We start from the raw sequence: 72,089 nt of genomic DNA, 5'->3' as shown, positions 1-72,089 counted from the left end.
AACTTATCTAGTTAAAAGGTGCAACTTTCAAGCCAATAAACCCACCATTACAACCACCGTCCCCTTCAGCTCCAAAAAATAGTAAGGTATCGCCATAATAGGGTGTGAAATATAGAGAGAAAACAACATTCCATTCCTAACAATAACTTTCCAACTCCCTCAACAAAATATTCATCTCACAATAACAGACTTCCATAATCTCGGGCTTGCATGAGTTCCTATTAATCTCAGTTGATTCTAGTGGGTGTGGTTCGCATGGTACAATACTCGGTTATGCATTGAAGGCATTGAGAAAGAAGGTGTTAGAACCCAAGGAACCATATGTACAAGTAATAGCCCATCACAAATATCATGCAGGGGGGCAGGTCATGCCACCCCCTATTTAATGATCTTGAGAGTCAATGAGGTGGTAGGCACCCCACCCCCTCCCCCATTACCACTTGTTCTTCTACTGCATCAAGACTTTATTTAAATTCATTTTGATCTAATAAGTAAATTATAATTTTTTATTTAAAAAAAATTATTAATAAAAAATTACAATATGAGAAAATAAATTGAATTGATTTTTTTTTACTTTATTATTATTATTATTATTTTATTTAACACATATATAACATCTTCATACTCAATATAATTATTAAACACAAATATTAGATGCATATATTATGATGTTTATCTATTTTTGGTTGAGTGATACTGAGTTGGAATTAAATAAACATTTTGGTGGTTAATATGAGTTCTTAGCAATGTAGATATATTTTTGCTTCATCTACACTAATATAGGGTAACTATAATGATTGTTTTCTTTGCAGGCTATGCAATTTTCTCTTCCTGGCGCCTTTGTGGCCCTGAGCGCCCTGGCTACCATTTCTACTGTGATTCAAAAATTTTCTTTGCTTGCTCATAACTATTGACACATTTGTTATTCTTAGGCCCATCTCCCGTCTCTCTCGCTTATTTTTTCCTCTTATTCCCCTTCCCTCTGTCCTTGATCACATATGCTCTCCCTCATTGTTCCTTGCCTACTTCCATGCCTCTCCTTGGCTGAATGGCCAGTCATGACCAGTCTAGCTTGTGACTCCCCTTTGGTCCGGGAGATCGTTGCCTTTAGCACCTTGGTGTCTAATGGGCTGAAGTTTTAGAAATCCCCTCCCTCTCAATTTTTTAAGAAGATCGATGATATTTAAAATATCGAAATCTCTACCCACAGGCTAGATCGCGTGGCCTTCAGCTTTTTGAGCGAGGTCTAGTGGGTCAATTTATGGGTCTATGGCCCTCCCCTTGGACTATCCAAAACTGGATCAAAATCAAATGGAAGCCCCTCATCACTGGGTCAGTATCATCTTCCTTTTGTGGAAAAGGGTTCTACACATTCTTCTTCAAAAACAAGTTAGGCAAAGATCTAATATTCAAAAGTGGACCATACTTCATGGGTCCCAGGGCCTTTACCTTGATCAATAAAGCCCTAAATTTAATCCCAATTGTGATGTTCATACCTTTTTTCCCATTTGGTTCAAGCTCTCCTTCCTCCCCCTTCATTGTTGGAACAATTCCGCCTTCATACAAATCGACAATGCCCTTGGAAAATATATTAACTATGATGAACCCTAGGAAGGTCTATTCTCCTCTGCCCACATATGTGTTGAGGTTGATCTTAACAAAGGACTTCTAGCTACAACCAATCTCTACCTCAATAACTTGTCTCACATCTAAGAAGTTGACTATGATCAACTCCCCTTCAAATGTAAACTATTTCATGAGTACAAAAACTTCACCAGAAACTACCCCAAAAAGAAAGAAGATATAGACAATCAAGGAGACTTGGCAGAGAAATGGAAAAAATCCAAGAAGAAGCGGAGTCTTGCTAATCAACAGCCACCCCCCCAAGCCTCAAAAAGCTAAAGAAATCCACAAGGGTAAAGGATCCACTTCCCCAAAGAATATCTCTTAAAAGAATGGTGAAAGATCGAGTATATCAACAATCCCAAAAGGAATGGGAATTGGTTAGAGGTCCTAACCACCATTTTGGAAGAAGGTGAATTCCTTAAGGCACCCCGAGTCCAGCAAGGAAAATTGATCAAACACCTCTTCTGGTGCCAGAAGTGGAACCCATAATCGAACCAGAAAAAAATGTAGATCTAGACAACAATTTAGAGGAACATTAAGAAGAAGAAGCCTTCTTATCTCCAAAAGAAGTTGCAGTTGCCTCTGTCTTTTCTAGCTCAACAGATGAAAAATTAGAAGCAGAGAAATCCAAAAAGACCGAATGTTTCTCATCTAGATCGGGGAGAAAGACTAATAGGGAAGTCCGTATTGAAAAAACTGAAAAAGAGAAGGATCTTGGCCATCAACATACCATCCCTCATCAACTGGCAGAACATGGAAATAAAGGTGGTAAGAAAGGAGTTGGAGTAGGCCCTGAAAAAGGGGCATCTCAATCTAAAAGTAAACGATGATCGTCATCTCATGAAATTGTATAGGCCTCATCTCAAGAAAATAATATATGAAGTAAAATCTCTAATAAAAAATGAAAAACTCGCAGTGGCCCTTCTCCGGGAGACGAAATTGGAAGAGCGAGAACTTATTTCAAGACATGTTAGACTTTGTCAGATCTTAGTAAGATCTAGCTTCTCAACTCCCACAAGACAATGCATTGGATAGCAAACTCCTTTTAGATCCTTGCAACTAACTAGGCGTGTGCCATTATTAATGTATATATGCTTATTCATTTAAAAAAAACAAGAGTGTTGGAACTCTCTCATGGGCCTTAAGGATTCTAAGAATGGCACCAATTGAATTTTTGGAGGGGACTTCAACACCACCCTTAACCATAGGGAAAGAAAAGGAGGCTCCATTATCCAGGATCCATTTCAAGAATACATGGAACAACTTATAAACCACCTTCATTTTCGTGATACCAAACCTCCTAGATTTCATTTCACTTGGAACAATAAAATGCTTAGGCCTAGTAACATAACTGCTAGACTATACCGATTCCTTTCCTCTGAAGATTTTATGACCATAGATCTCACCCTTCATTCCTCCATCCTCCCTTGGAAGCTTGGACCACCACCCAATGCTAATCACCCTATCCCCCATCATTAATTATGGGCCCATCCCCTTCCGTTATTGCCTGCTCTGGTCCTCATCCCCAACCTTTCACAATTTGGTTTCTTCTTCTTATTCTTCTTGGCTCGATGGTATCCCAATCTATATATGGGAGTCCAAAATAAAAAAAGACTCAAGAACAACTGAAGTAAAATCTCTAATAAAAAATGAAAAACTTGCATTGGCCCTTCTCCAAGATACAAAATTGGAAGAGCGAGAGCTTATCTCAAGACATGCTAGACTTTGTGGGATCCTATAGCTCTAGCTTCTCAAGTCCCATAAGATAATGCACTAGCATGCAACCTCCTTTCAGATCCTCGCAACTAAACAAGTATGTGCCATTATTAATTTTTATATGCTTGGTCATTTCAAAGAAAATCAAGAGTGTTGTAACTCTCTCATGGGCCTTAAGGAGTCTAAGTATGGAATCAATTTCATTTTGGAGGGGACTTCAACCCCACCCTTAACCATAGGGAGAAAAAAGGAGGCTCCATTATCCATGATCCCTTTCAAGAATACATGGAAGATCTTATAAGCCAACTTCATTTTCTTGATATCAAATCTCCTAGATTTCGTTTCACTTGGAACAATAAAAGGCCTAGGCCAGGTCACATAGCAGCTAGACTGGACTAATTCCTTGCCTCTGAAGATTTCTTGACCCTCAACCTCACCCTCCATTCCTCCATCCTCCCTTAGAATGGCTCGTATCACCTCGCAATTATGCTTTCCCTATCCCCCATCACTAATTATGGCCCCCTCCCCTTCCTCTATTCCCTGCTCTAGCCCTCATCCCCAACCTTTCATGATCTAGTTTCTTCTTCTTGGTTTTCTTTGATCGATGGTGGCTCGATCGGTATATAGGAGTCCAAAAGAAAAAATAATTAAGAACAACATCAAACTCTAACTTGCGAATTCTAATATTGACAAACAAACATCCATTCTGGAGATGGAACGAGAAATCACGCAAATTCAATGTACTATAAAAAATGAGCTAGTCACTGAGGCACTTCTCTCATAGGAAAATGCCACTTTTTCCAAGTACCATTCTCTCCTCAAAGAAGAGGAATAATATTCTATGCTTAAATCTTGCAGCTTATGGCTACAAGCAAGAGATAGAAACACCAAATTCTTTCTTAAGAAAGCCAAAAACAAGGAACATAAGAATAACATCAAAGGATTCCAGGTTCATGGTACCAAATTTGATAATTTTCAGTCTATCAAAGAAGAGGCTATGCTTCATTTCAATAATTTGTATAGTTAAAATGATCCACCCTTAGTAGATGATGAGATTTATATGCTTGAACATGTCCCAACATTAGTCACTGAGGACATGAACCTTCAATCAATTGCCCACCCCATTGAGGAAGAAATAAGCAAAGTGGTCTTCTTCTTCCATCCTAATAAAGCCCCTCGTTTAGGTGGGTTCCCAACCCACTTCTATGAGTTCTTTTGGAATGTCATTAAAATATATTTGTGTCGAATGATAAGATATTCCCTAAAGCACATTTGTATAGGAGGAGGCATACATTCTTCTTTCTTGGCCTTCATCCCAAAAGAATCCAATCCTTCTTCTTTCAACCATTTTTTCCTTATCTCCCTTTGAAACGTCTCTTACAAGATCCTTTCTAAGCTTCTAGAAAATTGCTTGAAAATAATCCTTCCCCACATTATCTCTAAAAGTTAGGGTGGATTTTTCCTTGTAAGGAAGATTACAGACAACATTATCCTAGTTCAAGAATTCGTTGACTTTAGTTGGACTACAGAATATCAAGGAATGCTCATTAAACTAGACTTAACCAATGCTTTTGATAGAGCCAGGCACAACTTTCTCCTGAATGTCATGAAGAATATTGGTTTCCTAGATAAATTCATACAATGGATGGCTCTATGCATTAGCTCTCCTTGGATCACCACCTTGGTGAATGGTAGAGTAGAATTTTTTTTCAAATCTTCACAAGGTTTGCGCCAAGGATGCCCTCTCGCCCCCTTTATATACATCCTCACATTAGTAGATTCCTTAAGTTAATTCCTAGATTATGAGCAAAGTAATGGTTGTTTCACTGGAATTAGATTTGCTCCAAAAAAAGGTATCAATCACTCCCAATTTGTTGATGACGCCATCCTCTTGGGAGGAGCTTCTTTAACCATATCCAAGAGATTCAAGCTTATTATAGACATATTTCTCTTAGTTTTTGGAGGACTAGCCAATGTGACTAAATCACAAATATTCTCTTGGAACATAAATGGGGTCAAACAAAAGCATATTGGAGTTAGTCTCATTTTCGGGCCTCTAAAAAGCTAGAATGAATTTAAGTATCTAGGGATTCCCATCTGTCTCAAATGCCACTCCCCTCAAGCATGGAAAAGAACCATAGGGAAAATTAAAAACAAGCTAGATTCTTGGGGTTCTATATGGTTAAAATTAGTTTGGTACATCATTTTCATAAAGGAAATATTATCAACTATTCCCCTATACCATTTCTCGGCTCCCCTTGCTCCGTAATATGTTCTTCACCACCTTGGATTTTATATTAGGAAATTCATATGGGAAGGAGGTCAATCATCTATAAAGAAGCTTCATCTAGTTAAGTGGACCAATGTGCGTGCTCCAAAACCTCATGAAGGACTTAGCATCATGGATCCCATTCTAATGGATTAATCCATCGGAGCCAAATTGACCTAGAAAATAAAATATCAACCTGAGACATGGTGGGTAAAATTTACCAAATATGGATATATGCACCAAGGCAATCAAAGTGATATTGAGCCTATCCAGCCCTCTCAGCAAGGATCCTTGATCTGCAAGTGCATTATTTCCACTGCACCTCTCATAATGATCACCTTTGTTGGGTCTCAGGAAATGGTATGACAATCCACTTGTGGATGGACCCAATAGTGAACCATTCACCCCTCCATAATTTTGAAGCCCTTCGACCTTTGAATTAGTTCATGTGCAATGCAGGAAAGTCAATTTTGGCTCATATTTCCACATGGGATGACTCAGGCAGCTGGCTAGGTTGGAATATGGAGGATATCCCCACTAATATACAGCCTTTGGCAGAAACTTTGAAAAACAAACTTCTATAATGTTCTCCTTGGAGCCAACATGTTCTAAATAATCTTAGATGGAAATCCTCTTACTACACTATTAATGAAGGATATAGGGAGCTCCTCTTTTCTTCGTGAATCCCTCCCAAGTACTCTCTCTAAAGGAAACTTTGGAAGACAAATGTTATTCCTAAAATTAATACTTTATGTTGTGTCCTCTCTCACAAAAATATTTTGACCTCTGAAAATCTAAGGAAAAGAGGTATCCGATGATCCTCTCATTTCCCTTTATGCATGCAACATGAAGGGTCCATTTTCTGTATCTTTCTCTCATGCCCTTATACCAAATATGTTTGGACCATTGCCTTAAATGCCTTGCATCCTCGGTTACGATGGAAGGTAAAGCATTGTTTTATTCTTGGTAAAAGCACCACTCAAGGTCATTCTTGGGCAGACTCAACTTAAAGAAGCTCTATATCTCCCTTCCCAAATACCTCTATTGGAAAATTTGATTGTCTAGTAATAGCATTATTTTCAATAATGCCCCTATCCTTCCTAGGACCTCTGCCTTGAAATAACTTTCCTTCTGGTTAGAGCATATATATTATTCTCTCTCTACCTCTTGCACTACCTTAGATTAACTTGAACAAGATTGGATGAATTCTCTCCTCATCCCCTCTGATCTCATCTCCTCGTCATCTCTCGGCCCTCGCCCACCCGAGAAGGCTTGGAAACTTTAAAAATCTAATGAAGCCTTCAAAGATTGGAAAAGAAGAAAAAAAATATTGGATCCTTAGCTTTTATGGTGCCTCCAAGGGCCACCCTTGAGAAATTCTCACTAATGCCGATGGAAAAATTGTAGCCAAATACTCTTGGGGCTTAGGGAAGAAAAAAATAATCATGTCAAGCTATATGGTTTTCTTCTAGGATTAATCATAGCTCATAATTATGGTGCTTTGGACCTTATAAAATTGGGAGATTTGATGCTCATTATCCATCATTTAATCAGAGACTCTAACCCTCAAGAAAACATCCTTATTCTTCTATTCAAAAAAATCAATTGTGTTATCTGTCCCTTTTCCTCATTCTCTCCCTTTCATATCCTTTGGAATCAAAACTTTGAAATTAATTATCAAGCAATATTTCCTTAAGTTAAAGGGAAAAGAGAGATTAATAACATCAAGGATTTATTTCCTATCCCCTAGTTTCCAATGCATATCCCTTCCCTAAATTTATCCCCCTCATCCCACTGCAACTTGAATCTTCCTCGGATCCATACAACCTATAACCAAAATTCCCTTCCCCAAAGTTATACCCCTCATCCCACCGCAACTTGAATCTTCCTTGGATCCATACAGTAATACCAAAATTCCTTTATTACTGATGTCGTGGCATCAACAATAGGTGGATCCCATGCATGAGAACACATTATATCTCTTCATCTCTTGTGTTGTGATGTACTCTACATGGCTCCTCCACTCAACGGATTGATAGCTCAAATGCGAATTTCTCCCTAGAGTCTTAATTGTGATCAAATTGGTCTCGCATGGGAAGGATGTATTCTTGGTGATAAAGTTACTACAGGGCTTGGGTCCTCTCATCGCTCTGCCTCCCTACTTCTGTCAAGAAGACCCTCTTCTCCATATCCTCCTGGTTCTGCTACGATTTCTCCCTTCTCAAAAGTCGTGGAGTTAGCACGCTCACATCTCAAGTGGATCTTCTACGAGATTAGGGGCATTGACTTAATAATTCGTCTTCATACACCACCATACTACCTTTTCTCCTGCAGGTTATACAATTCCTCAACATCAAACAGATTTGTGCACATTAGTGATTGTGTTTTATTCAAGAGAATTTGTGCGTGGGTCTGTTCCAACTTGTAGTGATCTGTAGAAATTGGGTTTGACGTTAGTTATAGTTGTCTCAATAATATTCTTCTTAGTTTTGCTTATCATTAGGTGGTGAATTGTGCTCCTAAGCATTGCCTGTGCCCCTCCTGCTCTCTCTCGGAATTTTAGTTGGGGCTATCTCTGACTTTGTTCCCCCCTTGCTCCCTGCATCTTTAGCGTAGCCCTTTGAGCCCTCCATCTTCCCGAGAGTAATCATCAACGTCTTTTCCCTGCCCTCCCCTGCACTCATCACAACTGCCCTCCCATCCTCCTTTTAGATATGTTTTCCAACCAAAACTCCTCGGAATCCTCTGCAAATCCTAGTATCATTAGCAACAACCCTAGAGAGTCTCTCGAAGAGGAAATTATGGATCTTGGTGAATCCTTCAGTAGGATATTTTTTTAGTCTTTGTATCTAATGAAATTCAATCCCTCAAGTATAAGTCTTATCGTGAGGAGGACAAAATTGATGCTCTCCTAAGACAACTTGAAGATCTTCTCATAAAAGACAACAATGCAAAGAATGAAAACCCAATCAGTGAAGTTTCTAGCCCATCTCATGACTCTCAGAACTTTGACTTGAACCAACCATAGATGAACACAGCCCTTTTCTCTGTGATGGGAGCCCACTATAATTTTTTTTGCTATCTTAATTTTGTAAAATCACTATAATTTTTTTTTTCTATCTCAATTTTGTAAAATCTATGTATGTCAAAGTTATATTGTAGTCCTTTTGGTTATTAGCTTCCCAATACTAATAGACAGATCATTCGACCCTCTGAAAATGCTAAAGTGTAATGATTTCCCGTGTATTTGTTGCATTTGGGTGTAAATTTAATGCAAATATATACTCATTACTCTTTTAAAAAAAAACTTGTTTTAAAAAATGGAAAGCTATGATGATGGAAAAATAGATCTATAGAAAAGGAGCATAGAATTAAGTGTTTATCAAGGAAAAATAAATATATATATATATATATATATATATAATTTGATTTAAAAGTATTTTTAATTAAAAAATATATATGTAAGCATAAATATAAATGTTTTGCTCAAAGATGCATATTAATCATAGAAATAGAAATTTTAATTTTTTTTGATCATATCAAATTTTGGTTTATTTGTAAAGTTAAGTTTCCATTGATAAATCATATAAGTACATAATTAAATATACATGGCATGCCTCGGTCTGCCTCTAAGGAAATTGACTAGTGGTAGTGAATCAAGTTCTTAGTTTTCAGAATTTGAGATCTAAAATTAAAGGCAAAGAATTCGTAAGACCTTGTCCAAAGATAAATGACATCTATCTAGCTTAATCAGATTGACATGCTAAAGATGAAAGAAAAAATTGTTAGAAATAGAAAGAAGTCATGAAGGTTAAGTGGAGTTTGAGGATTCCATCTCAACCAGCTCCATATTTTACTATCCAGAGCTCCCTAAATCAGGTGACAGGCGCAAATGGGCATCAATCCTGTCCATTTAGATCATAACTAAATTAGTTGTTCTGTTGGTCCTTAACTTAACTGGTTCTGCCGCTCTGGATGCCTATCCTGCTTTTTTAACACCTCTCCTGGCCGCTTCACCAAGCCTCTCCTAATGTTTACGTCGTCTCTCCCTGGACGCAGTTGCCCTTTAGGCCCTTGGTAACAGAACATTGCACCCACACCGGAATTAGCACCAGCAGGGTGAAGCACTTGTGTCCCGCCAGATTGCATTACTCTGGTTTCCTATGAGGCCACCTTCACTCCGTTTTCTTCATTTTAGGCGGGTTCCAACTTGCAACCTGCGTGCATCTTATTGCCATGTATGTTGCTTGTGCGCTTACAGCGGGAACTGCGGGATCTTGATCTTGATCTGTGGGAGAAGAAAATAATGGTGAGCGCCTGAAAACAAGAAATTACTATCTGTTACTGCCCAAGAACGAGAGACGAGTAAATGTCTGTAAAATTCTTAGTTTATTGTGTTTTATGGAGTTGCAGTTTCCAAATCTCATACTCATCATTCTCTTGTATTTTGCCTATAAAGATCGAATTAAACTTTATATTTCGCTTGGCGTTTAAAAATCTTCATTATTATTTTTACTGAGCATGCGGCCTGTTTTAACTCTATTTCACACTGTACATAAATTTCTGAGTTTTTAACTCTCCTCTTTACTCTCAAGGTAAACTGTTTGTAACTTGTTTAATCCTGTGTGGTGGTCTCAAAAATTATCTCTTGTGCCTACTCTTCAGAGAAGACACTGAAAGGCATCACCTGTTGCAAAGCATAAAAAATGATCTCCTGTGCCTACTCTTCGGAGAAGACACTGAAAGGAAAGGCACCTCTTGTGCCTACTCTTCAGAGAAGACACTGAAAGGCACCACCTGTTGCAAAGCATCAAAAATTATCTCTTGTGCCTACTCTTCAGAGAAGACACTGAAAGCCACACCCTGTTGCAAAGCATCTCAACGGTTCAGTTCATGATGGAGTTTGATTGAAAGTTTTCAGCCAAATTGCGTGCATGGCAATAAAATTCCAACTGTGAGGCAGTTTTGTAGGTTAAAAAACATATTCAAAGCCGAGTATGTATCTTTTTCTCCAACCCTATTTCCTCCCAACTCTCATTCTACGATGCCATCTGCAAATGGGAAGTTTATATGACCAAGGTCAAGGAGGAACCTTCAACTGAAGTTTTAAACATTTCTATGTTTTCAACCAGCCATTTTGTCAAAATGTCGTCGATGAAATGTTTAACCGCGTGCTAGAAGAATTTTAGTCCAACCATAGTTATTTATTAGTACTAAGGTTGATTATTAACCGTCAGTCTGATGAACTTTCAAAGAAAAGACTTGAGATATGCACATTGGCATAATTTTGGATGGCAATGTGTCATGAACTTTCAAAGAAATCTGGGAGATATGCACATTGATGTAATTTTGGATGGCAATGTTCTAAATGTTGAGGAATTTCCATTCCCTTAGTAAATTATAGGTTTATTTTTTTGTTTTATTTTTTTGTAAAATTTTGTATATTTTGTACATTTTTAATTTTTTTTTCTGTTTCTGTTGTTGGCCACACAATCAACTTGCTGGCTATTGGATTTTAAAGATATAGATGGTAATGGGGAATACCTTGTCTTTCTTCATTGACTATAATGCTAGATGTTTTACTTCTCTCAATCCCCTTCTAATTCTGATCCATGTTGTTCACTAGACATATATGTTCATAAACATTCATAAAATGTTTATGGTATATCTTGGTTATTTTGATGAGAATGCACAGACTGCCCTGGTACTATGATGATAAACATAAATGATGTATATATATATATTAAATGTTTATTATATATCTTTGTTTGTTTTCTTCTAAAACACTCATAGAACTTGCAATTTTTCTCTATTTTTCACTATCATGAATGCGGAAAATGGAGGAGCACCATATACAAATTGAGACAGAATTCACGGTAAATTAACATATACATAACTATATTTTAGTGTTAGTTTATCAAAATTATATAAAATGATTTTTATATATATATATATATATATTGTATTTAATAATTATTTAAATTTGAAATTTTAGTAAATTTGTTAATAAATAATTTTAAAATAATTTTTTTCCATTTTCTTTAAAAAACTACTTATTCTTATAGTTTATATCATTATATTAAATCATATGGGTTCTTTCAAAGTTGATTTTGATAATATATTTTTTGTTTTGAGACCTATTTTTTATCACAAAATTCACCTAATGGTCCACCATTTGAACAATGGATCTCAAACTCGTGTTATGGATTTAATATGAAAACTAATTAACTATCACAATCTATCCCTAAAGAGATACTCAAATAATTTACAAAACCAAAGATGCTACGACTATCATTGCATCCATCTAACTATATTCTAATAAGAGATTATAATTTAATGAAGCATCAATGACTTTCACCTTGATTGAGATGATTTTACTCAACTTAATTGAGAATGAAAGAATCATCCCATGTGATTAAAAGAATGGCCATTGAATGCTCTCAACATTGTTCTAGGGAACTTAGGGCTCTCTAACATGAACATGACAAGGGCATAACACAAGTGGAAGCCCCTTTATCCACCATAATCTTACAAATGCATCTTCCTGAGAAGATACCTAGATGCAGAGAAGTCTATACTTGTATTGATCCAATTCAAATGTTATGGAAGTATTCCCCAATATTTTCCACCCCCAATAGAGCCTACGAACTAGAATGGAAAATGTAATCAACAAAATTGTGTGCAAAGGGGCCAACTAGCTTAGTAGTGGAAGAGGATGACTCCGGACCTCCTAGATGATGTGGATCTTGATGATCCACCCTTGTTGATTTTTCTAGAAGAGGTTTGTAATGATAAAGTTTGCAATCCATGTCATACCATCATATCAAGACTCTTTGTAGGGAATATCTCAAATCCAAGAGTCAAACGGATAACTCTCGATCTCGTTCAAGTTCTTCGAACCCCATTTAGGAGTGCATACAAAATATTTCAAACATGACCCCAAGATGGTCAAGGAAGATATAAAAAAGGGTTACAATAGATTTAAGACCTTATCCAATAAGATTGAGAAAAGTTAGTAACTCATGGAAATTCATGCCAATGTCGAAGACATTCCTGCTCAACCCAAAAAACCCTAAAGTTTTCATCTTGAATATTTAGAGAATAAGTATGTTCATGTTGTAATTACTATCATTATTATTCTTTGAATGTTTTTTATTGTTTAGTAAATTTACTAGTATTTCCCTAAAAATGTGCAAGAGAGACCCTTCGGAAAGTGGACAATAAAGACCCTATTTCTACCAGTGAGATAGATCACAAATATTTAGAGTCACTCGCTGATTTTCCTAGTGAATCATGACCTTGGAATCCCCAAAAATATTGATCTCTTCAATCCCCATCCATGTAGCACAATATAGGATTCCCCATAGAGCCAACAACTGACCACTACACCATTTGAAGAAATAGTATTCATGAGGGCTCATATAGATCACCATCCCACTTCCATAGGTCTTTGCTTGCATCAAATTTATACTATGTAATTACCCCAAAATAGTAGATTTATGTCAAGTGAAATAAGTAATTAAGCAAATGCGCACCTTGAATGAAGGAAACCTAAAAGACACACAAACATACACAGGTCAACATATGTAACAAAGGTGTTTAATATGTTGCATATGATATATTGCTTTTCAAAAAAGAACATTTTGATATAAAATTGCAAATATAAATATATAAGTATCAAAATATTTTTATGCTGCTTCTCATAGACCATTATTATGTCTACTGCAGATTGCTTAATGTTTAACTTTTCTTTGTAAATGCCAGAATTTGCAATGCATAAGCTAAGTTCGGGCTTCACTAATTTTACAAACTAAATTATAGAAGTAAAATGTCCCACCAACATAGCTTTTATCTTCCATCGATGATTTAGTCATCGTATGCGGATATTTTAAACAATTTTTGGCGATCTGTGGGAATCAAACCCTCTATAGACTTCATTTCAGCATCATCATCGTCCTAACTAAGCATCAGTCTTTGTTCTGGTCCACAAATCATATATTCATCTCGGTTATAGGTAGTTTTTTCGCTTCCCTTAACAAAACTTTCAACTTGTGTTTTTGTCTTCTTGCAATCAACTATTTGATTGGCCATCTAATTGTCTTTTTCATTATCCATCCATGTTTTTGACTTTGTAACATCTCTATAAACACGTCAAGTCGTTCCTTTAACTCAACGATCTCTTTTTCGAACTCTTTATCACTTATGCCAACTGCTATTGCATCACTGTGGATTTTTCTTGGATTTTGCAAATGACTATCCATAGTAATTTTCATCTCCTTTTTCATTTGCATAAGCTTTTATGTACTCTACTTTCTTTGCTGCAAACAACTGCAATATCCCTTGTCTTTACAATACATTGACCAGACTTTGTGTGTTGGACTCTATCAATCATGCACCTATGGACTTTTGACTTGACTTATGACTCTAATTTTTCTTTTGATTCAAGACTTCTAATTTGACGTCAACTCTTTACATCAATGAACCTTGGGTGTCGGGTACAACCGAAGATGCACCCTTTTATACAATATATAAATATATCTTTCATGAATCAACTATACATGACTCTCAAGTATTCATACATGTTTTTCCTTGTTATATTTAGAAATTAATTCTTTAATTTCTAGTCAATGCATATTATGCCATGCATAGTGAACATTACCTTTTACAAGAAACACCATACTACTCCCTCCTTTGGTTTGAATGGCATTTTGGATTTCATTACTCATTGCTACACAATTTCTACATGTCAAATTATTCTTCCATCCATAAGCTAAGATTATAATTTTACTTTAATGATTTTAATTCACTTCTATATAAACCCTTGTGACCATGATTTTATTATGACCCAAACAAACTTCAAAAACCATGAATTTGGCGTTAAAATCTCACCACCATTAAGTCTCTCTCATCCAATATTAATTACCTCTCAAATTAAACACACCTTATCACTCCATACAAAACTTTCACATGCTTTATATTAAAATAATTTAATGTTTTATAAACTCTGATTTACACGTTTCTCTTTTTTTAAAGCTATGTAAAAGCATTATGTAACTTCTTTAATCATAAATTCTTGTCTTTGGCTTGGATGTACGCAAACCATGCAGGTCACGATTTCACATAGACCTCAAATAACGCTTTTAACAAAAATGATAATAACCTTTTCAATGTAAGTCTTCACAAGTTATCACACAATAGGCCTGTCTCTTTCATCCCATTAAAATTGGACCTAACACGATAATGCTCCTAGTTGTTCCCTTATCTGACCCAGCTGAATCTATCAATTAAATCCTCTGCCGAACTTCAGTTAATATTCACAACTATGCCAAACACAATCTACATAAGTCTCTACACATGTTTGATAATTTTACGAAGGCTTCTATTATATGGAGCATGCCTATATCGAATGCGATTAAACTTGAGATCTTGCATGTGCATTGTGTAGAGATTGTCGTTTTCTTCGCTTCATTAGTTACTTTCTTTGGCCATGATAGTTTCCTCTTACATTGCGAGATTTCATGCCTGTAAAATAGTCGTCACCACATGAGTGTTAGTAAATAAATGTTGAATAGTTGGTAACAATTTTGCAAGCACTTTTGTTATTTATTTATTTTTACATTATTATTTTTAGTATAAATATTTTGTGTTATGTTTACCATAGATATTATATATAACGAATAAATAATTATCATTTTTTTCCCTTTATTAGTTAGTTTCTTTGGCCATTATAGTTTCCTCTTACATTGTCAGATTTCATGCTTGTAAAATAGTCACCACATGAGTGTTAGTAAATAAATGTTTAATAGTTGGTAACATTTTTTGCAAGCACTTTTGTTATCTATTTATTTTTAGTATAAATATTTTGTGTTATGTTTACAATAGATATTATATATAATGAATAAATAATTAATTACGGACGGAGAAAGTAGTTAATTCTTTGAGAGACTTTTTGAATTTTCAAAAAATACCTAGCCAAAGATTCATCATATGAAGCAATAAGATTAAAGAACAACACTAATGAATTTACATATCAATTGTCTATTAGTGATACTATTTCAATCATTAACATTCACCACCATAATGCAAAAATAAACATTCACCACCATAATGCAAAAATGATTATTTATATATCAATTGTCTATTTAGTGATACAGTTTCAATCATTAACATTGTAACACCCCAAAAATTGCATTCAAATTACTAAGAACTATTAAGTAAATCTTCACTAGATGTTTAATTTAAGTTTTAATTCATTTTGATGTTTAACATTAAATCACTCAGGTTGAAAGGCCAAGAAACATGTATGATGGTTATCTTGTGATCACCTAAATTATTGGTAACATTATTTTAACAGAATAAAACTATTTTGTTTAGTTAAAAGAAATGGTTATCAAGAAACAGTTAACCCTCTACCTAAAAAGGGAAATATAGAGAGGGGAAAAGGGGCAAGAAAATCCATCCTAGAGCTGGGTGGAACAAACCAGTGGGAAGGTTGCTAAATACAGTCAAACAGAGAGTACTGAGATGGAGGCTGGACAGTAGTCCCGAGGCCCTTGGTATTGACTGTAACTGGAAATAATCTAGTGTGGAAGGTATAAAGTGCTCGAGGGGAGTCTGGACGTGATTGCCAGACTCGTGGCTGGGAGGAGAGACTTTTTGAAAAGTATTATTATTGTTATTAATGTTCGCAGGATAACAGGTAAGTAAGACAAGAAACCTCCAATTTTGCTCTAAATTTACAAAACTATAAATGTGTAATATGGAATGTGGTTAAAAATTGTAGATTGCAAATGAACAAAATAGAGGGCTGATTTCTGTATAAAAACCCTAAAATACGTAACTTACATGGTAGACAAAAGAACAAAACAGAGGGTTCACTAATGTGTAAAACCCTAAATTATATAATGGACAATGGATTTAACATAGTGGAGTTACTTGTTTTGCAAATCTGAAATAGGAGACAATACCTAAATCGTATTACTAAATGACCTAACAGTAAAATAAAGAAATTTCCAATATGTCGGAAATGTAAATATCTTTCTAACAAATTTTGGATTAAATATAAATGCTATAGAGCAGTAGTTGAAAAGGTCGAATACATGATAAACAAATCTACTACCCTGAGTTAAGTAAAGAACCATTCAATATAAATGCTATGACAGTCAAAACCCTCGGCATAATCTTTTCACACAAGAACCTACATAATGATTAAACGCAGATACACATAGTGGATAGTGACAAATCATCTGGCCGAAACCTCATATTTGAATATTAATAGATATATACAGTGTAAACATGGATAAGGTCGCAAGATCCTAATTTCAATAGTATGAAGACAAAATAGTTTACATTGTAATAACCATTGTATCAATAATAAAGATACATAACTTAACAATTCAAAGAAAGTTAAGAAATGTATCAAACGCTATCCGAGAGGCCTCAGAGAGGCATAGCTGACTCTTGTGAGCATTAAGAAGGAGTTCATTCAAATTTTCTTAAAACCAAACACAGATCTCAGAACCAGTCACCATATTAATGCATTTAAAATTACAACAAAAAATAAGTCTTCGACAGCCAGAGCTCGTCATTGGAATAACTTAAAAACATAAAATGAGCAGTTTATGCGTGCATAACTTAATCTAAATCATTAAGAGAAGAACCCTCCATGAAACCCTGTAACAACGGGTCAGAATGACTATCAAAGGTCTCATTTCCAACCTGTAAAACGATCGGGAGGCTGTAAGCCTTTACGAAATTAATGGTCGCAGACCCAAACTCTAGTTCTTCCATAAGACTGCTTACCTACCATGACACATTATAGATTAGTGATTTTAGTATAGACGACAACCCTTCCATTATAGTAATGTTCTGCTACTGAAATATAGGGTTTCTTACCTGGAGTTGAAGCATACTTGTGCTGAGGCAATAACCTGCAAAATCGATGAAGGGTTTTAGTGCCAAATTCCAAAGTCGAGGAAAGAATAAAGAAATCAGCAGTAAGACTTTAATGGACAAAATTTGCTAAAGGCACTGTGGTCGTGACAAGAAGTTACCTTCATCTGACGTATCAGAGCGGTGATTGCCTTCCGCCATCTCTGCAACTTCTGAAACCATACCTAGAAACGATGTCGGACCATAGGACAAGTATGAAGTTAAAACCCCGTATCGATGGTAAGCCCTCAAGGCCGAATGAATAAAACCTCTGAGCATTAGATTAATGGTATACCTGCTTCAGAAGGTTCCACCTTCTTCTCCATTTTCAAACCAGAACCCTCCATGCGTAGCAATGAACTTTGGAAGAAACCCCGACGGCAGAAGAGCAGCGTGGAAGACTCAACAACAGTAACAATGAACCACCAGAGGAGTGGAGGCGGGAGGTTCGTTAGGGAAACAAGCACTAACCCTTTCCCACCGTCAAATCGACAACAAAGGATCAACAACGCCAAGATAAGGCATGTGGCGGGATAGGACAACAGTACCACATCTCGGATAGGTTGCTCGCTGCATGCTATCACATGCGAATGCCAACCAAGCGAGCCGTGCCTTGGGGAGCTACGTTCATTAATGTCAATGTATCCCCGTTCAAATCCTTTCACCTGAATATTAAAGTATGATTTGAAATCATATATGAACAATTTATTACCCTCATAACTCTCATTAAGTACATTATGTATGCATGTTCCAAGGTCACTATGGATTGATAATCATGATCTTTGAGATTGTAAGGGTATCATATAATTTTTTTTTGTATATACTTTAATTCGATATAATTTATAAGTTTTACATGAAATTGTTGTTTAGTTGTTACAGATGGTATCAGAGCTTAGGTTCATACACTGAGACTCTTTGGGAACAGACACAGGAAATAATTTTGCTTTATTCCTTTTTTTTATTTACTAAATAAACTTATGTGTGAAATAATTAATAAATAAAGATCACACCAACAAAAGAGACAGGGCAAAATGCAAGGGAGCCCTCAGCCAACCGGTTCACCCAGAACTACATACGTAAATGCTAATCCTGACATATGGATACAGCTGGGCGAAGAATCACGACAGGCTAATGCAACATTATTAGAAACTGTTCAGCAGTTGCATGCTGAAATGATGAATTTAAGATCAGATAATGAAAGACTTCGCGAAGAACAAGAAAAGATACTATGAAGTCTGTCCAATAGACAGAATCAACGACATCCAGATCCCAGTGTTGAGGACCAGGAGAAGACCCCAACAGTGCAACATGGAGAGGAAAATGTTGAATCTGCTGAGAAACATGGGGAAGATGAAGAAGGGTGCTCAGACAATGTATCTGACCAGCAAAAAACCAAAAGATAGAAAAATGAATTGCAAGGTGAATTTAAAAATATTAAGCCATCACTTTTTGAAGGGGAATCGGAAGATGTAGCAGAAGCTTGGCTCATTGACATGGGCAAGTATTCCATATTTATGAGTACACAGATAAACTGAAGGCAAGATTAGCAGTTTATCAATTAAGAGGAAAGGCCACATTGTGGTGGGAAGAAATCAAAACAGTAAGGAAAATAAATGAAGAAGAAGTTACCTGGCATGAATTCCAAAAGCATTTCAAAGATAAGTATTTAACGGAGCGTTATTACGATGAGAAGGCAAAGGAATTTCATGAGTTAAGGTTGGGAACCTTAACCATGGATGAGTACATGACATGCTTTACCTCCCTGCTACGTTATGTGCCTTACATGCAAGAAGAAAAGGCCAAAATTCAGCGCTTCATCAACAGTTTGCCCAATTTTATGAAGGAGAAATTAGAGTTTGACTACCCCAAGACAATGGATGATGTTGTGCAGAAAGCCCGCATCTGCTATCAACAAATGAAACAAAAGAATGAAGGATCCAAGGGGAATTTAAACAAGAAAGGCAGAAGTCTAATTCCAAGCAAACATTCAAGATTTGTAGGTAGCAGAAACGTACAACAAAAGCCCCTCAGCAGATTTCCAGCCAAGAATCAGCCCAAGATGGCTTATCTAGAAAATAAACATTTGGAAGGAGCTGCTAAATCTGTAAATGACCCGCAAACCAAACCTCCACTACAGTGTTGGGGATGCGGAGAATCACACTATTACAAAAATTGTCCGCATAAAGCAAGAACATAACAATTATCAAACATGCAAGAAGCATCTACGGTGGGAGACGTGGCAAGGAGCATGCCCAGAATTAATGCTGCCTTGGATGATCATCAAGCAAAATTTCAACCCACCATGATCAAGTGTGAAGGTATGATTACTAAGCAACCTGTATCTATTTTATTTGACCCAGACGCTAGCTTAAGCTAGATGTTAGTCCTAAGGTGGTAGATAAATGTCAACTACCGAGTAGTAAATTTTCAAAACCATGGTTAGTTCAACTAGCCACAGGAACAAAAATAAGGGTAACCGCAAAGACAGAACATTGTCCCATAATGATTTTGGGGCAACCTATTTATGTAGACCTTAATATATTGCCTTTGGGTTCTTATGACATACTAATCAAGATGGGCTAGTTAGAAAAGTGTTGGTCCTTAGTGGACTACAAAAAGAAAATTGTCATTTTTATTGCTGAATTGGGAAAAAGGGAGGAACTTCAAGGCATTAAAACTAATACCAAGTTACGTCCCATTACGGCTAGTCAGCTAGGAAAATGTATTAGAAAAGGTTGTCAAATATATGTTGTTCAAGTGAAATTCACAAACACTAAAAATAAGATTACCTCTTTGGAAAATATTCTTGTTATTCAGGGATTTGTTGATGTGTTTCCGGAATCCATTCTAGGTCTACCACCAAAATGTGACATTGATTTCACCATTGAGTTAATTCCGGGTGCTGCCCCAATATCCAGAGCCCCTTATCGCATGAGCATACCTGAATTAACAGAACTCAAAATGCAACTGTAGGAGCTTCTAGATAAAAAGTATATCCGACCTAGTGTGTCCCCTTGGGGAGCCCCTGTTTTATTTGTATAAAAAAAGGATGGGACCCTAAGATTATGCATCGATTATTGACAACTAAACAAGCTAACCATCAAGAACAAGTATCCGTTACCACGTATTGATGATCTTTTTGACCAAGTACAGGGAGCCAAGGTATTTTCAAAAATTGATTTAAGATCTGGTTATCATCAAATAAGGATAAAGGAGGAAGATATTTACAAGACAACATTCTGCACTCGCTATGGTCATTACGAGTTCGTGGTATTGTCATTTGGCCTTACCAATGCCCCAGCCACATTCATGAGTTTAATGCATGGTATTTTCTAGCCCTACCTTGACAAATTTGTGCTGATTTTCATAGATGATATCTTAATATATTCTAAAAATATGGAGGAGCATAAAGAGCATCTGAAAATAGTATTGCAAACATTAAGGGAAAATCAATTATATGCCAAATTCAGCAAATGTGACTTTTTCAAAGATCAAATCCAGTACTTGGGTCACATTATATCAACATATGGCATTGCAGTAGATCTGGAAAAGATCAAAACAATCATGGAATGGACAGCTCCAAAGAATGTCTTTGATATCCAATCATTCTTGGGATTAGCTGGGTACTACCGTAGATTTATTGAGGGATTTTCAAAAATTGCCTTTCCAATGACCTCCTTATAGAAAAGGGGGCATGCTCTCCACTGGACAGCAGAGTGTTAGCAGAGTTTTGAAAAACTAAAACATATGCTCACTGGGTCCTGACATGCTAGCAGAAATGGAGGAGACCGTGAGGAAGATTTGACAAAATTTGAGGGCAGCCCAAGCTAGGCAGAAAATGTATGCAGATAAAAAGAGGACCTTCAGGGAGTTCCAACCAGGAGATCACATTTATTTAAGAGTGAAGCCCCAGAAATGTTCATTGCAATGGTAGGGTTTTGATAAATTAGCACCCCAATACTGCAGTCCATTTCAAGTTTTGGAACGAGTTGGACGAGTGGCCTATAAGCTTGTGCTACCAGGCCACATTCGGGTCCACAATCTATTTCACGTATCTTTACTAAAAAAGTATGTGTATAACCCTCAACACATTATTGACTGGGAAAATACTCAGGTAAACAGTAAGTAGGTATAAGATCGGGTATATTATTTTGGTTTTTAAAGAAAAATAGAATATATTTGAGAATTATTTTGTGGTGCAGGTCGAACCGCAAGGAGAGTTCCTGGCAGAACCTCTTCATATTCTTGATCAGAGAGAAACCAACTTGCGGAAGCAAGCCATCACCCAGGTTAAAGTGCAATGGAATCACTTTGTCCCGGAAGAGGCCACCTGGGAAGAGGAGGAATTTATGCAAAAAGCTTATCCGCATTGTTTTCTGAAGGAAGAGAGAACACCAAGGACGATGTTCCTCATATGAGGGGGAGATGTAACACCCCAAAAATTGCATTAAAATTACTGAGAACTATTAAGTAAATCTTCACTAGATGTTTAATTTAAGTTTTAATTCATTTTGATGTTTAACATTAAATGACTAAGGCTGGAAGGCCAAGAAACATTTATTATGGTTATCTTGTGATCACCTAAATTATTGGTAACATTAATTTAGCAGATAAAACTGTTTTGTTTCGTTAAAAGAAATGGTTATCAAGAAATAGTTAACCCTCTACCTAAAAAGGGAAATATAGAGAGGGGAAAAGGGGCAAGAAAATCCATCCTAGAGTTGGGTGGAACAAACCAGTGGGAAGGTTTCTAAATACCGTTAAATAGAGTCTGAGATGGAGGCTAGACAATAGTCCCGAGGCCCATGGTACTGACTGTAACTGGAAATAATCCAGTGTGAAAGGTAGAAAGTGCTCGGGGGGAGTCTGGACGTGATTTCCAGACTCGTGGCTGGGAGGAGAGACTTTCTGAAAAGTATTATTATTGTTATTAATGTTTGGAGGATAATAGGTAAGTAAGACAAGAAACCTCCAAGATTTAGTACTGGTCTATGTATTTTGCTCTAGATTTACAAAACTATAAATGTGTAATATGGAATGTGGTTAAAAATGGTAGATTGCAAATGAACAAAATAGAGGGTTGATTTTTGTATAAAAACCCTGAAATATGTAACTTACAGGGTAGACAAATGAACAAAACAGAGGGTTCACTTCTGTGTAAAACCTTGAATTATATAATGGACAATGCAAATAACATGGTGGAGTTACTTGCTTTGCAAATATGAAATAGGAGACAATACCTGAATCATTTTACTAAATGACCTAACAGTAAAATAGAGAAATTTCAAATATGTTGGAAATGCAAATATATTTTGACAGATTTTAGAGTAAATATAACTGTTATTAGAGTAGTAGTTGAAAAAGGTCAAATACATGATAAACAAATCTACTACCTTGAGTTAAGTAAAGAACCGTTCAATATAACTATGACAATCAAAACCCTTGGCATAATCTTTTCACACAAGAACCTACGTAATGATTAAACGCAAATATACGCAGTGAATAGCGATAAATCATTTGGCTGAAGCCTCATATCTGAATATTAATAGATATATACAATGTAAACATGGATAAGGTGGAAAGATCCTAATTTCAATAGTATGAAGACAAAATAGTTTACATTGTAATAACCATTGTATCAATAATAAAGATACATAACTTAACAATTCAAAGCAAGTTAATAAATGTATCAAACACTATCCAAGAGGCCTCAGAGAGGCATAGCCGAATTTGCGAGCATTAAGAAGGAGTTCATTCAGATTTTCTTAAAACCAAACACAGATCTCATAACCAGTGACCATATTAATGCATTTAAAATTACAACGAAAAATAAGTCTTCAACAACTAGAGCTCGTCATTGGAATAACTTAAAAACACAAAATGAGCAGTTTATGTGTGCATAACTTAATCTAAATCATTAAGAGAAGAACCCTCCATGAAACCCTGTAATGACAGGTCAGAACGACTATCAAAGGTCTCAACGCCAACCTGTAAAACGACTGGGAGGCTGTAAGCCTTTACAAAATTAATGACCGCAGACCCAAACTCTAGTTCTTCCATAAGATTGCTTACCTGCCATGACACATTATATATTAGTGATTTTAGTACAAATGACAACCCTTCCATTATAGTAATGTTTTGCTACTGAGATATAGGGTTTCTTACCTAGAGTTGAAGCATACTTGTGCTGAGGCAATAACCTGCAAAATAGATGAAGGGTTTTAGTGCCAAATTCCAAAGTCGAGGAACAAATAAAGAAATCAGTAGTGAGACTTTAATGGACAAAATTTTCTAAAGGCACTGTGGCCGTGACAAGAAGTTACCTTCATTCGACGTCTCAGAGCTCTGAATGCCTTCCACCATCTCTGCAACTTCTGAAACCATACCTGGAAACGATGTCAGACCATAGGACAAGTATGAAGTTAAAACCTCGTATTGATGGTAAGCCCTCAAGGCCAAATGAATAAAACCTCTGAGTGTTAGATTAATGGTATACCTGCTTCGTAAGGTGTCACCTTCTTCTCCATTTTCAAACCAGAACCCTCCATGCATAGCAATGAACTCTAGAAGAAACCCCAACGATAGCAGAGCAGTGCAGAAGACTCAACAATAGTAACAATGAACCACCAGAGGCGCGGAGGCAGGAGGTTGGTTAGGGAAATGAGCGCTAACTCTTTCCCACTATTAGATCAACAACAAGGGATCAACGACACCAGGATAAGCCATGTGACAGGATAGGACAACAGTACCACACCTCAGATAGGTTGCTCACTGCATGTTATCACATGTGAATGCCAACCAAGCGAGTCATGCCTTGGAGAGCTATGTTCATTAATGTCAACGTATCCCCGTTTGGATCCTTTCACCTGAATATTAAAGTATGATTTGCAATCATATACGAACAATTTATTACCCTCATAACTCTCATTAAGTACATTATGTATGCGTGTTCCAAGGTCACTATGGACCGATAATCATGATCTTTGAGATTGTAAGGGTATCATATATTTTTTTTGTATATATATATATATTTTGTATATATGAAATTGTTGTTTAGTTGTTACAAACTTTCACCACCAGAATGCAAAAATTAACAATCGATTCATATCTTATTAACCACACATTCAAAGTGAGTACTAAATTCCTAATAAAGTATCAATGGTAATAACTTAGTTTTCCTAATAAAGTAATAACTAAGTTTTCTTTAAATAGTTGCCAACAACATCAGGTTTAATGCAATAAAAACCATTAGATAGCATATCTAATATCAATGTGACCATATATATCCACCATGTTATACGTAAATGATTAGATTAAGTCTATGAAAATTGGTAAGATCACTCAAAAAAAAGTCATGAGATAAGATAAAGATAGATAATTTTAATGTCCAAACTATATTTAACACTCAAATCAAGATAAAAATGAAAAATTCCCAATGAAAAATACATTTGGTGTATATTTAGATCACAATAGCATATCACATCTTTTCATATATGTTCTTCTTCCATATGCTATGTTCTTCTTCCATATGCTACGGACTGACCCCGTTTCCTTTGCAACATCTAGTGCAAATGCTAGTTTTAGACTAGCTTAGATCCATCTTAACCCTAGATCTATCAAGCCTCAAGAGGGATTAAATCTCTGAGCGTAAAACTAGTTTTAGACTAGCTTAGATCCATCTTAACCCTAGATCTATCAAGCCTCAAGAGGGATTAAATCTCTGAGCGTAAAACTTGAGGAAAGGTTTGCACCTCCACAAATTTTATACCTTTCTAAGTTTGATAAATCAAAAGTTAAGATGGATCTAATTTTGTTTAACTATTAATAATTAACAATTAACAATTAATATTTATAATTATTTATTTTATTATTTTATTTAATTTTTTTAATTTAATTTTATTTTTTATGTAATTCTATTTAGTCATTTTTTGTAATTAGTACTTATAATAACTTTATTTTATTATTTTTATTTTTATTTTTATGTAATTTGATTCAATCATAATGTTTAATGTTTAGATAACATAATATAACAAAAAATTACAACATAAGTTAAGATGGATCTATGCGGGTTTAATTTCCTCATTTAAATAGGTTATATTCCACATGAATACCATGGTTTCTCATAAACATGGAGCTCAAAAGCCAGAATAACTTGACCAAGTCAAGTTTAATTATTATTTTAGTGTAAAGCTATTTTGTTTTAACGTAGAGTTATTTTTAATTTGAGAAATGGTTTTTGGGTGTGTGGTATTGATGAGCCATGGTATTGGCCCATGGTATTGTAACAAAGCCTATTCATAAGTTAATAATATCCATGATAAAGTGGGGTTGAATACCCATGGTATGGTATTGTAACAAAACCTATTCATATATTAATAATATCCATGATAAAGTGGGGTTGAATATCCATGGTAAAATGGGGTGAATATAAATGGTTAAAAATTTTGTTATATTGTAAGTATTAAGTGTTTTTGTGCTTATAAAAAATTATTATTTTAATTTATATGATAAAATGGATCTTAATTTTTAGCTACTATTTATATCCTATATATTTTAATGTGATAAAAGGTTTGATATCTGAAACGTAATTATATTCTTTTTGGTTTTACATTTAATTAAAATTATATATAAAATTAAATTCAAATAAAATATTTATAAAATATTTTGATTTTGAAATGAGAGATGGTTTTTGGGTGTGTGGTATTGATGAGCCATGGTCTTGTAACAAATCATAGTTAAAAATATTATTATATTGTAAGTTTATTGTAAGTATTAAAGTTTTTATGTGCTTATTAATTAAATTTAAATATATTTACAAAATCATTATTTTAATTTAGAAATTAAAATGGATTTTAACTTATAGCTACTATTTATATGTTATATATTTTAATGTGATATTTATATTATGATTTTTTAATCTAAAACGCTATTGGTAATTTTATAATAAAAACAATTTTACAATATAACAAAATGAATTTTATTATTTGTATTACTTTTAACTTTTTACGGACACTACAACTCCCTCATATTGGCCTTTATAATACTTTTTAACTTTTTATTGTTGTCTAATTTTAACTTTTTATTGTTATAACATGTAAATGTAAATGTTCCTATAAACTCAACATATTAATATAAATTCAATATATTGAGCAACATTTAAAAATGTTTACATACTTTTTTACATTACACCTACAGATCTCCCTTATATCTCCTCCTCTGAGCGTAACAATTATTTTACTCATTAAATCTTTGAGCTAACATGTAAATGTAAATGTTCCTATAAACTCAACATATTAATATAAATTTAATATATTGAGCAACATTTAAAAATGTTTACATACTTTTTTACATTACACCTACACATCTCCCCTATATCTCCTCCTCTGAGCGTAACAATTATTTTACTCATTAAATCTTACATACATTATGTAGTATTTTATCCTCTAGGCTCTTACTAACAATTATTTGCTCATTAAATATTACATAGCTTATGTAGTATTGTATCCTGTTGGGTCATACTTGGTTAATTTGCTTACATCGATTTTTTTTTAAGAAGAAAAAAACCAATTTTATATAAAAAGTATAGAAAATCAATACATATGCCATCATTGGTCTACCTTTCCCTTCAAAATTAAAAGGAAAACAAAAAATAACATAATCCTCCTCCAAGACAGATAAATCACTTAAACATTACAACATATATTTATCAAAATCCCATATAGAAACGTGTAGAAAGAAAGCAAAACATATATCTAAAAATTAGTTGATGATCATATTGCCTTCCCAATCACTTAAACATTACAACATATTTGATGATCATATTGCCTTCCTCGCGTACCACGCCATCTTCAACAAAACAAAAAGTAATAAAACTAGCAAGAGCACTGGAGAGGCTATCCACCTCTATATTAGCTTCTCGGTAAATATGTTGAAAGGTAATAGTATGAAACTCTTGTTTTAACAACACAATACGATCCATCTAGCATTTGAGATGTTATGGGGGAAAATTATATATTCCCAAAATGCCATCAATGATTGTCTTGGAATCACCATATTTGTGGATGTGTTGAATATGTTTTATGCTAGCAAACTAGACTAGCCCCTAGAGGGCTAGCACTTCAACCGTGGTGTTAGTACCATTGCCTCCCTGCCAAAAAAGTTTGTAGTAGGAGTGCAAAGATAATTTGATACAAGATTTACAACCACATATTCCTACATGTGCATCCCCATCAAACATACATGTAGGAAAAGGTATAATGGAATGAAAAATCCATGACCTGGTGTTGTGGCCAGCAACAACCCCCCTTTTTATTTAGTGCTATTACTAATACTAAATAAGTGGGGACCCTTAGTCAAAATGTAAAAAAATCAATTAGTGCTTGTATTTCCTTTTTCAATAAAACTTACCATCAAAAAACTTAAGAAAATACCCTGAAAAATCTAACAAAGCTTAAGTTTTGTGATAAAGTAGAATTATTCCTTAGGAAATATCGCATCACAAAAGCATAATAGGGTACCTCCTTGCAAGCCGAATTCTAAAACTGTGAGATTGTGATACAGGACTACAAACATATATCGCATCGCATGCATCAAAGACTGCTTACGTTAAAAAACTTTAAACTACCGATATGCGATGGCGCATATCGCAAATCGCATTTCGCAAAAACTTGATTAATGAAAATTGTCATATGCCACGCTCCTGCGATATTGCAATTATGCGATAATTCAATATTCTGATTTTGCGATTGAGCAGCAATGCGATAATGCGATATTATGAATTTGCGATATAGCAAGCAAGCGATATGGTGATTCTGTGATGTTGTAATCTGCGATATTGTGAAGAAAATCGCAAAATCGCTTCATCACAGATCTTTCGGGCTCGTTGTTCAAAAAAGTATTTTCCATAAACCGAGACCCGGTTATGCGATTTAATGCTAATTAAATGAGTTAGTTGCCGATTATTAATGAAATAGGGTTTTGTGCTTATCAAGAAGTCATTTCACGTAAGGTGGTATATTTTATATGTTTTTAGCATTTAAGACTTTCCCGTCACCTTTCCATATCATTATTCTCGCTTCACTTGTAAATTGCAGGAATGGATAGCAGAGAACGATACAAAGCAATACACAGAATACTATGGGAAAGAAAGGCAAAGCCCCGAGCTCTGAGAGAAGGAAATGGCACCCTTGTATACAGACACCAGCTATAACAGAAACGTTGGTATTGCTACTTGGGAAGGCATGTACAATCTACTTGAGGAAGAGAATCCCAGAGTAATGGAGGTCAAGGCTACTGCAGGCTCACATAGTTCTTCTGAGGCGTCCATCACAGAACTGGCTTTTTCATTCTTATACAGGATAGCGGCAAGACCCAAAATTCTTCCACACACGGAGGTACCGGACAACGCTCACATCACAAACAAACAATTTAAAACTCAGGGTCAAGAGCTTACAGAATCATTATTTTCACAAAAATTTGAGCTTTATATCCGCTAAAAGAAACGCGCAAAGGGTGAAAAACTCACCAAGGAAACCCGGATCAAGAAACGGAGGTAGTTTCCGATGCTGGGAAAAAACTTCTTGAAAAGGAAAGTTTCTGAGTGCTCAGTCACCTGTAAGCCCAGAAATTTGTAAAAAGAACGCTAGAAGTAAAAGAAATAAAACTTAAAGCCACATAGCCAGTGGATGACTCTCAAGTGTATCATCAATTCTGCTGAGAAGATGGCATCAGCTCTTGCCGATTCTATTTTTGCAACATAGCTAAAATCAGAAATCAGTCAGCCGACTCTTCTCAAACAGATGCTGAACGCGTGTGACTTCAAGGAGCAGATACAAAAATAGTTAGTAATTTTAATTTTAGATTCAATTTTAGTTTTAGTTTTGTTTATTTTTACCCAAAGTGAGGACGGTCATTTAAACCGCATCCTACATTTTTGTAATAAGTTATTTTTAGATTTAGTTAGTAGTATTTAAACCCTTCTCATGCATTTAGAGAAGGGTCCTGAAATTTGTCAAAAACTTATCCCTAGAACATGCACTTTTGTACCCTCTGTGGAGGTTTTGATGAATGAATGGAACAGGATTTATCAATATCTGTATTTAATATTTGCTACTGATGTTGCACTTCTGTACTCTTAGTGGATGTTGGGTTACAAAGAGATAAATCATTATCACTTGAAGCTCATAAGTAGGACTAGTTATAAATGGTACTTCTATCTCTTAACTATTTCTGCCTTTGTGTTAAAAGTGATATTCAAGTTCAGTTGTTTATATATTGATGCGTGAATGCTTGAGTTATCATTTGGCACTTTTGTACAGTGATTGGTAGCTATTTATTTATGCTTAATGTATGAATAACTTATTATGCGATATGCCTTTCACAACTGTTTCGTCTAACTTTTTATACGAAGTGGTTTATCTATATTGAATTCTTTTCTCATAACAGTTGAATGATCTTTATTACCAATTATTATATGAAATCATTTTAGATCGCATAACAAAAGGATTACACCCCGGGTTAGTGTAGACTTAGATATTTCTGCTTATTAGAATACTATTTACATGTCATTAGATTAGAGTTAGAATTATAGGATCTCACTTAGGAACTTTTAGAAGGGAAATATCAATTCTTCACACACACACACATAAATTGGGAAACTGGTCCCATATCCCCAGTCGGACCCACTATACCAAACAAAAAAGGAGATGCTAACCAAGGTCCAGATCGGGTGGGTATCCCCCTTTTTGTAGACCCGATTTCCGGGGCTTCAACATATTTGGTACTAGAAAGAGGGCCTGAATTGTGAATGGTAAGTAAATCCAAATCTAAATACCATTCTGAGAGTAAATCGCCCTCACCGTATCCCCCGACTTCTCCATTGCATTTAGAATCTTTAAATCCAGAGCCAGAAGTCGTTGGAGCAATAGTCGCTGCTACAAACCCTACCATTTCAGAACAATCCACTATTGAACCTCCTGAAATTGAATTTTTGATTCACAAACTTCAGTGATTTTCTATATCTCCTCAAAAATCTGATAAATCTCAAGGCAGCGTGACTTCGCAATATAACCATGCTCATCCTCTTACCAGATTAAAGAGTGAAAAGTTTGGTGTTGAGCCAACCGAGTTACCTCTACCTACAAGGAAGAGAGAAAGGAAATCTCCTAAAGGGTCCGATAGCGAGACTCTTTCATCATCATCATCCATCTCAACCTCTCCACCACAAACTCAACCATCCACCCCTCCACTTCAGATCATTGTCCATCAGTCCACCGGCACTCCCACAACTCCTTCTCAATCATCTGGAGTCGTAATATCCTCATCTTCTCAACCACAGGGATCATCTTTTGCACTTTCCTCTGTTAGTAGTTCAACGATGGCCCAATCTCCATGGAATAACCCAGGGGCAGTCTTAATGCCTGCGCCCTTGAGTCAGTTACCGGCCCATCCTGAAAAATGGCTGCCTAAGTTTAATCCTGAAGTAGGCATGCTAGCGGAAGAACATATAAATAACTTTATGTTATCCATAAATCTTAATGGAGTTACCAATGAAGACGTTGTTGTTCGAATTTTTCCTTATACTCTGCAAGGAACAGCCGGATCATGGTATTTCTCATTACCATCTGGATCTATTACTAGTTGGGAGATTTTCCAAGAACAATTCTTGACTAAGTTTGGTGATGATAGGTCTACAACAACATTGATCAACGACCTGTCTAACCTTAGGGCCGAGTCAAAAGAACCTATCAAAGATTTCAATTTACGTTTCAATAAAATATTAAATAAAATTCCTGCTGCTTCCCAGCCTAGCGAAGAAGTGCGAAGTGAATGGTACATTACTGCTTTACCATCAAACATAGCAATCTTTGTTGATAGGGCTAACAAAACAACTTTAGTTGAAAATATGAAAGAAGCAATAACAGTAGAGAAACGTATTATGGCCTTAGAAAAGAAAAATGCAATAGAAGAACGAAAATCCAAGAAGGTTTATTTCAAGGAAGATCCCAAGAAAAAACAATCGAAAGATCCATTCAATTTAGAAGGATTGCAAAAAGTTTTGAAGACCATGTCTAACGAGATGGTCAACATTAAGAAACAAGTGGCAGAAACTTCTTCTAAAAATCCATATAGAACTTTTAAAAGAAACCCTTCAACCGATTCCAAACCCCCTAATGTTATTACAAGTGCTGAATCCGAAGAAGAAGAAGAGGAAATCGCTACTGAGGAACATATCGATGAAGAAGAAGTTGTAGAGTTACAAGGTATGTGGGATTTCATCCTCCCGGATGAAGAGGATCAAGAGGCATCCCTGGTTAGTACTCGCAGCAGAAATCAACTTGATCCTCCTGAACCTACCCCTAAGCCAAAGAGCACAAGCTCAATGACTAAGAATAAAGTCGTAGCCAAGAAAACGACACCTAAAGCGACTCAAACTAGCCTAGTCCAAACAGACCCATCAACTCCATCTAAAACGCTGATCGTTTCAGATGAAATGGAGTATAATATCATAGAAGACATGAAAAAGACTAGGGCCAATATCACTCTTTACGAATTGAGAAAGTTAAAACACCAGCAAAAGGTACTTTTGAAAGAACTACACGTTGTACTAGTTGCACCTTTGCCCGCCACTGTAATCTCTCAAGCTTCCCATGACATGGGAAGAACTCCAACTAATGTGATGAATAAAGTTGATCCAAACGATATCGCCTTAATTGGAGGAAGATCGAGATCTCATACTCCCCCATTTCTTCTTACTTATGAAATTTTCAATAAAAACTTGCATAATTTCTTAGTGGATTCTGGAGCTTCATCGAATATTTTACCAAAGTCAATATGTGAAAAATTGAACGTTCAACCACAAAAATCAGTTGTACGCATAGTTCAATTAGATCGATCGCAAGTCGAAGTGATTGGCGAATTAAATCAGGTCACCATAAGGCTGTCATCCAACCCAAAGGTATGTCAAGTTATCGACATTTTAGTTGCTGATATTCCAGAATTTTATGGCTTAATTCTTAGTAGAGATTGGTCAGAAAAACTTCATGGATACTTTGTAACTAACTGGTCGCACATGTGGCTCCCTTACAATGGTAAACCAAATCAGATAAAAGTTGAGCGGGAAAGACATCAAAAATACATAGTAATAGAACTCGAGGGAGAAAATGAACCAGTAGCATATAGTTCTAACATCATTGGAAACTACTCAGTAGATTCTTTCCTAGGAAATTTTAATGCTCATACTTCACCTTACTTAGAAGATTCTGTTTTATCTCAAGTAGAAAATTTCTCTCAAACAGATAGTTCTAAATGTATTAATTTTATAGATAGTCCTGTAAATAAATCTTTATTTTGGAAACTATTTTTTGATGGTTCTAAGTCTAACGAAGGAGCAGGAGCAGGATGTGTATGAATAAGTCCAGAGGGAGATAAAACTATGCTAACCTGTAGACTCGAATTTGATTGCACCAACAACACCGCAGAATACGAGGCTTTAGTCCAAGGATTATACAAAGCAATCGGATTAGACGTCAAATACCTTCAAGTTTTCAGAGATTCTGAAATTGTAATCAGACAGGTACGTAATACTATACATTGTTTATCAGGTCATTTAAAACATTACCAATCTTTAGTTCAAGATCTGACTGAACACTTTATAGAATTTAATATTTCATCAATTCCCAGACTCCAAAATGCTAGTGCAGACCTCTTAGCCAACGTAGCTTCCAAACTCATTCCTTCAGAAGATTTTAGCCTTGATAGATTTTCAATTGAATTAATTTTTAGACCATCTATTCCTGATAACATTACCAATTGGAAGATTTTCAACGATGATCCTGATATCGTGAGTTTCCTCACATCTGAGGGATCCTATACCAATCAAATAATTGATGAAGACCAACATGACCAACAATTGCAACAGGATGGCACTAACAATGCCATACCTAAGTCAGTAGTCAAGTTAGAATATCTTTATGATTTGAAAGATCGGTTTAAAAGATCTACCAATTCAAAACTCCAAAGTTCAACGTTGAATCATGAATTGGTAAATCTAGGAACTGATACCAAACCACAGAATATCAATCTAGGCCTCGGTCTAGCTCCTGAAGAAAAATTAGCGTATATTCGTCTCTTGAGACAATACAAAAGTGTCTTTGCTTGGAATTACGATGAACTCAAAACGTACGACACATCCATCATCCAACATACTATTCCAATGATAGACAATGAAAAACCTGTCCAACAAAAGTTGAGAAAAATCCATCCCAATCTAGAAAACCAAATCAAATTTGAACTCAATAAGTTACTAAAAGCCAAAATAATTTTTCCCGTTCGACATTCCAAATGGGTTTCCAATATGGTCCTTGTTAGAAAGAAAAACGGAGATATTAGAATCTGCATTGACTTTCGAAATCTTAACAAAGCCTGCCAAAAGGACAATTTTCCTTTGCCTCCCATGGAACAAATACTGCAGGTGGTCACAGGCTCAGAATTGATGTCTTTCTTGGATGGATTCTCAAGATACAATCAAGTATTAGTACATCATGATGATCAATTAAAAACCACATTCAGGACTAAATGGGGCACATACGCATATCAACAGATGCCATTTGGTCTGATTAATGCTGGTGCCACATTTCAGAGAGCTATGGACATCGCATTCAAAGGGTTAGTTAATAAATCCTTGGTAATATATTTGGATGATATAATTGTATATTCCAAGAAACGAAACAGTCATCTTAGAGATTTAAAAACAATCTTCCAACGTTGTCAAAGGTATGGAATTTCACTTAACTCGAAAAAATCCTTTTTCGCATTAAGTGAAGGAAAACTTCTCGGATTCATAGTGTCAAAATCTGGAATTCACATTGATCCTCACAGAATCAAGGAGATTTCCACAGTTCCTCTACCTCACTACAAGAAATCCAAGCAATCTTTTCTTGGCCAGATTAATTTTGTAAAGAGATTTGTTCCAGATTTTTCAAGAATTGTGTCTCCTTTACAAGCAATGATTAAAAATAACTCAAACTTTAAATGGGGCCAAGATGAACATGAGGCATTCAATCTGATCAAACAAGCAATCATTAATGCTCCATCTTTAGCAACTCCAAATTTTTTTGATCCTTTTATTTTATATACATTTGCCTCTGATAGGTCATATGCTGCGATACTCACTCAAGTAAATCAAGAAAAGGCAGAAGCCCCAATTGCTTTTTTTAGTTCCAATTTACAAGGGCCTGAGTTGAATTATTCAGATGTGGAGAAACAAGCTTATGCTGTTTTCAAAGCAATTAAGTATTTCAGACCTTTTCTACTCAAAACACACACAAAATTCATAGTACCGTTTCCAACGGTAAGAAATATTCTAGTGCAGAAGGATGTGGGTGAGAAAAGAGCCAATTGGGTTACTGCCTTACAGGAATATGACGTAGAAATCAATCCAGCAAGTATTGTAAAAGGTCAAGGATTTTGCAAAATGCTAGCCGAAGCATCATTGATGTCCAAAATTCCATCTGCAGAGATACAAATGTACGAGGTAAGCCTAAACGATGTTGAGTCATTATACGCTGATATCATTTATTATCTAGAGAATGGATACGCTCCTTCAAATCGCGATCATACCAAGAAAAGAGCTCTAAGGTTAAAAGCCAAACAATATCAGCTCGTGAATGATATTCTTTTTAGAATAAATTATGATTTTGTTCTCCTTAGATGTCTTGAGAAATCTGAAGCTGAAAAAGTCTTGCAGGAACTCCATGATGGGCCAGCAGGCGAACACTACGCTGGAGACGCTACTGCTCATAAAATCTTACGCACAGGCTATTACTGGCCCACATTATTCAAAGACTCACATAACTACGTGAGGAAATGTCAAGTATTTCAAACCGCTGCTGGGAGACAAAAGAAACCATCCTTGCCACTGCAACCAGTTAACATTGAGCAGCCTTTCGAGCAGTGGGGATTGGACGTAATAGGTGAGATCGTTCCTCACTCTTTTAAACAGAATAGATATATCCTTACAGCAACATATTAGTTTACTAAATAGGTAGAAGCAGTTCCACTCAAGACAACTAATGCTGAAAATATCATCGAATTCATAGATCAGTTCATCATCACCAGATTTGGATTTCCCTCTGCTTTAATATTTGATAATGCATCATATTTTTCTGGTAATACAATGACTGAATTTGCACTCAAAAGGGGTTTCAAGCTTAAATACTCTGCCAATTATTACCCACAGGGGAACGGATTAGCTGAATCTACAAATAAGAACTTAATCAGGATTATTAAGCGAACCATTGACCAAAATCATAAAAATTGGCACAAGTCTTTAATATATGATTTATGGGTAGACCAGATAACTCACAAAGCCTCCATCGACACTTCCCCCTTCAATTTACTTTATGGGAAAGAAGTGGTTCTTCCAACTCATTTGGCGATTCCCTCTTTAGCCTTCGTTCAATATATCGATGAAGCACCAACTTCTTCCTTACAACTAAGGCAGCTAGAAATAATTAAGTTAGAAGAACGACGAGAACAGGCCAAGATAACTCATGCTCATCATCAAGCATTAGTAAAAGCCTCTTTGGATTCTAACATGATATCCAGAAAAGATTTTCAGATGGGAGATCTAGTTTTAAAATGGGACAAGGCTCATGAGGAAAAAGGGAAACATACAAAATTTCAGCGAATGTGGCTTGGTCCTTTTCAAATCGTAGAAGTCATAGGTCCGTCTACTTTTGTGTTACAGGATTTAACAGGAAAAAGAGATTCTTTACCTATTAACGGATAGATCCTCAAAAAATATTTTCCATAGGAGATCATTTTTCTATTTTGTAGAGTAGTTGTTTTAGTTTCATAATAAAACCGGTTGTAAATGGTTACATTTGAGATTTATGAAAAAGACACAAATTCTCTTTTAGATTTTGTTTTTTCACTTGTATAAATAGAATTCTTTTTAGAAAATTGATCGATATTATTGAAAGATACAGTTAAAAGCTCTAGGCCTAGAAATGATACTAGTTTCGACTTTATAAATTTTGATAAAAAACGACTTTTAGTGGGAAATTGTTTTGTATCAATCCAATGAAAGGTATCAATAATAAAACGAAGATTCTCTGTAGAACAGCTCTTTCCAAAACTCTATTATTGTCGTCTAGAGCCATCCTAAGGAAACAATGATTTCCTCCCCACTTAGGAAACTTCAACGTTCAGGGAAGGATCCAATGATACACTTTAACTTAAAGAGTAAGAGGTATCATCACGAGCCGGCTTATCACGATCATAGATATATTATAGCTTGCTGACTTTGCCAATACTGCATACAACAACAAGGCAATGACTCAAGATTGTTGCAATCAAAAGACAAGGGGTCTCATCACGAGCCAACTTGTTCAGCAAAGCTATAAATCAGTGAATGATTGTGTCATAAATTGGCTACCAAACCAAGACATTGTTCTTTAAGGGTAAAAAAGAAAATGAAAGCAATAAGTGTGGATATGGATTTCTCTTTGAAAATTGTAAATTTCTCTAAGTAGGATACATGATCATTGCTAGGTAACAGGTAACCCTGTCGAGGCTATAAACGCTTGCTGGCAGCAGAGGCTCTACCTACGACAAATGAGCATATTCAAAACTGATTTACAGAGAAGGCTTTGTTTTTATCTCTATAAACCAAGTAATGACTGATGTAGATACAAGGACTAGCTTGAGGGAGTAAATAATCAAATTTGAAAATAGAAGAAACAAAATATCATTGATAGGTAAAAGCATAATGTACTTTGTCTTTCTATAATAAAGTTTAAATTTCTGGAAAATTTTATGTTTTGGAAGTTTAGAAAATTCAAAAGAAAAGCAGAGATAACTGGTTCTTCCAAGTGAATCGCCAATTGTTGTGGCCAGCAACAACCCCCCTTCTTATTTAGTGTTATTACTGATACTAAATAAGTGGGACCCTTAGTCAAAATGTAAAAAAATCAATTAGTGCTTGTATTTCCTTTTTCAATAAAAATTACCGTCAAAAAACTTAAGAAAATACCCTTGAAAAATCTAAAAAAGCTTAAGTTTTGTGATAAAGTAGAATTATTCCTTAGGAAATATCGCATCGCAAAAGGATAATAGGGTACCTCCTTGCAAGCCGAATTCTAAAACTGTGAGATCGCGATACGAGACTACAAACATATATCGCATCGCATGCATCAAAGACCGCTTACGTTAAAAAACTTTAAACTATCGATATGCGATGGCGCATATCGCAAATCGAATTTCGCAGAAAACTAATTTTAACGAAAATTGTCATATGCCACGCTCCTGCGATATTGCGATTATGCAATAATGCGATATTTTGATTTTGCGATTGAGCGGCAATGCAATACTATGATAATGCGATATTATGAATTTGCGATATAGCAAGCAAGCGATATGGTGATTCTGCGATGTTACGATTTGTGATATTGCGAAGCAAATCGCAAAATCGCAGATCTTTCGGGCTCGTTGTTCAAAAAAGTATTTTCCATACACTGAGACCCGATTATGTGCTTTAATGCTAATTAAATGAGTTAGTTTCCGATTATTAATCAAATAGGGTTTTGTGCTTATCAAGAAGTCATTTCACATAAGGTGGTATATTTTATATGTTTTCAGCATTTAAGACTTTCCTGTCACCTTTCCATATCATTATTCTCGCTTCACTTGTAAATTGCAGGAATGGAGAGCAGAGAACGATACAAAGCAGTACAGAGAATACTATGGGAAAGAAAGGCAAAGCCCCGAGCTCTGAAGAGAAGGAAATGGCGCCCTTGTATACAGACACCGCCTATAACAGAGACGCTGGTATTGCTACCTGGGAAGGCATGTACAATCTACTTGAGGAAGAGAATCCTAGAGTAATGGAGGTCAAGGCTACTGCAGGCTCACATAGTTCTTCTGAGGCGTCCATCACAGAACTGGCTTGTTCATTCTTATACAGGATAGCGTTGAGACCCAAAATTCTTCCACACATGGAGGTACCAGACAACGCTCACATCACAAACAGACAATTTAAAACTCAGGGTCAAGAGCTTACGGAATCATTATTTTCACAAAAATTTGAGTTTTATATCTGCTAAAAGAAATGCACAAAGGGTGAAAAACGCACCAAGGAAGCTCGAATCAAGAAACGGAGGTAGTTTCCGATGTCGAGAAAAACTTCTTGAAAAGGAAAGCTTCCGAGTGCTCAGTCACCTGTAAGCCCAGAAAATTGTAAAAAGAACGCTAGAAGTAAAAGAAATAAAACTTAAAGCCACACAGCCAGTGGATGACTCTCAAGTGTATCATCAATTCTACCCAGCTCTTGCCGATTCTGTTTTCGCAGCATAGCTAAAATCGGAAATCAGTCAATCGACTCTTCTCTAACAGATGCTGAACGCATGCGACTTCAAGGAGCAGATATAGAAATAGTTAGTAATTTTAATTTTAGATTCAGTTTTAGTTTTGATTTTGTTTATTTTTGCCCAAAGTGAGGACGGTGATTTAAACCGCATCCTACATTTTTGTAATAAGTTATTTTTAGATTTAGTTAGTAGTATTTAAACCCTTCTCATGCATTTAGAGAAGGGTCCTGAAATTTGTCAAAAACTTATCCCCAGAACATGCACTTTTGTACCCTCTATGGAGGTTTTGAAGAATTAATGGAACATGATTTATCAATATCTATATTTAATATCTGCTACTGATGTTGCACTTCTGTACTCTTAGTGGATGTTGGGTTACAAAGAGATAAATCATTATCGCTTGAAGCTCATAAGTAGGACTAGTTATAAATGGTACTTTTATCTCTTAACTATTTCTGCCTTTGTGTTAAAAGTGATATTCAAGTTCAGTTGTTTATATATTGATGTGTGAATGCTTGAGTTATCATTTTGGACTTTTGTACGGTGATAGCTATTTATTTATGCTTAATGTATGAATAACTTATTATGCGATATGCCTTTCACAACTGTTTCATCTAACTTTTTATACGAAGTGGTTTATCTGTATTGAATTCTTTTCTCATAACAGTTGAATGATCTTTATTACCAATTGTTATATGAAATCATTTTAGATCGCATAACAGAAGGATTACATCCAGGGTTAGTGTAGACTTAGATATTTCTGCTTATTAGAATGCTATTTACATGTCATTAGATTAGAGTTAGAATTATAGGATCTCACTTAGGAACTTTTAGAAGGGAAATATCAATTCTTCACACACACACACATAAATTGGGAAACTGGTCCCATATCCCCAGTCAGACCCACTATACCAAACGGAAAAGGAGCTGCTAACTAATTTCTAGATCGGGTTGGTATCCCCCTTGTTGTAGACCTGATTTCCGAGGCTTCAACACCTGGACACCTAGTTCATCTGAAATTCACCAACCTGTGTGTCAACCCATGTCAATATTTTGGAGCAAATGCAGATGATATTCACTAGGCTATCAATAAAAACCTGTTGATTCCTAACTTTCCAAAGCTCCCAGATAATATAAAAAGGTATGATATTTTAATGTCCCATTCTTGAGATCCACTAGCTGAGGAATTGTTCCATGAAGTTGAAGACCCTATTGGGGACATTTAATGACTGGAGGACTTGGCTCCAAACCCGCAGAGATACTAAACATTGGAAGAATAGGTGAAGTACAGATTCACTAGAACAAGAGCATAAAGGACACCAGCCCGAGCCCTGGTGACCGTTTTTAGGGTTATCCCATGTCAATATCTTGTTGTTCCATGCGAGCCATATGAAAAGTATGATCTTAATAGGAATTAACTCTTTCCAGATAATCCTGAACCAACAAATGTTAGATAATGAAAAATAATGATCAATAATATATCTGTAGATTTTTGCCACCACCCCCGAGCCACGTTGAACTCTACCAAACCAAGTGATTCATCTCCCTTCTCATCTTTGTATAAGTCAGCCTATCGAAACCCCATCAAATAGACTTTCCAACGAACCACCTAAGGCCCGACCAACCCAATGTCATTTGCTTCCTTCCAAACAAGTTATCTACCATTCTATCTTTTGATGATCTGACAGAGAAAAATAAGTCCCCTGGAGTGAAGTACATAAGAATATTTGAACCAGACCCAAAAGACCATATCAAAAGTTGAAAAACCCATCCTTTTACTTTTTGAAAACTCTTCCGTATGTAGGAATCCTTTCTGATTCCTATGCTACCTTTCCTAAACAATTTAATGAAGTCCCTCTTCCTTAGGCACTTATGTTTGATGATATCTTGCCAAATCCCTTTGCCAAAAAATTCTCTCCAAAGAGATTTAATCAAAGGTTCCCATCCAAAAATATTTGAATTTAGTAAACCCTAACCTCCAAGATCCTTAGGTTTGGCTATCTTTTCCCAACCGGTCAAATGATATTTATTATTCTCTCCGTTACCAAGCTAGAGGAAGTGCATAATAATGGGTCAAATATTCTTCATAATAGTATTTAGGATGGAAAATAAATGAGACAAATATACCAATATTTGTTGTAAGACCGATTGGATCAGTGTATATCTCCCACCCAAAGAGAGCCACATGTGAGTCCATCTTTCCAACCTATGCAAAAGCTTGTTTAGGAGCCATGACTAGTCTCTAATCTTGTAATTGTTTGGTTTCAAATGAAATCCTAAGTGGGTCATTCCATCCTCAACCTTCATTGTCCCAACACCAAATAAATGAGCAATGTATTCAATCTCCCCAACCTCCACATTAGAATATAAAAGAAAGGATTTATTGCCTTTGGAAATCAGTGTTGAAGCCTTGCAAAACCTCTTAATAATAGCATGTAGTGCTTCCCATTGTGATCTTGAATTCTATCCAAAGGCAAGGGCATCATCTAAAAAGAACAAACGTGAAACATCCACCCTATCTGACATTTTTAAAGCCCTGAAAGAGTCGGTGCTTCTAGCCTCCCTAATCATAAGGTTGAGACCATCCATGACCAATATGAAAAGTAAGGGTGAGAGAGAGCACCCTTGTCTTAATCCTCTACCATCCTGGAAAAGCTTCATTAGATAACCATTTATAATGATGGAAAAATTGGCCAAGGTGATGCAAGCCATGATCCAATCAGCAATGCTAACATCTAATTCCATGTTAAGGTGGAGAAATGCCCAGTCAACGGAATCATAAGCTCTTTGTAAGAGGCTAATTTAAAAATAACAACTTCCATCTTTTTTTAATTTATGGAGTGTAAACACTCCTAAGCAGTGGCAATGGTGTCATGTATCAACTTGTCAGAAAGAATTCCAAATGTTCATGAGAGATGTGTTCTGCGATTTTATCTTTAATGAAACCAACAATCACTTTAGAGATGAGTTTATATGTGATATTACACAGGGATATGGGATGGAATTCTAATAAAGAGGATGGATGTGAGGAATTTGGAATGAGTGAGAGAAAGGTAGAATTAATGGATCTAGAGATGAGACCTAATATACAAGATTCTTCCACCACGTTGATAATATTTTGGCTCATCAGATCATAAAAATGTAAAAAAGGTTGAACATGTCTAGTCATTGGGCCCTGGAAATTTATCCTTCGAGAATGATTTTAGGACTCTTAGGATTTATTCTCCTGACAACAGGTGGTGTATGGTCTCATTATCAACATTTGTGAACATGAAATGGTACTCTTCAATCCCCCATAAAAGTTCTTCAATCATAACACCCTCCCAAGAAGAGACAAATTTTTCAAAGTAATTAACCGCCTCCTTCTGAATCTCTGAAGTGGAGTATACAGTTTCCCCACACTCAGACTGAATGTACCATATAGTATTAACATTCCTCATATGATTCACAATATGGTGAAAAAAACAAATGTTCCAGCCACCTTCCTTCAACCAAATAGCCCTTCTCTTCAAGTGCCATCTTGCCTCCTCATTTTTTAAGATATTTTGATTTTTACTTCAAGGTCTTTGGGTCTAGCTAAATTTGAGGACGAGGGGGAGGAATTTTCAAGAACCTTTCCAATTTTATCAATCTCCACAATAATCTCATCAAGTTCTCTTTTGAGCTGGGATTTTTTATTTCGTTCCCAAGTCTGGATATGACATTTCAAATTTTGAAGTTTATTAGTGATCAAATTCATTGCTGAAATTCTTGGCTCACCCTGAAGAGATCCCCACATGGAAATAAGCAGTGTTCTAAAAACCTCATCTACTAACCAGGCCTGATTTAACTTGAACAAGATCCCCTGTCGACACTCCTCTAGCTTCCACTTTAAAACAATTATATAAAATATATGACCGGACCACCCAAGAGTGAAAGTGGCCTAGTGTCTCCATAAGATTCTCATGAACTAGAAAGCAATCCAATCTCTTACCGTTGTGTTCCTCACCTAACCTACCATTATTCCAAGTAGGAGGCAGAGGAGATGGAAGAATATCAACCATATGATTATCACCAAAAATTCCAACAAGGTGTTCCGCCAAAGGTTCTAGTCTACTTTGATCCCCCCAATATTCCTCCCTAGAAAAAGTAGCATTAAAATCACAAACAATAGTAAAGGAGCCCATTCTCAATAATCCACAAACATCCATACGATCCCAGAAAGTCATCATGTCTTTGCAAGGGTAATATAAATTGAGGAGGTGAAAGCAACATGAGTACCCTCGCATATGTCATGTCAAAAGAACACATGCAAAACATTTGTAGGCTATTAAATTAACCCATCTTGGATCCCAAACTGCCACTAGATTGCCCAGTAAACCAGAAGAGTCAACTGCAATAATATGCCAAGTAGGACATATGGAAAAGAAATAGTTAATCACTTTCTCCTTATTATCCATTGTTTCCTGAATCAAAATGATGTAAGTTCGGATCGAGTGGATGAGATATCTGAGGGATGATATTTTAGTGGCATCTCCCAAGCCATGTAAATTGAGAGAGAGAATTCTCATCAGGGAAGCCCCGAGACGGGCACATCCTCTCTAAGGGCTTGTGTAGCAAAGGAGGAAAAAATGGGACATATCTGAGATCAGAATCTCTCTGAAAATCCAGAAGTTCCGCAGAAGAATGACCCTTGAAATGACAACTACCCTACCCCTCTTTATGATTAATTGTGATATTCAGTGTCAAAATTGGGTTGATACATGGGACTAAAGAAGATGCCCCCGCCATGTGGATGGATAGCTTCGAAAGGTCCATAGTCAGGTTCAACAATAGGAATTCCAAGTCACTCCCCACCGAATTGTGGGGCGAGGTATCGTGGGGGACATCATCTAGGGGCAGAGAAGATGAAGGCGGAAGCGATGGCAAGGGCGAAGAGGACGAAGGTAGAAACAATGACATGGTAGGATCACCATTAGTGGGAATGTGAACCGACTTCTCAGAAGGGGGGGCAAGTCAGAGCTATATATTAGATGTGATACAGAAAGTTGATTATAAGACGAAGAAGACACGGGATCAAGTCCAAGCCTTGGTGGAACCGAAGCGTGAGAATTATTAGACCCCACACTAATAACATGAGGATCTCTCGGAATAGAAGGGTCCAAATAGTGAGAAAGGACACCAGGGACAAAGGAGGAGTAATAATAGATGTGGAAGGGATATCATAAACACAAAAATGATTTTGGAAATTCATCGGGATAGTACCTCATTCTTATTGATGTTGAAACAGTGCCATCCCAAGTCGACCTCCATGTCTATGTCTTCCTGCACGATTCGGGCCATCAAAGGGGGCCCACATGCACCAAGGACATCTCTCTAGTAAATGTCCAATATGATGACAAAAGAGACAACAAAAAGGAATACCCCAGTAGTCCAATCACTCGAAAATCCTATTCAGCCTCCATTCTAAATCAATGTGCTCCAAGAGACCTCCTTTGTAATCAATTTCCACCATAATCCAAGCCACTTGCTTGTCCCAAGCACCCAAACATCTTGGATCAAAATAAATAAAATGACCAACGAGTTTCCTATCTCCTCTAAAGCCTGACACATCCAAAATTCCAAAGGCAGCCCCGGTAATTTAACCCATACCAGATTGTTACGTAAGGTATCAATTAGGGGGTTAAACCCAATATACCAATGGCGAAGAAGAAGAAAGCCACGACCACGCATCCATGGGAATTTAAGGATACGCTCAGCTTTGTCCTGGTGCAATAAATGGATACATAGCCAAGAGTTCATCATTAAGCTCACCTTCGGATTATATCCAAGGATGGGCACTAATAAAGTTCAAACCTTGTCTTGCATGTTTCCTTTGGAGATGTCTGCAAAGAACCAACGACCAACCAACGCCCTCTTCTATAGGCTAACAATCCTATCCCATAGAATGTCATGATCGAAACTCAAGAGTTTTGGTTCAAAGAAGGCTTGATAGTCTTACCACGTGTTCGAGGGGAAGATCGATGTTGGTGGCGAGCAGGTAGCTAGTCAAAAAAGGGGCCTTCACCTTGTTATTCACATGGACAAGGATCAGTAGCCAGGTATAGCGCATGCAGATTCGACGTGCCAGGTTATACAGAGGAGAGCCAAAATTTCATGTATTCCAACTCAGCATCCATCGTGGCCTTAATAAAAGTCTCCTGTACATATACATCAGCCTCCAAGACATCCATCACCCCCTTCCACAAACCAAGAAGAATAAAGTAAAAAACCCCACCAATCCAAAACATGAAAATAAATATAAGGCTGCGCCTAGATAGTCTAAAATAACAAAGAAAATCATTTGGGATCACCAACAAAATCAGGAAAATATCATCCCGAGCAGTGATCAAAATTGAACACGTTAGAGCCCTTCAAAGGGCCTCTGGCATGTCAGAGAAGTAGGGAGAAAATTTTACTAGTCAAAAAAAATTTAAAATTTGAATTTTGTCATTTAAAAAAAATTAGAATAATATCTTAAAATTTTTTAAGAAGGACTGTTAAGTTGTCCACCCTTTTTTTAAATTTCATTTTTTCTGAAATCAAAATTTTAGGAATTCCAATTTCCAACTGTTAGTCTATCACAAACTACAATGGTTAAATTTGTGAATTTCCTTTCTCAACTGATGTCTATCACAAAATACAATGGTTAAATTTGTGAATTTCCTTTCTCAACTGATGTTAAAACTTAAATCCCATTTTAGAAACTACAGTTTCCGAGTTGCTCCCATTTCAAAAACAAAAGTTTCTTTTTGAGTTGTTTTTCTAATTGTGCATATGATGCAAGTTCTTATTAATTATTATGTCACAATTACCCTTTGATGCCATTACATTTGGTAGTTTCGATTGAGAGAGACTAGATGTCAATATGGGCCATGTATTAAGTCTGTAATTTTACGGGGTTGTGCATGAAGGCTACCCCTAAAGCAAGGTTTGACGACGATTTAAGCTAGAGAGGAGCGTAGATCCATCATCATCATTCAGCAGACGCCTGTCAAGCAAGGTTTAAGCACGATTTATGCTTGGATAGGAGCGCATTCAATAGGCTTCCTAAAATACTGGATTTGATTTGTTTGTGGATTCCCAATTCCTGGTATGTTTTCATATTCCCAATTTCTGAGTGAGTTACTTGTATGAGTGTTAGCAAATGTGCTAGTGACTTGGAGGTAGGATACTAGTCTGCCTCATGGTAATCAGAGATTAGAGCAGATTTATCTTTGTTCATCATAAGTCTAGATGCCACCTCAAATCCGGAAAGTATGTTGTGGAAGGCTTGCCGTTTTCTTACCTTATTTTTCCAAAGAATGGCAGGTCATCCATGAACATGAGATGCGAAATACGAGTGGCTCTTATTACCCCGCATCTAGCAATTACTCCATTTTCTCTAGCCAATTGAATGCCTCTGCTTAGACCATCAATAACTAAAACAAATAGTAACAGAGAAAGTGAACAGTCTTGGTTTAGTCCCCTGTAGATGGAAGAAGTTAGTCGTTTCTCGTTGATGAGTATTGACAGGTTTGTTGAGGAAATGCATGCCATAACCTAATGAGATTCGGTCATATCTGTATAGCAAGCAATGCTCTGTGATCTGTAAATAAAAATGTACTCATATCATATTAAGAAACTCCACCCAATTGTGTCTTCTCCCATGAATATTAAAAAAATCAATCTAATCTTATTAATCTAAAAAAAGAGCGTAATATATTAAAATGGTGTGACCAATCAACACTGATTACAATATATAAAATATAAAATAATGCAGAAAAGAAAGGAGAGACCAAAAACACATACACCTTTGTACACTCTTTTGTAGAATCCTAAACCTATTTAGAAGTTCACTAAATTTTTTCATTCATGCAATAAACTTAAATTTGATTGAGCTACTTGTATATTGGCCTGAACATTCTGGTCACAAAAATTTCCTATAAAATTAATCCTTATCTGAACTGGAGCAGGGATATAGGTCTCCTGGCTTTCCATTAATGGTAAATGCATCCGATATATTAGGTGCGGTGCCTATCAAACCTACCTGATACACAACATCCACAACATCCATGGGGTTGTTGTTCCACCATTCTCCTATTACTCATTAAAACACATGTAAATTTTTCTTTCCCTTTTTCGTTTTTTTAAGGACTAGATCTAGATTAGGCTAGGCTAGCCCATTTATATATCGAAGAACAACTAACCACTCATATCACCAAGACTATTAATTATTCATTTCTCAAAACTAATGAGGACTGATCCCCACACAAACCGACTACTCTATACTTTATACTATGCCCATAAAATAAAATAAAAAAAAATAAAAAAATTATGGCATCAAAAATGATTTTGTGAACTATATAAACCTATTGAACTCACCTAAAATGATTGTAGCTTCATATTTCGGTTTAGGAAAAGGGTATGAACTTCCCTTCTTTGGATAGATCACAAATTCTCCATGGACCATAGTTCAGAGCCATGAGACATGAACGTGCCACCACAAGGTTCCTCCCTAATCAACAATGGTGAATCTGTATGTGTAACTTCCACCCGGTTGAATTGGGCATTGTGTAATATACTTGGGTCCAACTTTCCGTAGTTGGTATTCCATGCCTGCTATGATTGAAATATTTGTCTCTCAGCTTACATTATTTCTTTCATATAGTAAAAGAGGTAGGTTAACACCCCAACGAATTATCCTTTTCCACAAGTTTAAAATACTGAGAGGTTAAGAAATCTATTTCAAGGGATATTCAACATAAAGTATTCTTGTTTGTTGAAACGATTTTTGTTCATTGAAATTATACACAAGACTTGTTTATGCATAATTTGAGATTGCACCTATCAAAGGCAATAGGGACTTCGAAAATGGCTAGATTCATTTTTACAATCAATATTAGCAATTTTAATAAAGTAGATTTGAATTGAATCTAATATTCGAGGAATCTGTAATGGATATAAGTTAATAGATGGTAGATTTGAATTGAAGTGGATATTCCAGGAATATGTAATAGTGGTAAATAGTAAATTTGAATTGAATAAGATATATCATAAATCTGCAATCAATGTAAGAAATTGAATCTCCAAAAATTTACCATTGAAATAAGTTAGGTGAATTTGAATTAAATTAACGTCACCAAAGACTAATCACCATATTCGAATTAAGGGATATCGAAAAAATGAGAGCAGAGACAAACCAGTGAATAGTGGCATTGTATGGCCCATTATTATAGATCTTCACAACCATAGTGTCCCTGTTGTTTACAAAGAGAGTTGGTCCTAATAACTGGCCATTTACAGTGACTATATTGTGCATTTGGCATAATCTCTGAATAGGGGTGACTTCAATATGCTCCAATAAATTGAGATTGTAACAATATAATGAGACGAAATTTAGTTCAAATCATAGTTTGATATATGCCCATTAGTTTATTCATCTCCTTTCACGAAAAAATATTATATAAAATTTTCACAATATATCAATAGAGAGTTACGAGAATGAGCAAACATCACAAATAGCATTACAGAGTCATTCTTCTAAACAAAAGAGCTACGACAAACATACAGTGAAAGCATGATGGTGCATGTGTGACGAAGAATTTCTATGGACCAGATAGTTTGCAACGCCCACCACTATGAGTATCAGTAACCCAATTGAGCATCTTGTCCAAAATACTTGTCCCACAGGCATTGGGATTCATACGATCTCGTCCTGAGTTGAAACTCAGTCTCAATATTCAGTGCACAATGTTAGGCTGCAAAATTGTTTCAAGCGATTTGGTTGGAATCGTTTGACTGGCTAGGAAAATAATGAATGAGGATTGGAGATTTCAAGCAGGGTAAGAATATTTGGTGATACAATCCAAATCAATGGAATCCGTAATGCCATAGGTTTGCCATCTATGTTACAGACAAAAAAAAGAGAGGTTGATAAAGTAGAGGAGTAGATACATCAGTCCCTCCTCGAGGAAAAGAGGTTGTCACTTCGAGATTTATATAGATTGATAAAATACTTTGCCTCGACATTGTTACTTATAGATTTCTAAATTGAGAACAAACAATGTCTTTGACTGGCTAACTTAGATGATTGAAAATAGATATGAGAAGGCAAATTACATGGCAGTTGTCCATGATGACCCCGACTATATTTATATATCAAAACAGTCCAACATTATTTTTTAACAGGGGAGCACGTTATTTCTATTCTAATCTATTTAAAAAATCAAGATAAATGGTATCTGTATTTATCATAATACAATTTTATATGTAATACAATTTTATAGGGTGGGAAATTTTATCATAATTTAGTTGTCAAATTAGCAGCTAGGACAACCATCTCTTGTTGCGATTCTCAAACACAGGCTGCCTCATCACAGTAATTCAAGGAAAACCACGCCACCTGAAATAACCTGTTGGTGGTCCTTAAGGGGCAGGCATGCTTTCACTCCTGCCAGATGTCTTTGGGTCTGGAGCCGTTAACCTCTTTCCGTTGTCCAAAAAAGACGTGTTTTTACACGGCATACTCCAGATATTCTTCATATTTACTCTTAATTTCTAATTTATTTATTTTTATTTTGGTTCAGGGAGTATTTTAAAATTGGATAAATAAGAAAGAGGTTAATTTATTGTTAGTTTCTTTACTTATGGACAAGAAAAAAAAATCAATAAGTTGATCGGCTTTTAAAAAAAAAAAAAAAAACTATAATTTAAATAAAAATAACCATTTATTAATAACTTTAATATGTATAATTAAAACTTTTGCAAGCAAAATGTATTTTTCAAAATTACAAATTGTAAGGATAAATAAAATTGTAAAAATAAATAACATATACATGTGTTGTGCAAGCATTATTCCTTATTCCTTTTATATGTACTAATGGTCCAAAAGCACACAAGTATAGGATTGATATACATAGATAGGAAATTAGAAAAAGTTGGACTAAAGAGACAATAGATTTAAAGAATAAAAATGTTTTATATTTATAAAGATTTGTTTCTAATTATTGAATTTTAAGTAAAAAAAAAAATTAATGGAATGTTACAAACATGTTATTAATATATATTAATAAAAAATACAAAGTTAGAATAAAAATATGTAAATGACAGTAAATATTTTGTTTAATTTTAGATTTATGAAATATTGGTTATAAATTAATTATTTAAAATAATTAAAGAGGTTTTTTTAATTTTGTGAAATTTTTTGATGAATATTTGTTATATTATAGAATTAGCTTAATGCCTAATAATATTGGTGACAATTTTGGACTAAATTAAGATGAATCTATGATATAATTTTGGACTAGGTCAAGATCTATGATATGTTTTTAATGTATTCAAGTGTTTTTTTTTATTATTGTAATATTGACATTAAAGGTAGATGAATTTTATTTTTTTTTTCATTTTTTCAAAGAAAATTTTAGGGGCTAATGTTTCCAAGTGAACTAATTTTCCATGGTTTTCTAAAAAAAAAGATTTGCCAATTTCCGTTTTATTCTAAAAGTGATTCGCCTAAATTTTATAGTGTAATTTCTTTTTATCTTAATAACCGCCAAAAATTTAGAGACTATAAAATCATTAAAAATTTAAATATTCTTACAAAAATATTGCTAAATATTTTTTAGCTTAATATTAAGGATTAATAAGATTTTCTAACATTTTTAAACTTGGAATTTTTTTTCCATCCTTCAAATTTTCCATGTTCAACTTGAAGAAAAATTTCAGTCCTTAAAATTTCCATACTCATTTTAATTTAGACATATAATTCATACATTTAGTTAATTAAATTTTAATGCAAAAACACATCATTCTCCTAGCTGCAATAAAGCTTAATTTATTTAATTTATAAGAATTAATAATAATTTCAAATGAGTGGCCATTAATTTTGCTCATACATTTGTGTTGATGATGAATGTATGCTCCAAAACATAATATCCCAAAGTCTAATTCGTGAACCGCTACCAAAGCAATACATTGATTAATTTAATAATATCGCAATATAAGAGATTTAAAGGGAACTAACATTGTATTGCAAATGAATTAAAAATCTCAAACTCTAATTCATGAAGCTAGACCAAAGTGATACATAGATTGATTTAATAATAGCACAATATAAGAGATTTAAGGGGAACAAATATTGAAAGATTATCAATTTCATTGCCAATAAAGTTAAGGGTAAAGTGATTTAGAATCAATTGCATGCAATAAATTGATTTGTTTTCATAATAACTTATTTCGAAGAGAAAAGTTTAGTTAATGAAATGAACATAGAAGAATAATAAGTAAAAAGAGAATAATAAGATGTAAGTGGAAAAGATTTAACAGTGATTTTTTTTTTTTTTTTTTTTTAATATGTCAATCATCTTTTTAACTAAATGTAATATGGATTTCAGTTTTATAAATTAAGAAGTAAGAAAATATTTTTTTTATATCTTTTTAAATTAAACAAAGAAATTTAAAATGTTATATTTTAGACTAAAAACACAAGTTTTTGGTCATGATATATAAAGAAATTTAATTACACTAGAAAAAACTCACACTCATGAGTGCATTGATTATTGTTTAGTCACTTTATTTATTTTTACAAAAATATAAACAAGCATTTGGAAGGATAAAAAATTGAAAGTTATTCAATCAATGAAGGTATTGTTTAAATCCCTATACAATAATGCCATTGATCAAAGTATATCTACCTATAATTTAATCCTAGAGACGTCTAATATCACATGTTTGCAATAGTGAAATGAATAATGTTAATTTATTATAGAGAAATCCAACATACGAAAAACAATAGATATAAATCCATATAGGAAAATAATAATTAATAAGATAGAATGAGTGATGGCTTTACAATGCCATGTGATAATATGTTTATATGTGTTGACTAGTCAATATTATGTTCATTATAACAAGTTGACTTGAGATGCAATGGAATGATTTGAAACATCCCAAACCATTGTACACTGTTCAATGCATTTTTTTTACTCTATAAAAGAAGGATAAATAGATGAAGAAAAATATTCCACTAATAAAGGCATGTAACAACTGAGAGAGAGAGGCATTTGTTGTTTTTATTTTCCCAAAAAAAAACACACAATAAGAGTAACTGAAACAATTGAAATGCGTACTCTTTCATGTTTGTAATTTTATCTGAGATGTAATTAGAACCATAACATTGAAATGTATACACGGGCGTGTCTATAATTTTATGTGTGATGTAATTAGAACCATAACATTGAAATGTGGACTTCTAGTTGCCAACCTCCACTCTCAACCATAAATAGTTGTTAACATACATAACAATCATGGAACCATGTATGTGAATGTTCATGGCTATCCCAATCATGATAATTGCTCAGCATCAGTTTCTTTATTTGAGACAAAAGGAAGCATCTTCATGCTCTTCTCTAGTTGGAAGTGTTTGTCAACTCTTCTCAAGAAATATCCATACATGACAGATGTTGCATAGAGTTGCCCCACTTGAATTGCCAATTGTTGGTGCGCTTTGTGCATCCCTTTTTCTATGATTATTTTCCTTGTAAATCATGATGCCTTCTACATTACAATTACTGAAGAAAAAAAATTGAGATATTCCTTGTTATAGAAGAAATTCTAGTTTGGCGATGGCAATGTGCAAACCTTCCATGAAGATCAATGTTAATTTTAATTTTCAATGATCAACAAAGCAATGTGTGTGAGATCTATTTGTTGCTTTTCATTAGTTTTCATATGAATTTTGTTGTATATTGTCTTATTTTCAAAGAATATTGTGTATTTTTATATTAATTTATATTTTTGAATTTCATGTTTTGTTGATTATACGTATAAAATGCCACCTATTGGTCGCCCCAAAAAGGATTTGAAACAACTTTCACTTTCCGATGCATTTGGTATCTGTCAATGTTCTAATCAACTGCATATTTCTGAAAATGAAGTATATGATCATGTGGATGAGGACCATGAATCAGATAGTGCAGAACTTCTTGAAAATGAACCAACATCCAAGAGGTACAAAATAACATTCAAGTCCAAATGGAAGCTGAGATTTCCATGGGCTTATGTTGTAAAAGATTTTGATGATGATGATGATGATGATGATGGTTAACATCCACTGAGACCAAATTGGTCTATCGGACCTATAATTTTCTTAATTTTTACTTGTCTGGCTCCTCGTCTTTCTTGGCGAGATTGGTGTTGTAGCTTTCTTTTTTTCTCTACGGTCTTCCAACTTCCTTTATCTTGCATCTCCTTCATCTCTTCTGGTTCTTGGGACATTGGTGTCTTAGCTTCGCGATCTATTGTGTTCATTCTTTTGAAAATAGTCGGAGAAGAAGTTTGGTTTAGGAGATATGCTTTGCTGTTAAATGAAGATTTGTTTTCTGCGGTATTTGAATCCTCATAACTGTTGATTTGTTGGGGCGGGCTTTCTCCTTGCTTGTTTTGAGAGCTGTTTCTTTTTTCCTTGATTTCTTATGACTCAGAGTTTTCTCTAGAATATTCTTCTTTGATGACAGTGTAGTGTTCTTTTTGTGCTCCTTCATGGTGTGTAAAATTTAAAAGGGAAACTCCATTTGCTAAAGATGGAAGCACAACCCTTCAAGTTAGTGCTTTAAACATCCATGCAATGTCAGAGGCTCATAAATTTTCTTTGCAACTTGTAGAGCGAGAAAGTAAACAGAGTACTCTTCCAATTACAAAACATGTAGAGCTAATGGTTGATGCTCAGAAAGAGAGAATTATATCAGTTATTGAGAACATGTATTTTGTTGCAATACATGATTTACCTTTGGAAGTATATGAGCCAATTTGTGACTTGAATAGGTATAAAAACACTCCTCACATACCTCTAACAGATGAATACTGAGCATATACAAATACAACATCTGGAAAAGACTTTCTAGAAATTGCTAAGGAGGTATATTGGAAAAAATTAAAAGATGATATTTTCCAAAGTCCATATTCTAACTTTTGGTTGATGAAAGCACTGATCGAACTATGGTGCAACATTTGATTGTTTATATTACATATTTGACAAATGAATGAAAAGGTCCATGTGCTACAAAATTCATACAATTGCTACAAATTAGGGATAGAACATCACAGTCTATGTATGATGTTGTGACATCTCTTTTAACAGACATGAATCTATCCATGACAAAGTTAGTTGGATTTGGATCTGATGGAGCATCATCCATGAGGGGTATTCATGAAGGTTTATCTACTAAGCTTCGTCGACATGCCCCTCATTTAGTAGATATCCACTGTATAGCTCATCGAGAAGCATTAACAGCAAATGATGCTTCATCTTATTTTGAAGAGTTGCAAGCTATTGATAAGTTTGCAAACAAGATCTATTCATGGTTAGGGAAATCTACTAAAAGACATGGAGAATTGGAAGAGCTAATGGAGTCATTTCAAATCACAAGGCTAGAAGTGTTACAAATTCATCATATTAGATAGCTTTCTAGAGGAAAAGTCATGGAAAGACTCGTTAAGCTCATGCCTACTTTGTTAAGAGACTAGGAGTTAGTGGAGAAAAAATGTATGAGATGGCTACAATATTTCAAGTTCAATTTTGCATCCACTTACTTGAAGATGTGCTTATTGAGTTAAATAAGCTGAATCAAAAGTTTCAAGAGGGTCATGTTGACATTACATCTATTGGAACAACTTTGGATATCACTATTAGCTTGCTTCATAAGCAATTTCTAAGAGACACATTTGGGGCAGGTGTAATGCACACATCATCCTTTTTAAGTAAAACACAACAAGGAACTATTGAGTTTGCAGATTGCACAGGTTTAGTACATGTACATGAATCGAGGTTTGGGAGTTTGCCAAAGTCACAAAGATCAGGGACACTAGATGACTGCATTATGTTGGGAAAGGGCTTTGTAATGAAAGTGATTGACTCTCTAAATGCAAAGTTCACAGATTTACCTATTTTTAATGCAACTAAGTTTTTTAGTCCTCATAATTATTATGAGGATATGGATGATAGAGACTCTCAAATAAGAAGATGGTTGACATGTTTATGTGAAAAATTTAGTGTTGGAGGCTTGGTTGTGTGGACAACATTAAATGTATGGGTGAAATGGATGAATTTATATGTACTATGTATAAATCTTACCTAAAAAAGCATATGTTTGGAGCATGGGATCTATGTGGAGGTGAAATTGAATGGTTTGAAGGATTTCCATGCTTAATGCAGCTATGGCAAGCAATTATTGTTATTCTGGCTACTACAACAGTTTGTGAAAGAGGTTTTTCAAAATTAAATCGGATAAAAGATGAAGATAGATCAATAATTTCTTGAAAAACATTGGATATGCTAATGTTTACCTCTCTTAGTGCACCTCATCCTTTAAATGAGGTATATTGGAATTCTACTTATGATGAATGGAAAGAGATGAAAACTCGAAAACCTCTTTCACTATGAAAATAGATTGAAAGAACTAGTAAGTTTCAGTATTTATTACCATCATTGTCTTACTCTACTGAGCACATAAAGGAACCATTTTGGTAAGTGAATCTTTTTAGTTTTATACCATTTGGCTTTTATAAATGAAATCATAAACATATTTTTCAAGTTTGTATGTGAAGTTTTTCTGAAACATATTGAATGTAATCATTGCAGGATATTGCACAAGATATGTTAAGTTGGAGGACCACAATTGTCAAAGTTTTATAATTGAAAGAAGAAGCAATCTTAGATCAATTTTTCGGCCAAGTCTAGTGACTGTAGTTCCAATCATTTGAGATGTGCAAATATTGGAAGTTTCAGCTTTCCAAAAGAGTTTTAATAGACAATAGAATACTGATTTGGTCAAATTTGAAGTTTATAAGCTAGAAGTACAATGATACCTCCTATATAAGCTAGAATGTATTTTTAATTTTATAAATGAGGCCTTTCATATACTTTTAATATAAGTATTTTTGTTTCTTCATATTTTTATTCTTATTTCAATTTCATTAAAATGTAATTATTTTTATATGTTTATTTTTTGTTTTTAGTTTAGACTCATATGTACTTTCCCAACTATGATTTTGTCCCTATAGTTGGTTCAATTGTGGCTGAGTTCAAGAACTGTGCAATATGATCTTATGTGGTTACATTTCTCAATCACACATGTGTAAGAGTAATGCATTTACTAATGCAGTCTGTTTGTGAAAAATAAAAAGAAATTTGAAAATAATTCATTGTTGTCAATTGAATAGCTTTTTTTTTGCTTTTCATTATGGAAGTGCGCCCTGAATGTGTGCCCTTCTAAATGAAATTAAGACCTGCCCTTCAAATTTGATCACTGATCCCGAGATCACATATTAAATACCCGAGGCACAATCTATACGGACTTGTCAAGCATCACTGAGCAGGTATCACAATATTAATAAAGATATACATGTGACAAAGCGTTTTAGTTAAACATTTTTTTTAGAATTTTTCCCTACCTATGACCTTAATGAGACCCTAATAATAAATTATAGAAGATTTTTTTTGATGGAATGAAAATATATTTATATTTTATATGAAAACTATATATGTTTTGGTTTATTAGTTTATAGGTTGAAAGGCAGTGCAAGAAAGCTCATCACATCACTTTGAAGAAATTTAACTTAAGTTGGGGAAAATGCCCATTATTCTTCCCAGGTACTTAAAATAAACATAGATAACATCAAATGAAAAAGATAATCATTTTTTTCAATTTTTTTAAAATTATATATATATATATGATTTGTATTATGTTAACAATATAAATTATCATAATTTTTCAAATTGTGTTTTTTTTTAAATTACTCTGTTAAAAAAAATTAATAGGCTTTAAAAGAAAATTATTTTGATACTATTTTTAAATTGAAAAAGAAAAAAGAAAATAAACCTAATATAAAAAAATAAATACAACAAAAAATACTCTTTAATTTTTTTTTAAGAAACTTTAAAACTAGCAATTGTCCCAAAAAGTAAAAAGACAGGCCGATAGGATTATTAAATTAGAATTGTTGAATTTCTCTAGAAGAGATGTTGGTTCAAGCCTACAAGGAGCAAAGAGATTTGATGTTTGGAGTTCTATGCTTTTTGGACACCATATTTCTTTAAATACAACTTAATTTTTTAGAAAAGTTCAAGCCCGATGCAGTTCTGCCATGCAGACATACACTTAAATCGCCACTGGGCTTATGATATTGACAAATTCAAAGTAAACTGGTATACAAGAGAATGTACCAAGCTAAACCACAAGTTACACATCTTCAGACCTGAAAAAGTACATAACAATGGTTTGGCAAATCAATAGCGATATCATAATTGCTTTTCCTTCCACATACATACAATTGCCCCAAAGGCAAGGACAAGAAAATTTTCAGCTATAGTGAGCACTAGTGGGTCACTAAAATGAGTGACCACTAATGGCTTTCACATTTATACAATGAATTGGCAAGGGATTTTACATGGACTCCACTCAACTTCAGACACAGCTTCGGCCAATATGCAAAGTGATTGAAATTGAACACAACCAAGTAGTGACATTGGCTCACAGTAATACACCAAGTATAAAATATTGAAGATTTTATAGAAGCAAGGAGTAAGAAAAATTATGAAGCTTAGAGAAGTAGATTTAAATCAATCAAATCTTGTTGAACGGCTATAACATCCAAAGAAATAATCTTCCAAGGTTCTGCTCTCATGTACAAGATCTACACTTTGATCTGGACTACTGTTTGATACCAAATCATCATCAACTCCAAGTATTGCAAGTGATAGATGAGTTTGGATGTCACAACTCCCAGAGTTTGCTCCAGATTCATCCTCAATCAATTCATCTAATTCCATGGACATTGCCAATTGCCTCTTGGTCCAATAAGGTAGGTCATCTCCTTCTCCTCATAGTAATTTCAAAATCTGCAATAATAAGTTACAGACAAATAATGAGGAAGAATAAGTTCACGTTCTTACATTAACATTTATCCATTGTTTGAAATTTGACAAAGCCAGTTTAATGCAAAGGTAAGCCACTTTATTTGGGGAAACCAAAGCTTTCAATTCAGATCTTGCAATCCAGATTTAAGCTAGGCTAGTGATTCTCAGGGAAGATATATACTCTCTTGATATTGGAGCGAAAGCAGATATGTTGGCTCTTCTTTCCTATTCGGGGAGGGGTAATTTGCATACTAAAGCTTTGGTTTGAGATATGATGTAATCTCTTTTGCTAATATTCAAAGAACCTTATATTTCATTAATGGAAAAAGAGATTACTAGCAATTGAGGCTTTGAATATTTTGCCACAATCCACCATCAACATTCAGGGCTAACCTGTTTAAGGGTGATGATTTTACAAATTTAACTATTGAACAAATGTTTAGATTACAACCCTAAACACTAGATCTAAACACCCTTAACTCTATGTCAGAAGGATATCAACTCGATATGTCATGTGCCATTCGTCGTTATGGGCAAAAACAATTCTAGCACTAACTCCTCACAAGAAAGGAAACGTCTTCAAGCAACTAAATTTGACATAAGATCAGAAACTAAAACATATATACGCAACTAAAGAGAATAAGAGTAATTACTTTGTTCATTCGATGTCGAAACTGAGCTACCTGTCTCAGACAACATGCTGCACCAATGACCATTCTCTTCATCTCGCTCATGTCATAAGCATCTTCCAAAAGTGGATCTACAAGTTCTTTTACAGAGCCAGCTGCTAGTAATGGCCTTGCCTAAATTTTGAAATTTACAAGAGATTAAGATTCTGAACCAAGACAAAGAAACCAAAAGAATCCAAAATTATCAAATACAAAACAAGCAATGACACTAGAGCCCTACCCACATAACCAAGCTTTCTTGGCCTTTAGAATTCTTGTCATTGATTGGTTTTCTTCCAGTTATTAGCTCTAGAAGAACTACTCCAAAGGAATACACGTTTGTCTTCTCATTAACCTTGCCATACATGAAATATTCTGGAGCCAGATACCTGAAATATGATAGCAGCCAAAACACGCTTTTGTTGATATTTTCCTTTACGTATATATTTTTTTCCTTCATCAAAAGCTTTCTTTCAGAGAAAGAGAGCCTAAACTGTCAAAGCCAAACCGGCAACACAACCTCAGCCTCCATAGACTTGCATGATTAGTTTTTACAAGAGATTGACAAGATAAACGAAGAGCTCATCTTGCTCAGAAACCTATCTTGAAGATGCAAACATACCATGGAGCTAATTGCCAATGACACAGAGAACTTTGGAGATCTGTAAAGAAAGGCGGCAGTCATTCTTCTGAAGATTTATGAGTCGTCTTCAGGTTCGCCTTAACAGTCTTTACATCAGTCAGCCACTGGAAATCAATAAACATCTGCTCTGCATTTCCAGGCCAGAGAGCATGAGTTCTCAACTAAAGATTCAACGAAACTGTCCCAAATCTGAAACAAGGAAGAATATGAAGATAAACGCTTTAAGGTTCCTGCATTTAACAGTTCATTTACAACCTTCAGCTAAGAAAAATCGCGTAGTAGAAAAATTCAAAAGGATGAACAGAAATTTCAAAATTGCTTTTAATCGTTCGGCTTCCAATTGAATTTGACACTGAGAACTTTGGAGATCTATATGGAGAGGCGACAGTCATTATTTTGAAGATTTATGCATCGTCTTCCTCTGATTGAAAGATTCTAGGAGGGAAGAGACATTGAGGATATACACGAAATGGGAGGGACGACCAGAGATGCAATGAACCTGGACCTCATTCCGTGAAGATACATCGCATACAGAATGAATCTTGGGCCTCACGATCTTTTCAATCAGCACAACGCATGTTCAGGAGTTGGAGCATGTCGTGTCATCATTTTTCCTTGTCTGGGGATCCAAGCATTGTGCCACAAACTCCACGAACTCTCCCGGAAGCTCGGCGCACAGATGTCAAGTGGAGAGTAAAAGTGTTGACGATTGTTGATGCATAGGAAGGCCTATCGACCTAAAAATATTATTTATTTTGATAGTAATTTTAAGTTGAAAAAATAAAAATAAATATAAACATAATATAAAAAAAAAAAAAAAATAAATAAATAAATAAATAAATTTAATAAACTTCAAAAAAATCTTATTTATTTTGATATTATTTTTAAATTGAAAAAATAAAAATAAAATAAACATAATATAAAAAATAAAAATTTATGAAGATTATTTATAGTTTAACATTATGAATTCAATTTTTATTATTATTGAAAATTATTTATTTGTAAGGTGATTCGTTGAGGTCTTATTATGGGTTGTTTAGTAACTTCCATTTCTATTATTTACTAATTTTTTGTTTTTAGTTTTATTTCCTTTTTATTTAACTTTTTGATTTTTGATTTTTCTTTTTTTTCTATTATTTCTATTTCATGAATTATAATTTTTTCACAATATTATCAATTTAAGGTGACTTATTATTATATTAAAAACATATGATGAACCACACTCATTGGTTCAAAATGTGTGGACAAATGCATTCGAATGTGATTTACGCTGAAAATTCTTCTCAAAAAACTTGATATGGATCACAAGGTTAAATTCAACAATTAGTTATAGACAATTATATATATTATAAAAATAAAACACATACACAAATATAGATATGTGTATTTTAATATAAACAATATTAGTTAATCATATTTCTTCATTTTTTGTGATGTCATTCAACGATATAATATTTTATTAGTTATCAATTTTTGTGATAAAATATGTCTTTATTACTAGTTACTATGTAGCCCTTGTTAGTAAATGTTGTCAATTTTTGGAATATAAAATCCATATTTCTTAATTTTTTGTGATGACATTCAACGATATAATATTTTATTAGTTATCAATTTTTGTGATGAAATGTCTTTATTACTAGCTACTATGTAGCCCTTGTTAGTAAATGTTGTCAATTTCTGGAATATAAAAGCCGCTCTCGAAAAAACACAATTGGTTAAAAATGTTTATTTATCTTGTTAATCTATCATTATTTTTTATAAGTGAAATGTTTTTCAAAGTTTTTTTTGTTGTTATTAGTTTTTGAATTAGTAGAATGGTGCATAATTAGTAACAATAGTTTAGAAATTAATGATATTGAGAATTTATGATTTGACAAGGGTTGAAACATTTAGAGATAATTTTTCTACTCTAGAGGAATGTTTATTTTTAAAGACTTATGTTTATCTTCTTCTTGTGGGACGACCAAGTGGTTGGAACAATCGAATGTTATCCCCTCCATCTAGTCTCAAATCCCACAGGGGTACATCTTTGACCCATCATGATAAGGCTCAAAGAGTAGGCTTCCCCACCCCCCTTGGAGTCTTTGCTCTTGCTAAGTCATAAACTCCTGATACAACCTTATTTTTTTCAAACTAGTAAAACTCTATGGTACCACCAACCTCAAAATTGTACCAACATTAATTATTCAACATGTACAAAACTCGACCCCTCTCATTTTAATCCTATGGCCTTTTATTTAAAAAAAAAAACATATTTTTAACAATATTTCAACTTTTAAATTTTTGTTTTGATGAGAGATGAGCAGCGGCTAGGGTTTCGGCAACTCTCTTGTCAATGGTGAGTTTTAGTGATTCAAAGAAGAAATTTGTTGAAGGAATGATGGCTCAAGCCTCGGTTTCATACAGTGACATGCTAAAAAATGGATATGTTCTTCCAGTTGTTCAAGAAGCTCCGACCCTTATTGTTGCTTTGAAAGGGGATGCCTTCAACGTTTTTTTTTTTGTTTTTTTGCTTTGTTTTTGTTTTTGTTTTTGTTTTTTGTTTTTCAGATCAGGGTTTGGTCAACAGATCTAATGGGTTTTTTTTTGTCATGTCCCTTCTCAAACACATTTGTAACAGGGTGCTGCTACACAATTTTGCACAATTTTGGCTAAGGAAGAGAACCCAACATTTTCAACTTAGGGACTTAGGAAGCAATTCGACTTTATTTGGTTGCTAGTGGAATGTGGGGACCACCCACATGGGAGTTTAAATTGGCCCATTCAAATAGATTGGAGGGAAAGTCGAATAGGTGGATGGAGGGGCCTACATAAGGCTAGGGAGGCCCAAGGAGTTATAAGGAGGGAGCAACTCTCATTTTGGATTCATTCATACATCTTGCAAACAAAATCACTTGATTACTTTTGCTATTTAGCTAAGTCAACCGACTATTTAGCCATGAATCTCTCAAGCGGGAGATTCAACCTCTACTTCGGGGGACCATCCATGCCTACCCTAGAGAGGCAGTTCTACAAAGATTTCAGGAGTTCTGAGGCAGTGACATAGCACCACCAACCAACGCATAGCAAGGAGTGCATATTTCTAGGTAGCCAGGAAACACACAGAGGGAGATTGAGGCAAGAAAATATCTGATTGCTTGTCCAGGAGTTGGGGAGTTGAGGTAGCAGCATTAGACCAACGTTCTTGTTGGGTTTTACAGTCAACTGAGCCAACATTCTAGCAATTCAAACTGACAGGCTAGGGGACAGCGCAGAGGCCACACAATAGATTTTTGTGGTACTTGGGAGTAGCTGAGTTGGGCCAAGAGATCATCTGGGGAGTCAAGGATTGGATAGCACGGGTGAAATCAATATTTTGGAGAAGTTTTTAGGTGGATTTACAGGCAGTTTCCAGCAAGTTGAAATTGGCAGCTAGAGCTGAGGTGGGGCTCCAAGGGGGTTGAAAATCAGAAGTCTAAACCAACCAAAATCCTTTCTGGGTTTTTGACAAGGATCCCAAATATAAAGTTTCATAATTTTCTGAGCATCGGAGGTGGGGTTTTAAGCTATATCTTTGCAGCAGACAATGTAGAATATCTTGGGATTAAATAGTGCCTTTGGGGGTCGATTTTTGGAAGTCCAAATTGGGCCAAACCATTTCTGGGTTTTTGTGGGTTTTGGCCAAGGAGTCAGGGGTTAAAAGCATATAAATTTCTGGGCAGTTTTAGTGCACCTTCCAACCATTCAAACTTCAGTAGAGCAATAGTTTCTTGGCAGTGCAGTGCAAATTGGTGCAGCAGGTGGGCAGCCTTCTGCTCAACCATTTTCCTACCTGGGTTTGGTCCTACTTGTCCTTTCAGACAAGTGCAGGTGCACTATTCCATCATCTGTTGTATTTGACTTGCGAAAATATAATAAAATGGCTCAAAAGTTCTCCATTTGCAGCTTTTATATGGGTGTTTGTTGAATATTTTGTTGCGTAGAATATTTTTTTTTGTTATCACTTGTATTTCCTATTTAGGAACATTACATTTTTCATGACTGACCAATCTCCACGAGTAGATTTATGATATGTGGAAACCCCTGTTGACTAATGATCTGAATATTTACCCTTTGGCTCAAGGTTTTTATGTTACGCTTTTTGATAATGTTGAGGATAAGCATAATACTTGTGAAACTGGGCCCTAGTTTTGGAGCAACATTGATCTTTTCATGCGGCCCTCAACTCCCATTGATCTGGTCACAATGTCAATCTCCATGGCTCCTGTTTGGGTAAGGCTCCTGAACATTCCCTTGCATCTTTGGAACCTCCCAATGTTATCTTCCACTGGTAATGCATTAGGGAAGTGTTGATGCCCCGAAAATCGTTGTATCAACATTGGGGGATAACCACCCGGTCCGGACCTTAATACAGCTCCTTTTCCGTTTGGAATGGTGGCTCCGACTGGGGATAATGGGACCAGTTTACCAGTAATGAATAAAAAGGGGTGGATGAATGATTGATTGTCTAATCTAATGATAGGCGAATAACTTAATCTATCAACAAAATAAAAGAACTACTACTAATCCCAGGAACTATTGTACTTTGAAATGTAGTGTTTGATGATCTATGTCTATTGACAGGCATATAGATGACTCTATCTAATAGACATGGACATTTATTCATTCAAGGATTACTTTGCTTAAATAGTTAAACAAAGTGATTAACATAATATTGCTACGCTTATCATTTATATCATCGATACATATATGATCAAAAGAAAAGCATACTATAAACATCCAATAGTGGAGGGAATAAAGAATGTTGTTAAAACACATACATATATCCGATAATAGCAAAAGCGATCAAATGACAATTCATATAAAAAGAATGAATTCAGACATAGATAATAGTACCATATGAGCTGCTAGTCACTCCCAATATCAATCTCTATTTGAGATTCTTCCTCCGACTCAGAAATACTTTCAAACAAAGACAGTAGTGCACATTCGCAATAAAGCTTCCTTGTCAAAATCAGAATAATTGGTCCAGTTTTATAAAAGAATATGCCTGAAGTACAATAGTGCAACTTCAGGCTTTAAGTCAGGTACAAAATTTACGACCCTTTCCAAATACAATGAAAGGGTCTATAAATACTTAATTAAGCTAACTATCTATGAAACTGAAATCCTACTTAATTGGTATCAATTGATCTTGAATATCTCCTTCACAGCAATCTGGCAGTCGGCGGCATGAATCATCATGTAGGCTGTTTGCCTTTAAACCTGAGCTGACATATCGCAAGCATTGGCTCCACTTCGGGCGGTCTGTTGAGGCGAGAGTTGAGTTGGGCGGCATAGGTGGCATCCTGAATATCGGGAATAATATACCTGATTGCATCTGTAAGGCATTTGAGGGCGGCTCTTTGGCTGTGTGGTTTAACTAAGAAGAACCAATAGGCATCCCATGTTAAACTGTTAATTCTTGCGATTAATCTCCCATTTTTCTCTAGTTCCGGATAACATGACTGCTCCAATGTTTTCGCCGCTGTCAATTTACCTAGAGTGCATTGGGAAATCATGTTAGACAAGTAGAGAGTATTATTAACCAATTCAACCAAATTACTTGTGGTTGATTTGCATCTTGAAATTGCCCTCTCTGCTTTCATTAACTGGGACTGCCATTCTGTAAATAATATTTCCTTATGTGATTCTAAAATCTTTGGTAAATTAGCCGCCTATCCCTGATCGGTATCTTGCCACTCAAGAAAATCAGTTAATGTTTCATCGGCTTGATCCAAGTCTGTTCTAGCTTTTTCTGATTTTTTACTTATTGATGTCGTCAAATCGCATAATGGTTCCGCCTGGGCGATTTTTTGACATAAAAGCTTGATCTGTGTTATTAATGCCTTATTTATCTGTAATGCTTCTGCTTTGAATTCGGCTATCTGTGGAAGATTCTTTGTTTTCTCTAGCTGGGCTGATAGTTGAGCAATCTGCTCATCTTTTAACTTCAACATTTGTTCATTTGCTGCCTTCAGTTGTGCCAATGCCTCAGACAACTCTTTCTGCTTTTGGACTGCACTGTGATCGATCCTCTATTTCTCTTCCTGCAATTGTTGAGTTAATTGATTATTTATTTGTTGTTGTGTTAACAATTGCCGTTCTGCCTGCTCCGCCTTCTGCTGTGCTTCTGATAGTTGCGCTTGCAATGAAAAGATCTCCTGGTCTTTTGTTTTTAATAGAAGACTCACCTCTGATGCCTTGTCTATTGTTGCTGTCGAATAGGCTCCAGCATATTGTGATAGTTTTGTTAGGTCGTCAGAGGGGTCAAATTCCTCCTTCCAAACCACATTTCCCGTCACCGTTTGTTCTGGGAATAGGGAAGGTTGATCAGTCCTTCTCCTCTTCCTCTGTTGTTGCACCACAGCTTTGTGTCTTGGGCTATAGAAAACATCCAAGGGAGGAATTTCTTCTATTTGCAAAATAATCTGATCGGAGAGATCTTTTTGGATTATCTCTACTTCTTTCGAATTGGGTAGGCCGCTGGTTCCACTTGGAACCTGTTTTAAAGTGGTCTCCTTTGTATCTGCTGCTTTTGATGTTTTGGTGTCCTTTGAGCACTCAAGATTACTGATAATTGAATCGAATTGCTACCATTCCTGGAGCAATTTCGGGTCAATTTGAGTATCTACATTCACCTCTATGTTGCTTTGTTCCTGCTCTTTCGTCTGGGTTTCCTTTTGCACTTTCTCCTGTTCTTTTGATGTAACTGGAGGTTCCTTAGTATGTCGTTGTTCAGGCTCGCTTGATCAGGTTGCTGGGGTTGTTGCTAACAGGTCTAGAGGCAGAGTTTGCAACCTCTGTTCTCTAAGTCTGTTGAATTCAACTAACCCTTCATCTTTGTATTCCATTATGGCCAGCGATTTAACTTGGAACATCGACTCAGCTGAGGAGAACAGGTCATCAAATTTATCTTCTTTATGATCAAACTTTGTCAATTTGGCCTGTTCAAGTGCATTATAGGCGACTTTGTTGGGATCAAATCGCCTATGAGGGAGAGTTTCTAGAGTTAATGACTTCATCTTTGTAGATTCTTTCTCAGCATGTTTGAAATCATGCAACGTGTAGACACCACATCTCAGGGGAAAAGAGGGCCAGACCCGCTTCTTATTTTTCTTTAGAGTTTGTGTAACTCCTTCGGAGATAATCTGATAGGCTATCTCCCTCGCCAGCAGTTTATCAGGTATGTAAAAAGGAAGGACATGAGGTTCGGCTTGGTTGCCGAAAATTCTTATATAAGTAAATTTTTCCTCTTCGAACCATCTTCCTATTGATGTCAAATCAATCCCTGCTTGGTAAGAAATTTTGGGAGCAGGTTTATCAAAAATAGAGTAATGAATGGGTAACATGAAGCCATTGCAGACTTGGTATAAATGGTGCTTATAGGAATTTTTCCACAATTTCTGATGGTATATGTGAATAGGCATGGGGTCTTGTGAAGTCCACCTCTAGTCGAGCATGGGAAATTCAGAATTAAAACACAGGGTGTCTAGTATATAAGCACTGTAGAATGGGGGAATAAGCCTTTCAGTGACGCGGGTTTTGGTTCTAAAATCAAGAACTGTTGTTGCTAGCTTATCCGACAGTATAGTTGCCCAATCCATTATTTCACTATTACATGCCGCTTCCATCAAGGGAACCATTTCTATAGTGAAATTAGCGGAATCGTGAAACCCCCACAATCTACACATCATTATCCCAGCATAACAATAAGGAGAACATAGGGAATCAACAGAGTACTTACCGGAAGTTTCATGCTTGTGTTTTGCCGGATTTTGCCTCCAATCCCGAATGGGTTCGGATTCAGTTTCATTCTCATTTCGGAATTTCTCCAAAAATGCCTTGTTGTACTTCTTCTCTGGCGGAGGAAAATGATACATTTGCCTCAAATCAGTAGCCTGAAATGAACCGAAGATTCTCCCATCTCTGGTGCAGAAGGTTCTGTCTGTGATTGGGATTTCCTCAATCGCCCACCTCACTACATCCATATATGGGAGAATTTGTTCCCGAGCTGCTATTCGATGAAGGAAAGAGTCGGCTAAGTCCTTTAAAGTAGCATCAGATTTTTGATTGGTATCTGCTGTGGCTTGTACTACTGTCAACTCTCGTTCTTAAGCCTCAATCAAATTATAGGTACTTTGCCAAGTAGTTCTGTCGAGTCCTAAACATGTAGTATCAGATATCAACCCTTTCTTTTTAGTTCCTGGATCAGCGACGGGTTGTCCTGGGGCTGGTGAAGCAGAAGCGATTGCAGTTTTCTTAGACTTCTTCCCCATTCTGCTTGAATCTATTACTTCGGAAGAGTTCTGCGCAGGAGTGAAAATGAACGTAATACAGAGAATTGGTAGCGAAAATCAAATACGAGCGAGATATATTGATCAATGCACGATGAAGGATTAACTTAAAGTGGCCACGGATATAATCTGTGAAAATATTTTTAAGCTTTACTATTTCATTAAATGGCCGTTAAAACCTGCCAATCCTTTAAATGCCCATCATATCGTTTATTGGGCGAATGATTTGTTTAAGCGTGCCTTGGATGTTTTGGCGGTTGAGCGCAGGTGAATCACTGTTTGAAAGATAAGGCCTTTAATACGAATTAATCGTAATATCCCCGCTTTAACAATTTTTTAAGTTTGCGCTTTTGGCTTTATCGCAATCGGGTGTCGGGGAAAAACTTAAATCGTTATATTGGTTCCTTTTGGAATCCCCGATCGTCGATAGCGATATCGCATCGCATCGTGAGTATTGAATGGGCACTTTGAAAGGCATGCATGGTACATCCCCGATCGCCAATAGCGATATCGCATCGCATCGGAGCGAGAGGGACTTTATCGCATCACATCGGAGCGAAAGGCACTTTTGTTATGGGAACTTTTTATTGCCGATATCCGATAGCCTATTGCATGTTATCGCATCGGAGAAATCCAATGGGTCTTTAAGTTATGCCTCCTTTGTCATTGCGATATGCGATCGCTTTATCGCAATGATAAAAGATTAATCATTTATATATTATAAGACCAAATGATTGGTTTATCAAAAGGTTTTGTAATGTTTTCATTTTATTTTCGGACCTTTTTGAATAATACAAAGTTGATACCAATTAAAATAAAAAGGGACCCATTTCATATTATAGTTTTGTGAATAAAAAATGATATGAAATGGGGAGTTGTTGTAGAGCACAATAGGAAGTTTTATTGTCGCGGCCCAAAATCTATTTTTTTTTTTTTATAAAACCACTTATGCTCGAATATGCGTTAAGATGTGTTTCAAAGGGTTTTCCTGCTGAGATTAATCTAACTGCTCCTCACTATGTGTAGGTTCAGAAGTTGGATTATGAAAATGTTTCATTTCAATTTCTAGCATGTTATCAAGCAGGGCATGTAATAAAAAACTACCCAAAGCATTTGCAGAACAACAAAATCTGAAAAATATAACCGAAATCTCAAACACTCGAAAGGAGCTCAAATTGAACATTATAAGGTATATGAAGAAGAAGAGACTTAGGGTAAGAAAGATGCAAAGGAAAAACATGAAGAAGTTATTAACAATGAAGATTAACCGAAGGAAACAAAAACCAGTCAAGAAGATGTGTATGAGGATCCTCTAAATTCAATGACAAAGAGAGGGCATCATACCCTAGTGAAAGTCGGATACAACTCTGAATCCTCAAGAAAAATAGTTGGATTTTTTTTTTTTTTTTTTGGGAAGATCAGACAAATATGGAAGAAATGGAAGACAACAACTCTCACTCATCAAAGGGTGATACATCAGATACAACAGAAAATGCGGGTTGGATTCAAGTGGGGAAGAAGGGAAAAAATATTTTTCCAAGTAAAACCAGAAGCTAGTTAAAATTAAATCAAAAGTATTGAAAAATGGAATATAAATGTATTTGGATCTTAGGAGTCTTTTGGAATTTTTTTAGCTAGAATAGACTGAAACTTGTGTATCATGGAGGCAATCACTTGAGAGATTGGATTGAGACTATGTGCTCAATCTCAAACCTGTAAGGAATATTGGTAATTTTGAAGAAATGTAACAGTTCTGGGTTGTATCCCAATTTTTTTTTTAATAAAACTCTTATACCTATTTCTTTGAAAAAAACAATATTTCAAATTTTAACCCTCTTAAATCTCTCGCACTAAAGATATTCCATATTACAGAAAAAAAAAAAAAAAAAAAAAAAAAAAAAAAAAACCTAAAAAATAAATTCCTAGATATAATTTTTTATATTCACACCATTTTTTACTGCAATATATCTTTGCAACATTAACCCCCATTACTAACATATTTTAAATATATATGGAAAACATGTCATCTTTTTATAGTTGCAAACATTTTGAATTTTGTTTCTTTTTGTATCCCAGAGGAACCCAACATCATGTCTCACATGTAACTACTAGTAAACCTCTAGGGGTCTACAACATATCCTCCTCTTTGTAAACTAGGTCATAACCAAGGGGATTTGAACTTTGGATCTCTCAGTTTTCATAGATTTCACATTACTTCAATCACTAATTGAGCTGCCCCCTGGGACACTATTTTGAAAAAAAAATAAAATAAAATTTTTAAATTTTTAAATTAAAGGAAATATTTTTTCTAATTGGTTGATGACTATTTTTATGTGGTTTTAAATTTAATTGTCAAATATAAAAATTATATTAAAAAAAAAAATTATATTCGACAAGCATTATAATAATTCGGCTTTGTTACAATACCATGGTTTATTAATACCACATGCCCAAAAACCATAACTCATTTCAGAATCAAAATATTTTATAAATATTCCCCAATGGGGTTGGTGGACATTTAGAATTCACCGTCGTGCGACAAATGACTAACAACATGTGGCATGGGTGGAGGAGGGAAGGTAATCTTCCCTCCCATTATGCTTTGCTTAATGACATTGTCACAGAGCGTGTGAAACATCATTCCTCACCTGCACGGGAGGGTGCTGGATAGTCTCGGGGATTCATGGTGTCTGTGGTGGGGTGGTTAAGATGTGTCGAGCTTGCAACAGTTCAGATGCTTTTAGGCTCTCTACAGAATGTGAGATTGAATGAGTTTCCATTTCATTGGCCATGTGGGACTGGTGGAGAAAATACAATCACCGCTCCTTTTGTGGGGACAGTAAGGTAATAACTCTCTCCTTGCCATTTTGGGTGAAGCTTTCTTTTTCCTTCTTTGGCCGGAGGGCATGCTAGTTGGAGAAGCGATTGGTGTTGGTTGCAGGTGTCTTAGATCTAGTTAGATTCTTGTGTGGGTATTTCGGGTGGTGGTGCTTTGGTTCCCAGTGTAAGGTGGTCGATACTTGTGACAGAGGTGCCCGGTTTTATGGTGGTGGTGGTAATGCTTGGGCTGAGCCTCTAGTGTAGGCCATCTTTTGGTTCTTCGTGATATGCATTGATTGGTTTTTCATTTCTAGGGTCGTACGATAAATAATTCCTTGCGGGTAAGCTAAGTGGCTCTGGCGTCGAACGGGTTTCTGGGATTCTAGGTATACTAGGTGTTCAGACTTCCTTGTATTCAGTTGGGAGGTTTTCTTCTAGATTATTTAGGTGGGGACGTTTTGTAGTGCTTTCCTGGGTTTTTGATAAATTCGTGGTGAATTTGGGTAGTGGAGATCTACAGTGTTGGGTCATTTTTCTCTTCCTGGTTGTGGTGTGGAGTGTAGGGACTTCGGTGGGGAGTGGCTAGCTAGTAGGGTTTATTTTCGTTGGTGGCATGGTTTAGGGTTTGTTTGGGTGGACATTGGCGATGAATTGGGTCTATCATAGGCGTTTGGGTTTCGGTTGGGCTTTAAGCATGAAGTTGGCTCCACGAACCTTGCGAGTTCCTTTACCTGCGAAGGTGGAATCGTCTTGGCTCAAAGAGGGGATGAGCGAGCTAGCTGAACCCTTAGGTGGTTGTGTGGGTGTCGGTGCTGATAACATTAGTCATGGTGCAGGTAATATACAAGGAAAATCTCATGGGCGTCTTAGCTTGTGGTGGGAGTAGAACATTGGACAATTCTTTAGGCGGTAGGGGTGGCAGGATCCCGACATACGATAGCTATGGGGCAGGCAACAGGACCAGGGATACATGTCGTGGACAAGATTTGAGTTTGCGGGTTCGAAGTAGCAGGATGGGAAACATCAGGTCGATTGGGCGTGTAGTTGTTGGTTGGAACAGGAGAACTTCAACTCAATAGGAGATGCTCCAATCAATCCTAGACACGCTGGAATCTCATGATAAGGTTAGGAGGGAAGAACACGAGCCAGTTTTGGCCATGCTCAATCAACTACATTACTTTGAATGTTGTGGTTGTTTGGCGTGGTTAGAATATATTGGTAAAGAAGCTCGAGAAGATAGAAACATGGCTTGCTCACTTTGAGCAACATGTCCGTTGTTTATACTGCCCACCTCCACCTCTAGGAACAGGGCCAGACAATCCTGCTTCTATCACTTTTGATGATTGATCATGGTAACAAACGTCTTTCTAGTTCTTTTTGTATTTTGGTGTGTAAGGTCTATCAGGCTGTGGACCTCTTAGTTGGGTATTTTGATTTTTGTCTGTAGTATGGTGATAGCATTGGTCAACAAACCCAGTCGGGGTGAGACCACATGCATTTTGACATCTATGTACTTATCTTTTGAGTAATGAAAAATCTTCAAACTATATATATATATATATATATATATATATAACTTAATACTTACAATATAACAAAGATACTAACCATAGATATCTATCCTCATTTTACGATGGATATTATTAATTTATAAATAGCCTTTGTTACGATACAATGGGGTAGTACCATGGCATGTCAATACCAGTTGCCCAAAATCCATAATTCAATTCAAAATCAAAATAATATATAAATATTTTATTTTTATTTTATATTATAACATTTTTATGAAATCTCTTATTATATTAAGTTTTTATATACAT

This window comes from Pinus tabuliformis, chromosome 5_1 (assembly GCF_031772625.1).
Source record: "Pinus tabuliformis cultivar Carrire ecotype Pingquan chromosome 5_1, CPIR1, whole genome shotgun sequence".
NCBI lineage: Eukaryota > Viridiplantae > Streptophyta > Pinopsida > Pinales > Pinaceae > Pinus > Pinus tabuliformis.
The sequence above is the reverse complement of the archived record's forward strand: the minus strand, read 5'-3'. Positions refer to the sequence as shown.